The sequence below is a fragment of the Camelus ferus genome, chromosome 7, assembly GCF_009834535.1.
Source record: "Camelus ferus isolate YT-003-E chromosome 7, BCGSAC_Cfer_1.0, whole genome shotgun sequence".
Taxonomy (NCBI): Eukaryota; Metazoa; Chordata; class Mammalia; order Artiodactyla; family Camelidae; genus Camelus; species Camelus ferus.
In genome coordinates, this window is record NC_045702.1 from 19,221,877 (window position 1) to 19,293,965 (window position 72,089).

The following is a 72,089-nucleotide window of genomic DNA, read 5'->3' on the forward strand; positions in this document are numbered from 1 at the left end:
TTCCTCTGACCTTTAATTTGGATTGATACTTTTGCTTTTTATGTGCAGTATAATAGACTCTGAGATAAATGGTGTTATGCCTTGAAATGGACACATCTCTTCAGTTTGACAAGGAGTCTTGTGGAGAGTGTGGGAATCAGCACTGTCATGGGATGAGCTGGGTTTGAGTCTTGCTGTTGCTGTGGTGGTAATTTAATGGTTGGAGAGTCGCTGCTGCTCACTGCGGGGGCGGTGGATGCCTTCACCTAGACCTGTACCTGACGGGAGGCTTTCTCAGGTTTTCCCATAAATGTTCTTGTGAGGATTGTTGTAAATCTGTGTGGAAAATACTGAGAATTGGTGGGAGCTCCCCTTCTGCCATGACCCTCAGCCCTTCTATACTGACGGTACCCAACACGTGAACTTCAGCAGTTTGTTAAAGGAAATATCACTGGCTAGTGATGGGGTCCTATTTTCCCACCATGCTCTGGCCCAGGTAAGTAAGAACTCACTCCTATCTCTTTCTGAATGTATCCACCTTTCCGGAGAGGTCATGCTATTGTGTTGCCCCACAGTCGCAGTTTACAGATAATTTCAAGAACAGATACGATTTTGTAGATTATCTAAACTTTTCTTGTTTTAGGATGGAACTAATGATCTTTCCAGGTTTCTACAACCTAAGTGGAAGCTAGAACAAGCTCGTTTACTTTATTTCATTTAAGAAGACTCTCTTTATTAGAGTAGTTTTATATTCACAGCAAAATTGAGCAAAAAGTACAGAGAATTCCCATATCCGCTGTCTCCATGTCCCTTCCCGCCCCCAACACACCCACATAGCCTTCCTACTGTAACCAACTTGCATCAGAGTGGTATGTTTTCATTTACTTTATTAATTTAAAAAATTTTAGTGATAAAACTATCTTTTTAAAATTATGGTTTAATTGACAGACAACGTATTTGTTTCAGTTGTACAGCATAATGATTCAATATTTGTATATATTGCAAAATGATCACAATAAATCCATTAACATTCGTCACCACACGTAGTTACTGAATTTTTTTCTCCTGATGACAACTTTTAATTCAATTACTTTTAAATGTCTGTTTTAACAGATAAACTATACATGGGGGATGTGGGTGATAATTTACAGCTCAGCAATATATAGCAATGGCAAGTAATAGTTTTTAAGTAAAGGATATTTAGGTTAAACAAACCACTCTCTGAAAGAGCTTACCCAAATTATATGCATAGTGTTTAGAGCAAATAATCTGTTATATTCATGTTCTTCTTCCAAACTAAGCTTACATGTTGAAAAATATATATTAGTGCATCTATCACAAAAGCTTCAGAAGGTATTACTTCAATGTCTAGGTAGACACCTTTGAAATGAACTTCCTGCGCAAAAGAGCGAGCATGTTCTCTTTGGGAACAGCAGGGATTGTAGGATGCGTAAGGGCTCCCATGGAAGAGAAGCAGGGAAACCCTGAGATTGTGGTTGACTTAGAAATTCTTCTTTCTCACGTAGTTGAGGTACAGCATTAAAGACATTGGAAACTTTAGATGAAGCATTTGTGAAGTGGTTACTGGTAGAATAAAGTGTTACAATGAACGATTAATGTAACAGTGGTCTACAGAGTAAATTTTTCAGTAGCTCTCAAATTTTATTCTCTCAGAAGCACCTGAAAAGTGTTTTATTTCATCAGAAAACCTGAGAGGCTCCTTAAAACACAGTCTGCTGGATCTTATCTGCATAGTTTCTGATTCAGGCTGCGTAGAACAAAGCCTACCATACCTTGAAAGGCACTGAGTTACGTCACGTTTAGGAACAAAATGCTAAAGTAACTGAGACCAGCAGCATTAATCACGGAAAGGAAGGGTCCATGTAACAGACACTTAGAAGTGAGAGTTGATATAACTTGCTGAATGATAGAGGTTGGATGAGGAGGAAGATTTCCCCAGGTTTTGAGAGGAGTGACTGAGAGGGCTGTGAGTCCTTGTTAAAAGCTTGGCCTTTGGGAGTTGACCTCTGTTGTCTGCAGACGAGAGGAGAAACCAGTAGTGATGTGAAGTTCTAGATACTGTGACCAGAACCCTGAACCCTCATGGTAATGGAATTTTTCTAACTTTGCTCAGAGCAAATATGCAACCAACCTGTCCATTCTGTGAGAGTTTGGGAATTCAGGTGAGGAGTGAAATTCTATTGCCTGGGACATCCAGAGGCACTGGTGCTGTGACGTCAGAAGCCAAGGGTACATGATGGAATACGCCAGCAGGTGAGCAGAAGGATGGTATGTTGAGTGAGTATAAGAGACCTGGCCAATAATGAATGGACGTTAGGTAAAGAGATGAGTGGGCATGTGGATGAGGAAATGCATAAATGGTTGGATGAGCAGATGAGCAAAGGGATGAGAGCGCATTGAGATGGTTGTAGACGGTCGGGCAAATGGTGGCGCTGAGAATTACTGGGCACTTCACTTGGTAGCTGAATAAACAAATGGATAAATGATTCATTTGAAGGGAGTATGATGCCTAATGAATATTTCAGAGACTGATAAATTAACTGTATTCTGTCAGAATTACACTGAATCTTTGGATAAATATCAAAAATTTAAAGAGGTATACAAAGTTCACACTCTGTATTTAAGGACTTTGCATCCTCTTTTCCTTTTTTTTTTTTATTTGGATACCGTAAAATGTTATTTTTGTACATTTTATTTGGAGTTTTTAATGTCTTATAATATTGCAATATTGCAACAAGTTTTGGAACTTAAACAGTACCATGAGCAGTGTACTCGGGTGTCCATCTAAAATGCAGTGCTCACAACAGCCCACTACACTCCTGGCACATATTTCAGGGGAGTGAAAACAACTCTTTTGTCTCCAGAAGGAGAGGTAAGGGCATCTTGGAGCAGAAGAGGATCCTTGCTCTTCACCTGGTGGATGCAGGCCTAGTCACTGCTCACTACAGTAGGGGCATGAGGGCTAAAATCAGTTTGGGCTATAGGAGAATTTCCTAAAACCTGGCTTCACTGAGTTTTTCGATGGCCTAAGGCTTTGGTGGAGTGTTTCAGTTTGAGGAGGGTGGAGGGAACTGTCTTGCACAGAGAGAGGAAGGGTAGCATCAAGGGCCTGCCCTTGAGAATTAGCAGTGGTGGCAGCAACGAAGACTCTACTGCATACAGCTCCCGAGCGGAATCTGTCAGCCCACATCGCTGACTTCAGCCACTGAGAAACCTCCCTGGGTCTGCGTCTGAGCCAATTGTGGGGCACCCGTGAACTCCCTCCCAGCAGCTTCCCTCCCAGGCTAAAGTAGTCCCAGGTAGCCTTAGTCCGGGAGCCAAGGGGCCTGGACCTCTCTCTGGTCCATCACTTTGTTGGGGGAAGCACTCTTTAGAAACCAACACAGACCTAGACTGGAGGAGACATACCTGTTTTGTCTGGCACTAATCAGTGACTGAAAGCTCTGACAGAGGTATCCACAGAGAGAGTGTGTGTAAACAGAGGTTTCTATAGGGGCAGAAATAGAACTGATCTGATTGTTAGAGATTTTAGATCAGCGATATGAACTATGAGTGCTGAAATCTTCTCACCTTATTTTGGCAAATGTGGTAAAGTAATTCTGTTTCCTGAAGCTGGGGCTTAGGACATTTTGTTCTATGATTTCCCGATTCCAGTCATTAGTACTGGCACACAGAGAGTGGAGTGGAGCAGAGTAAGGAAGTGAATGATTAATATTTAGAAATTAGAGATACCGTGAATGAATTCTTTATATTGATTGAGCGAGGCTCTAAGGGAGAAGGCTAGAAATGTAAAATGATAGTTTCTAATTAATTTTCATGCTTGGTAAGAGGATATACGTTTCCAAAAAAGTTAAATTGTTAATTGCTGTGAAATCTCAACTCAGTTATTTCCCTAAGAGTATATTCACAACATATTTCGATTGCCCCTTTGAGTGTTAGGAAATGGATATTTAAGATGATGAAAAGGATTGCTCACAGTCATATGACATCCAGAACGGGGGTTAGAATTGAGGTCTCCTGGCTCTTGTATCAGTGTTGGTTGTTTTAGAATTAGTTGTAGGGATTGCACTGTGGAGACACGGTTGACCGAAGGAATTATTTTGCCAAAGAAAGCCCTAGTCCTAACTATGGAGCAAGACATACAAAGACGGTGAGCATTTACAAAATGAATCCATGATAACATAGGTTGTCAAAGGTCATTTCAGGTTTGCACTTACTGAACAAACTGGACCTCAGTTTCCAAATCCACGCAACCAAATCCAGATGGCAAGTAGAAAACTAATTGCCTTCTGAGGATGTAAAACCATTTTTGAGATATCATCCATTCAAGTGGTCCTGGGTTCTCTGCTTCAAACGTTAGGAGGATGCAAATCTTCCAGCCCATAATAGTTGCATTCAGTGCACACAACATCCGTATATTCAGTCACCGATCAGATGAACTTTTCTCTAAAGTGCCATTTTCACTGACACTTCAATTGGTTAAAGTTATAGTTCTTGTCTATTCTCACCAGCATGAATTAAAGTGTGTAGGTTGTAGTATTTACCTTTATGTGCTCTACTTCTATATTCAGGACTTCTGTTTGTCTCTGCTAATACTGGAGAGTCGTTAAGTATGCAAATGTAACTAAGCACAAACTTTCAGGGGAGAAAAAGCTTTCAGGTCTTTATACCATGGCTATGGGGCATCATTTCTATAATGAATGGGAGATAATACAGGTAGTGAATGGGCTCACCCCTAAGCCTCACTTTGTTTCAGATTGGATTTTGAAGGCTGGTCTACAGTTTTACTTATTCCACGCACTCTTTGAATTGGTATGAGTAGTGGAAACAATTATTATTATGAAATGTAACAAAATTCTGGCTGGTAACATACTGAAGAACCCTATGGTGTGCATAACTCCTGAGCCTTTTCAAATCAATACTTCTCTGTCCCTAATGTAAGGGGAGAGGGAGAAGATAATTTATTGAAGCAGCCAGCCAATAGAAGTAGAAAATGTTATTAGACTGTTTTAAATGTCTAATATACTCTCCCGGGGTGGGATAATAAAATGTGGCAATAAATGTTCCAGATAGAAATTACCCATGTGTTAAACCCTAAACAGTTCCATTCCTGCAAAGTTTAATCCAGCTTTTTGGAGTGTTGGTCTGTACAGTAGCAATGGTGACTAAATGCAATTAAAAACTGATTTAAAAATGTGAACAGTAGGATGTGAAGACATCTCCAGAGAAACACAAGTGCGATCCCATCTGTGTGGCACCGACGTGGTCGTAATTCTGTCAATTTGTTTGATTTTTGTCTGTGTGTCAGATTTTTCATCTTTCTTGAAAAATAATTGTTTATAGTTTCTTAAAGGCTTTATCAATATTATTAGGGCAGTAATATGGGGAGGATGTGGTAAAAGGCTTTTATGTTAAGAAAACATATTGTTACTTGGGGCTGTACCCTCTCCTGTGAGGCACACTGCAGAGCTAGAGGGAGGTCAACGTGGAAGGGGCTCCCTTCTGGGAGATAAACTGGTCAGAGTTTGAATGTATCGTAACAGACTATTTGGAAGATTCCTCATTTCCATAATTCCAAAATAACTGACGTTTACAAATTTTACCAAAACATTGCCTGAGAGTCTGCCGTTAGAAATATATTTAACTTGACTTAAAGAAATAACAAATGTTGGCAAAAATGTGGAGAAAAGGGAACCCATATGCACTGTTGATGGGAGTGTAAATTGGTGCAGCCACTTTGGAAAGCAGTATGGAGACTCCTCAAAAAATAAAAAAGTGGAAATACTATACAGTCCAGCAGTTCCACCTCTGGGTATTTCTTCAAAGGAATGAAAACACTAACTGGACAAAATATATGTGCCCCCATGTCCACTGTAGCATGATTTGCAATAGCCAAGATGTGGAAACAACCTAAGGGGCCATTAATGGATGAATGGATAAAGAAGGTGTGACACAGACACACACACACACACAGACACACACACACACACACACACACACACACACACAATGGATATTCAGTATTCAGATACAAGAAAAAGTGAAGTCTTGCCATTTGTGACAACATGGGTGGTCCTTGATGGCATAATGCTAAGTGAAGTAAGTCAGACAGAGGAAGCCAAATCTGTATGTCCTTACTAACATGTGAAATCTAAAAACAAACCCAAAACAACAACAACAAAAACACAAAATGAAACTCATAGATATTGAGAACAGATTAGTGATGGGGGGCTGTGGGTGGGTAAAATGGATGAATGTAGTCAAAATGTACAAGCTCCCAGCTGTAAATAAATAAGTCATGGGGATGTAATGTACAGCACAGTGACTATAGTTATTAATACCATATTGTATGTTTGATAGTTGCTAAGAGAGCAATGTTTTTTCAGTTTGTGTTTTTTTCTTCCAGTTTTATTGAGATATGGTTGACATACAGCACTGTGTAAGTTTAAGGTGTACAGCAGAATAATTTGAGTTACATATATCATTAAATTATTACCACAGTAAGGATAGTGAACATCCATCATCTTATATAAATATGAAATGAAAGAAATATAAAAAATTAATTTTCTTTGTGATGAGAACTCTTGGGATTTTTCTCTCTTTAACAGCTTTCATATACAGCATACAACAGTGCTAGTCATGTTGTACATGATATCCCTAGTACTTATTTCTCTTATAAATGGCAATTTGTACCTTTTTATTACCTTCATTCAAATTGCCCTCCCCTTACTCCCCGACTCTGGTATCACAAATCTGATTTCTTTTTCTAAGGGTTTGTTTGTTTTTGAAGTATAGTTTATCTACAACACTATGTTAGTTCTTATCATACAACATAGTGATTTGATATTTCTGTAAATTTCACAATGGTTACCACAATAAGTCTAGTTATGATATGTCAGCATACAGAAATATTACATAATTATTGACTACACTGTGCATTTTATACCCATGACTCATTTATTTTAAAACTGGAAGTTTGTATCTCATAATCTCCCTCACCTATTCTTTTCTCTAACTCCCTGCCCTCTGCCAAATACCTGTTTGTTTTCTGTGTCTATAACTCTGTTTACATTTTTTTAGGTTTGTTCATTTGTTTTTTAGATTCTACATACAAGTGAAATCATATAGTATTTGTCTTTCTCTGTCTGGCTTACTTAACTTAGTATAATACCCTCTAGGTCCATCCATGTTGTCACAAATAGCAAGATCTTGTTCTTTTTTTATGGCTGAGTAATATTCCATTGTACAAATAAACTACAGCTTTTTTATCCATTCATCTGTTGATGGGTAGGTAGGTTGCTGCATATCTTGGCTATTGTAAATAATGCTGCAATGAACATAGGGGTGCATATATCTTTTTGAATTAGTGTTTTTGTTTTCTTTGGAAAAACACAGAAGTGGAATTCCTGGATTGCATAATTATTTTTTTCTAATTTTTTGGGGGAATCTACATACTGCTTTCCACAGTGGCTACCCTAATTTATATTCCCACTGAAAGGGCACAAGAGTTTCCTTTCTCATCATCCTTGCCAACACATGTTATTTGTTATCTTCTTAATAATAGACATATTGAAGATGTCAGGTCATACCTCACTGTGGTTTGGATTCACATTGCCGATTATTAGTGATGTTGAGCATCTTTTCATATGTCTCTTGGTCATCTATACGTCTTTGGAAAAATGTCTACTCAGATCCTCTGACATTTTATAATTGGATTGTTTAGTTTTTTTTTTTTAACACTGTGTTGTATGAATTCTTTGTATATTTTGGATATTAATCCCTTATCGGATTTATCCTTGCAAATTTTCTTCCATTCAGCAAGTGACCTTTTTGTTTTGTTGATTGTTTCCTTCACTGTGCAAAAGATTTTTAGTTTGATGTAGTCCTGTTTATTTTTGCTTTTGTTTCGCTTACTTAAGGAGACAGATCCAAAAAATATGCTAATACCAATGTCAAAAAGCATATTGCCTATGTTTTTTTCTAGAACTATTATGATTTAAGGTCTTATATTTAATTCTCTAATCCATTTTGAATTTATTTCTGTATATTGTGTAAAAAAGTGGTTCAGTTTAATTCTTTTGTGTGTAGCTTTCCAGTTTTCCCCACACCATATATTGAAAAGGCTGTCTTCTCCACATTGTTTTTCTTGCCTCCTTTGTCATAGAATAATTTACCATACATACATGGGTTTATTTCTGAGGTCTCTATTCTGTTCCATTGATCTTTGTGTCTGATTTTATGCCAGTACCATACTGTTCTGACTAGTGTAGCTTTGTACAATAGTTTGGCACAGGGACCATGATACCTCCAGCTTAGTTCTGCTTTCTTAAGAGTGTTTTGACTATTCTGGGTCTTTTGTGTTTTCATACAAATTTTAGAATTATTTGTGCTAGTTATTTGAGAAATGCTATTTGTATTTTGATAGGATTTGTGCTGAATCTGTAGTATTATCTTGGGTAGTATGGTCATTTAAACAATATTAATTCTTCCAATCCATGGCAGATATATCTTTTCATTTGTTTGTATCATCTTTAATTTCTTTCATCAGTGTCTTAACTTTTTCCAGTATAGGTCTTTTCTCTCCTTAGTTAGAATTATTCCTAGGTATTTTATTCTTTTTGATGCAGTTGTAAGTGGGGTTGTTTTCTTATTTTGTCTTTCTGATATTTTGTTGTTAGTATATAGAAATGCAACAGATTTATATGTATTGATTTTGTACCCAGCAAATTTATCAGATTCATTGATGAGTTCTAGTAGTTTTTTGGTGGTATCTTTAGGATTTTCTATGTGTAATATTGTGTCACTTGCAAACAGTGTCAGTTTTACTTCTTTCTTTCCACTTTGGAATCCTTTAATCCCTTTTTCTTGTCTGATTGCTATTGCTAGGACTTCCTAGTACTATGTTGAATAAAAGTGTTGAATTGCACATCCTTGTCTTTTTCCTGAATTTAGAGAAAATACTTTCAGCTTTTCACTATTGAGTTAGCTGTGGGCTTGTCATATATGGCCTTTATTATATTGAGGTTTGTTTCCTCTATACCCACTTTGTTGAGAGTTTTTGTCATAAATGGATGTTGAATTTTGTGGAAGGATTTTTCTGCACCTACTGAGATGTCATAGGATTTTTAAACTTTAGTTTTTAATGTGGTATATAATATTGATTGGTTTGTGGCTATCAAAGTATCCTGGCATCCCTGAGATAATCACTTCTAATCATGGTGCATGACCCTTTTAGTATGTTGCTGAATTTGGTTTGCTAATATTTTATTGAGATTTTTTGCATCTATATTCAGTAGTGTTATTGGCTTGTAATTTTTGTGTGTGTGTGAGATATCTTTGCCAGGTTTTGGTATCAGAATGCATCATAGAGTGAGTTCAAAAGCCTTCCTTCCTCTACAATATTTTGCAATACTGTGGAAGGAGAGGTGTCAGTTCTTTAAATGTTCAGTAGAATTGCTATCTGTTCATAGACTTTTGTTTGTTGGGAGTTTTTTGATTACTGATTCAATTTCATTACTGGTAATTAGTGTGTTCTTATTTGACTATACTGTGTTTCTGCCCCTCCTATTCATCTCATTCTGGTTTATTATTTATATCTTTAGTTATGCAAGATCTCTTCTGCTAGTCTTCAGTTTGTTCACATCAACAGTTGCTCTAAAAATAGTAATTTTGGTGTGCCCATGGGAGGTGGTGAGCTCAGGGTCTCCCTAATCTGCCATGTTGGCCACTCCCCTCCTCTAGAGTAAACCTTAAAAGTCCTCATCCCCACCCCAAAATAAAAATTTAGTACCTATGTGTGGGGATGGATGGTAATGTTAACGAGACTTATTGTGGTGATTATTTTTGGAATATATATAAATATTGAATCATTATGTTGTATACCTAAGCTAATATAATTGTATGTCAATTATTTCTCAATTAAAAAATGAAATGTATTTAACTTGACCTAAGGCCTTGACTTTACTGATACTGTTTTTAAAATGGGAAGAGGAAAGGGCAATTTTAGAGCATGGGCCATTTCTACTGAAAGGCAGGCCTTGTGTAGTGAGATACAGAGGTGTCATGAAACTGGCTCATAGATGAAGGGTTAGAAGACAGGCTTAGAAAAAAGGGAGGTGGGAAGATGCTAAAGCTAAATTTTATCTACCTCCCCCAAATCCCCGCACAAGATTAGTTCTGCTTTTAATATCATCTACCATGGTTGTCAGAATTGTTCATGTGTCATCTTATTGTTCGGGTGACACATACTTTCAGCTAAAGATGTCATCTGGTAGTTGGAGATGGAAACAATAGGAAAAATAATTGTGGTTGAATTTATGGAGGTAGAATAGGTTGAAAAGTGACATTTAATTTGTTATAATTACTTTGTTTTATAATCCAAAGACTATAACAGCTTCCATGGAATCAATGAATATATTTACTTTTATAAAAAAAGAATGATTGACTAAAATTTATCTTTTAAATCTGTCGCATTTTGTCATGTAAAAGGAGTTGTATGAAAAAAATCTGTACACCTACTTTTTGTCTTTATATCTTTGTCATCAAGAGAAGAACATTTCAGTCCTGATAGTTATGTAACTGATAATTATTGGAAAATGCGAGAAGGCATGTGGAGGTAGTTATAACTTAGGGTCTGAAAAGGTCATATTTTAACTGATAAAAGTTGGTCTTGCTCTCTATACCTCACCCCTGACTTTACCTGCCAATTCAGTGTCATTCACATATTAGTTTAAAATGAATTAGATACTTTATATTCTAAACTTCTTATTTAATGTTATTTCATATTTAAACATTTCACCAAAGGGACAATGCTCAGCATAATAGTAACAGATTTCCTGCATTAATAACAGTGCTTTAAGGGGATGATTTTTTATTGACTATTTCAATGACACCTTTAATATTAAGTCACATAGTGTGCCTACTCTTTGTGGCCACCGCAATAATTTTCCTGCCTCCAGTGTAATTCATAAAACAAAGACATGAAGGAGTCCTTCCTTCATGGTGCTCATACCTGAGGAGATGAACCACAGGGCTGTCATTTTTTGGTACTATGTTGTGAACAGGCAGCATAGACTGTTTATTTTTGAATAGACAGACAAAGCTCAGAACATATTGAGAGTTGTGGCTTGAGATTTTTTGAGTGTGAGCGTGATAAGACCCAAAATATGCAAAAGAGGATTTTGTTGTTTATTAAAGGAGCATTACGGACCTGACAAAAAAAGGTAAAGTAGTAGAATTAGGACAAATGCTGAGAAGAGAATACAAAACACATTTGTACAGAAGGAAGAGCTAAGCAGATCTGGCTCTTAACTGTGGTCACTGTTCAGCCCTAGTTTTGAACATCAGCTGCATGACCAGCCCGCACTGAGATTTTTGTTGTCTTATTTATATAGACAAATGGAGCAAATATTCCCACATTTCCCCTATAGTTATCTGACTCCAAAAAAACACATAGTAAGGTAGAACTAAATATCTAACAAAGTAGTTTGGGCTGAGAGGCTTCCTGACAGGAGCAGTGGGATTTGAAGCACATTCTCAGGCACTAGGCCAGGATAGAAACTGGGTCTGTTCCAATGGAGCTGATCCTAAAGTAATATGAAGACAGTGTTAACTGCATGCTGTGCTAAGAGAATCTGGTAAGCACATATTTTCTCCTTTATTTTGCTTCTCAAATGATGATACTATTTCTATTTTCTTTATCTACCATGGGGCCTCAAAGTGACTATTTGAGTATGACAAAATGTATATTTGGATATTAATGATTTTGGAAAGGACAGTGATTTTTAGAAATAAATAGTAGCCTTGATAAGTTAGAAAGAATCTTAACATATCAGTGAAAGGTACTTCAGTATTAATGGGTTATTCTAATAAAATACTTTGCTGTAAAACATACCGTCTGATAATAAATGCTACAGAAAATAAAATAAAATTTCGAAGTAAGGCAAGACCAGAATGTAAATTATGTGGAGATTCTTCTGTTCAGGATAAACTTAATTCTGTATACATTTAGACATCATAGATCTGTTTGTGCATGGAAGGAATGTGAATAAATTTGTCTTTTGCATGATTAATGTGTAGGGCATGTGAAGAGGTATAAAATAGGTGGAGGTATAAAATAGGTAGAGGTTACATCAGGGAAGTTTACAGGGAAGCCTTTGCACTCCACAAGGTGGGGTTGATGTGGGCAGTAAAGGGAAGATGGGAAATATGTAATTTAAAAAACTGTTTATTTACTCATTTGAGGATTCAATAAGTGAGGATTTATTCTGTGGAGTGGTGAGGAGGAGGAAAAAAGTCAAACAGGATGTATTGGAGAGTGGAGAATTTTAGTTCCATTGGCAGACATTGGAAGAAGTCGGGAAGGAATACATTGTGTGGGGAGATGAGTGGAGATTTTGGTGAGATACTTAGAAATATGCATTAAGCTGCTGGGGAAAGCATCTGGACCTTTAGAGGGAAGTCTAGAAGGAAAATATAGAATTGAGGGCTGAGCTATATATAGTCCATAATTATTATTACAAATCACAAACCCTTCAGAAACCAAAATCTATATAGAGTACAAATTCTCAGCATGGAAAGTTACAAAATTCTGACAGTAGTGGAGTAGGAGGATGTAGAAAACTTACTGAAGAATGCAGGTGAGGAAAATTATATTGGCGTAAATTCAGGACAGAAGTGTATGATAGAACTGAGAGTTTGAAGGTGGTCATAGTTAACATTGTTATAAATTAAGTGAAGAATGAAAATGAAAGTCTGGACTTAATGACAGTAGGTGATCGTAAGTTATTAGTAACTTTCATTTCAAAATTCTATAAGTAATGAGGGTGGAAATTTTCATGATCTTTGGATGAATGTTAGAAGGAGATGAATCCAGAAAGTGGACACTAAACATTTCATATATGAAAAGAAGCAAGATTTAGAATCGTAAGTTCATAGGAAATATTCCTGTCTCCATTTTGAGAGGTCTGTATGTATTTTTTTAAAATAATGTTATTTACAATAGCCAAGATTTGGAAGCAACCAAGGTGTCCATCAATAGATGAGTGGATAAAGAAGATGTGGGACTTAGGTGTTTATATACACACACAACTCAGCTATTAGAAAGAATTAAATCTTGCCTTTGTGACAACATTAATGGGCGTAGAGGATATTGTGCTAAGTGAAATAAGTCATAGAAAGACAAATACCATATGATTTCACTTATATGTAGAATCAACAAAACAAATGAATAAACATAACGAAACAGAAAGAATTTCACAGACACAGAAAACAAATAGATGGTTGTCAAGGGGAAGTAGGTAGCGGGTAGAGTGAAAAAGATGAGGGCCATTAAAGGGTACAAACTTTCAGCTGCCAAACAAATGAGTCATGGGGATGAAATGTGCAGCATCAGGAGTGTAGTTAATAATATCGTAATACCTTTGCGTGGTGACAGTAATTATACGTATCATGGTGATCAGTTTGTAACATATAGAAATGTCAAACCACTGTATTGTTCATCTGGAACTAACTTGGTGTTGTAGGTCAATTACAATCAAATTTTAGAAAATCATGAGGAAAGAAAAAAAAAGTTGGCCCCCCAAATTATTTATGTCTGATTTTTTGGAGGGTATGCGTGTGATAAATCATGTTTGCTACTTTCCCCTGGGCAGAGGTCATGTTACCACCAATATCCATCCTATTATAGTACCACTGCCAGTTAACAGTTTAAGTACATTCCCCATGAGTTTCTTCTTTTGAGCTTAAATGTTTTTGTAAGTTGTATAGTATTATTTGTTTCATATATAAGAATTTATCACTAAACCAAAATCACATAGCTGGTAAATAAAATCAGGATTCAGACCTAGGTTCTCTGATTCCAGATGTTTTCAGAAGCCCCTGCCTCTTCTCAATATTTTCTTTTGTAACAGATTTACCCATGATATATTTATATCATGATAAATACAGTTGACATATTTAAGTTAGTTTTTACACTTTGCAATCATGTTTTTCTTCGTTGTTTATCATTTTCCCCACCATTGTCGCCAAGCATGCTCTTCTCACCCTACATCCGAGGTGAGCTGATGAAGACGTAGAGCCCCTAAGATTGTAACTGCATTATCTTTAGGCTTTAGCTGGGTCTCCTGGAGACCACGTCATACCCCTGTATGATATGTAAGGTATGTTCTCTTATGCAGCATAGATATAATGCACATTAGGATCAAGCCAGTCATTCTGGATCAAGAATAATCAGAAACATCTAAGACCAGCCAGTTGTATACAGTATATAGTCACAAAAAGTTATTTTTATTTTTTTTTTGACTCAATTGGTTGGCTCTGATTTCCTCCACAGATTAAAAATCTTCACATTTAACAGGAACAGATAACCAGACTTGGGTGAGAGAGTTTATTCTGTTTTCTCTTGTCCAGTGACTGGGACACTCAGGTCTCTCTGTTTGTCCTGTCCTTGGTCACGTACCTGGTGACAGTGCTGGGGAACTTCCTCATTGTTCTTCTGATCAGATTGGACAGCCGGCTCCACACCCCCATGTATTTCTTCCTCACCAACCTCTCCATTGTTGATGTCCTATGCCGCAAGCATCATCCCTCAGATGCTGGTGTATTTTCTTGCAGAACGTAAAGGAATCCCACCTGTGAGCTGTGCAGCCCAGCTATTTTTCTCCCTGGGCCTGGGTGGGATTGAGTTTGTTCTCCTGGCAGTGATGGCCTACGACCGCTACGTGGCTGTGTGTGACCCCCTGAGATACTCGGTCGTCATGCACGGAGGGCTCTGTGCTAGGTTGGCCGTCACATCCTGGGTCAGTGGCTCTGTCAACTCTCTCCTGCAGACCACCATCACCTTTCAGTGATGTGCCCATGTGCACAAACAAGTATATTGATCACATATCCTGCGAAGTCCTAGCTGTGGTCAGGCTGGCCTGTGTGGACACGTCCTCCAATGAGGTTGCAATCGTGGTTTCTAGCATTGTGTTGCTGATGACCCCTTTCTGCCTGGTTCTCTTGTCCTACATCAAGATCATCTCCACCATCCTCAAGATCTGGTCCACGGAGGGGAGAGAGAAGGCCTTCCACACCTGCGCCTGTCACCTGACAGTGGTTGTCCTGTGCTATGGCATGGCCATTTTCACTTATGTCCAGCCCAGTTCCAGCCCCTCTGTCCTTCAGGAGAAGTTGGTCTCTGTCTTCTATGCCATTTTGATACCTGTGCTGAACCCCCTGATTTATAGTCTCAGGAATAAGGAAGTGAGGGGTGCCTGGCAGAAACTACTAGGGCAGTTATCTGGATTAACGTCAAAACTGGCAACTTGATGAATCATGAGCATCACTTAGAGAAAAGAGCTTTGCCTTTGTGTTCTCCCACCCAGCTGAGATCTGAAGCATTAACTGCATCACCCTGGCAACCAGGAAGGAGATGACAAAACGTGTGCTGGTGATGTCGGGTGGGAGGCTGAGTGGCTGGGAAATGGGATGTGGAGGTATTTTTATGTCACAGCAGCATGTTCAGAGAAATTAAGCTCGACTGTAATAGAACTTCCCACACCTACTCAATCACCATTCATTTAACCCAAGATTAATGATAAAAATATATCATTTCCTGTTGTGATGTATCACAGTGTTTGTAGTCATGGATCTATACATGGATCTTACTTTGGACCACTGTTTCTTAAACATGCAAATTTTTAATGAGATTATTGTGTTTCCATTGGGAACAAAAACACTTTCACGTTTTAGATTTACTTAAAATAATATATGGTTTATGTATCCACATCTAGTAATTGTGTGAGTCACTCTTGTGGTGAATGTTGCTCTCCAGGCTGAATTAAATGTTTTGTGCAGGACCTCTGACATGTGGACATAAAGACTTTGTCTCAATGCTGGAGGTAACTCAGTGGAAGAATCATCTAAATATCTCATGTTTACATTGATAGTATATAACTAAAGGTGTTTGTACACATGGCTCTTATTGGCCAAGGAAGAGTGAAGTCTCAAGCTTCCCTTGATGTTATACAAAGTGAGAGGAATTTTCATGCATTTATAAGCAGTACTATTCAAATGTTAAAACTGTCCAATCTGTGATAAATCTAATTCTTTTCCTATGTTAGATACAGAATTAGCACATAAAATTTGAAATAATGAATAAAATATATCAATTATGTAGTTAACCTATGAAAAGGCAGATTCCTCAGTGAAAACTGAGGGAAGATAAGACAACTTTGATATGGATTCGGGGACTCAGGATAGTTCCATCAGCTGGGCAGATGTCACCCTCCAGGCTCCACATTAAACACCTTCTCCCATCCCTCCTCACACACAGTGGGGTCCTCACTGATCTTTGTAAATCTAGTGAGTTGGATTATTCTGGAGTAGACCTCACCTCAGAAAAAGCCTAAATAAGGAAAAACAAGGGGAAGAAATAATTGTACGAGAGACAAGGAAGGAGAAAGATGAAAGAATATGATAGCAGCTCATCTTCATCCTCCCTTGAAATCTCAGAGTCCTTCCCCTGCTGTCTCTTCTCTAGACCAGGTGATGTGCACTTCTTCCGTTTGTGAACATGTGTCACACAGTCTCAGTGTTCAAGCAGAGCTGAAATCCCACTTGATAATCAATTTTACCTTAAAATAATTTAGTTCTATAATTTGTGTTGTAGGTAAGCATCCACAAACATGTCAGTGCTGGTGGGCTGAATGTCTCTTGGCGTTAATTCAGTAAATGGTCATGAAGAGTCTACTATGTGTATGACAATGAATTGTTTTTGAGACACAGCAATCCATATGATACAGTTCTGGCAATAATATGATCCTGCGAGGGGATGACAGACAATGAAACAAAAAACACTGTGATAAAAGTCACAGAGACTAAGGCTTCAGGGCTGATTTCAGAAGTCTTCTGTATGAAAGGACCAGAAAAAGTTCAGGTGGAGACCCAGAAAAACGAGAAAGTTATCTAGATGACAACAACCCAGTGGAACAACCTGCGAAAAGTGTAGAGCTAAAATATGAGCGTTCAAAAATGTGCTGATGCCTCGCGTGCAAGGCGGGGAAGACTGAGGCAGTTGTGATAGTGAGGCAGGCGGGTAAAGAAGGGTCCGAGCATGGAGGGCACTGATGTCAAATAATCTTTTAACTTTATCTGATAGCCTTGTGGATCCAGTAAAGATTTTTAAGCAGAATCATGGCTTGATAAAATTGACATTTCTGAATTATCACTTAAAAATTTTTTTTAATTGAAGTGTAGTTGATTTACAATGTGAGTTTCAGGTGTACAGCAAAGCAATTCAGTTATACACATACATACATATATACACAAATATTTTCTCCCATTTCTTTTCCATTGTATGTTAATACAAGAAATTGAATATAGTTCCCTGTGCTCTACAGTAGGTCCTTGTTGTTTATCTATTTTATATATAGTAGTGTGTATATGTTAATCCCAAACTCCTAATTTATCCCTACGCCCCTCCTTCCTCTTTGGTAACCATAGTTTGTTTTCTATGTCCATCAATTATCACTCTTGCAAAGGAGTCAAAGGAAGAAGAGATGAGAGACAAGGAGACCATGTAGGGGGCTGCTCAGTGATTGAGACATAAATGGACTCTGAACTAAGATAGTGGCAATGGGCAAAGAGAAAAGTCAAGTAAAGCCACATGATAAAAGGTTTCAGAGGAACATTTCATGTTTTCCCAGATTGGAATTCCTATATGGACCTACCACCTCCTCTAAGTGTTATAAACCTCCCTGTATTTTCTGTAAATTATGAAGTAAACAGCAAAACATACCGCCAGGAGCACACAGTGTATAAAATGGTAGGAAAAGGAGATGAAAGAAGCAGAAAATCAGTCAAAGATACAAGCGTACACATGTCAAACATACACATGACACTTGAAGAAAAAAATGTGTGAACATGCTGATTCTCATTTCTGCACCTGGTCGAAACGTTTGCGACTCTTCACTCTTCCTCCCGTGAGCCCGTTGCCTTCACCCAGCCTCCACTTCTTTGCTTATGGCCCCTTCTCCCACCTTCAAGGTCAGCAGCACAGGAAACCTCTCTCTGAATCTGATCCTCTGCCTCCGTTTTCACGTCTTTCTTCTGACACTGCTCTCATCTCTCTTTAAGAATTCTTCTTATTGCACGGGACCATTAAGGTTATCCAGGATAGATCCTTAATTTAATACATGTGCCAGTTTCTTTAACATAAAAGGCAGCATATTCACGGATCCTAGGAACGAGGACAGACACCTGCAGGGGGTCATCACTCAGCCCACCACAGAACCTACTCAGCTTGGACACGTAGTCCTTCCACATGACCCTAGTAATCTTCAGTAGCTTCCTTACTGACGTGATACAGTATACGACCCCATCTCTTACATTTCTTGCCTTATAATGGAAATTATTTCTCTGAAGAGTTCATCAACGTCTCTTGTGAAATGCTGCTGGAAAATATTCAGTTTGTTCGCCTTAAAATACCTTTATTTCTCCTTCATTCAAAAGATGCCTTCTCTACATAAACAATTCTTTGTTGACAATCTTCTCACATCCCTGATCTCTAAAAACGTCCCTCATGTGTCTTCTGGTTTGCATAGTTTCTGAGATGAATTCTGCTTTAGTTTAGATCTTCGTTCTTCTGTACGTGGTGTATCTGTTCATCTCGGGCTGCCTTCAGTATTTTCACTTTACTTTTGGCTTGTATACAGTTAGAACATCGTGTCTCTAGGTTTTTATTCTTTGTTTATTTTTCAATTCTATTTGGCTGAGTTTCTTGGATTTGTGCTTTGATTTCTTTTACTGTTTTCTTTTTCAGACATTATCTCTTTGCTACTTCCTGTAATTCTGTCGCCGTTTTCTTTGTGGAGTTTTCCAATTTCAGGCAGGTTAGATTGTTTGTTATTGTCCCACAGGCCCAGGAGGCTCTTTTCTCTTTTTATGATTACAGTTTTTCCTCTTTATGCTCCAGTTTTGCTGACTTCTACTGACTTATCTTTATCCTCACTGGCTGTTTCTTGGCTCTATTGAGTCTACTCATAAGCAATCTTTGTTTCTGTGGCTGTGCCTTTCATGTCTAGCATTTCCGTTTAATTCTTCCATATAGTTTTCAATTCTCTGTTGAATTTCCCTAAGGACTTAGGACACTGTCCGTATTTTCTGCTAGATATTTTAACTCATTTATGAGTTACTTGAAACCCCCGTGCGGTAGTTCTTATAATCCAAGTATATCTGATTCTGCTTTTTAAAATTTCTTTGTTCAGCACAGTGTACATTTTCTTGCCTTTTCTTCTGACCTTTAATTCTGACTGGAACGCAGACATTTTGTGTGTACAATAATAGATGCGGAGATAAATAGCATTCTACCTTGAAATGGACACATCTCTTCTGTTTCATGTAGTCTTGTGAAGAAACTGGAATCAGTGCAGTCCTGGGTGGAGCTTGGTTTGGGTTTTGTGTTGCTATGGTTATCCTCAGTGCAACATCAATTCCATTTTTTCTGTGTTTCTGAAGAGTTATTTGTATTTAGGGTGGGATATTCAGTCATTGGAGGATTTTTCCAGCATTTCTGTTCCTCCCTCAGTTTAAGCTCTCCCTGTGAGACTGCATGTCACAGAGTGTGTCTGTCCACATGGTCTCTCTAATCCATGGTAAACTGCTGTCACATGTCCCTCCGTTCTTGCTAGCCTGGTGACGGAGGGTGAGGGCTTATCCTCTGTGGTCCTGAGTCTGTCTCAGGCTTGGGCACATCCTTTTCCCCTGTGCCTCAGGGTTGGGGCTTTCTTAGCGGTCTTGCAGTTTCTGCATAGTGAGGAGGTAGACGGCTCCTGGTCTATGTGCAGAGTGATTCCCTGCCCCAAAGACCCCACATGAGAATTTATGTATTTCTGTTATTTTTCTGTTTTCCATCTTTAATGAATCTTCAACTTTCTCTGAGGAAAACAGGGATTGCTGCCCTTCCCCCAGTGGCTTCAGGCTTTTGTTCCATAATGAAGGTGCTTTGGCGGTTGGAGCGTTCCCTCTGCTCCCTGCAGCGACTGTGGCTGCCTTCACCTAGGCAGACACTGTGCAGGCTTTCTCTGATTTTCCACTTTTCCCCTAAGTGTTCTTGTGAGGGCTGTTCTAAGCCTGTGGAGAAAATATTGAGTATTGGTGGGAACTTCTTTTTTTGCTGTGGCCCTCAGCCATTCTATACTGACAGTAGCCCACACTCAAATGTTAGCAGTTTGTGAAAGCAGTTCTCACCAGTTAGTTGGGGAGCCCTATTTCCCTTCCATGCTCTGGTCCAGGTAAGTAAGAGCTCACATCCTATCTCTTTCTGGAGGTACCTATCTTTTCTGAGATTTCATTCTGTTTGTTTGCCATGCAGCCTTAGTTTACTAATGATTTCAAGAATTATGATTTTGTAGATTATCAAAACTTTCCTTGCTTTAGGATGGAATCATTATTCCTTCCAGCTTTCTACAACCTAAGTGGAAGCTAGAGCAAGCTCAGTTTCTTTCTTTTAAGAAGACTTTCTTTAATAGAGCAGTTTTAAAATCACAGCCAAGTTTGAGCAGAAAGGACAGTGAGTTCCCATATATTATATCTGCCCCCAACCCCCTGCAACAGACACATAACCTTTCCACTGTAAATATCCTGCATCACAGTTGACATTTTCAATTTTTTTAAGGTCAGTTTTAAAGATAGAGTATACATGGGGGATGTGGGTGATAATTTACAGCTCAGTAATATATAACAGTGCAAATAATGTTTTTTAAGCTAAGGAATTTTAAGTCAGAGAATCCACTTTTTGGAAGCAGCTTACCCAAATTATATGTATAATTTTGGAGCAAATAATGTGTTATATTCATGCTCTTCTTACAAACCCAAGGATACGTATTGATAACATATGTAAGTGTGTCTGACACAAATGCTTCTTGAAGAACTATTTCAATTTCTAGGTAGACATATATGAGATAAACTTCCCGGGTAGAAGATAGCATTTCCTGTTTGGGGGAACAGCAAGAATTTTAGAATTGTAGGGGCTCACATGAGGGAGAAGCAGGGAAATTCTCAAATTGTGGAGACTCTCGTTGACTTTACAATTCTCTCTTAGGTAGTTGAGATATGGCATTAAAGTCATTGGAAACTTTAGATCAAATATTTGTGGAGTGGTTAATGGTAGAAAAAAAGTGTTGTGGTGAAAATTAATGTGACAGTGGTCTACAGAGTAAATTGTTCAGTAGTTCTCAAATTTTATTCTCTCAGAAACACCTGAAAAGTGTTTTATTCCATCAGAAAACCTGAGAGGCTCCTTAAAACACAGTCTGCTGGATCTTACCTGCATGGTTTCTGATTCAGCAAGTCTGCGTAGAATGAAGCCTACCACACTTTGAAAGGCACTAAATTATGTCACAATTAGGAACAAAATGCTAAAATAACTGAGACCAGCAGCACTAATCACAGAAAGGAAGGGTCCATGTAACAGACACTTTGAAGTGAGAGCTGATGTAACTTGCTGAATGATAGAGGTTGGATGAGGAGGAAGATTTCCCCAGGTTTTGAGAGGAGTGGCCGAGAGGGCTATGAGTCCTTGGTAAAAGCTTGGCCTTTAGGAGTTGACCTCTGTTGTCTGAAACCAGTAGTGATGTGAAGTCCTAGATACTGTGACCAGAACCCTGAACCCTCATGGTAATGGAATTTTTCTAACTTTGCTCAGAGCAAATATGCAACCAACCTGTCCATTCTGTGAGAGTTTGGGAATTCAGGTGAGGAGTGAAATTCTATTGCCTGGGACATCCAGAGGCACTGGTGCTGTGACGTCAGAAGCCAAGGGTACATGATGGAATACGCCAGCAGGTGAGCAGAAGGATGGTATGTTGAGTGAGTATAAGAGACCTGGCCAATAATGAATGGACGTTAGGTAAAGAGATGAGTGGGCATGTGGATGAGGAAATGCATAAATGGTTGGATGAGCAGATGAGCAAAGGGACGAGAGCGCATTGAGATGGTTGTAGACGGTCGGGCAAATGGTGGCGCTGAGAATTACTGGGCACTTCACTTGGTAGCTGAATAAACAAATGGATAAATGATTCATTTGAAGGGAGTATGATGCCTAATGAATATTTCAGAGACTGATAAATTAACTGTATTCTGTCAGAATTACACTGAATCTTTGGATAAATATCAAAAATTTAAAGAGGTATACAAAGTTCACACTCTGTATTTAAGGACTTTGCATCCTCTTTTCCTTTTTTTTTTTTATTTGGATACCGTAAAATGTTATTTTTGTACATTTTATTTGGAGTTTTTAATGTCTTATAATATTGCAATATTGCAACAAGTTTTGGAACTTAAACAGTACCATGAAGCAGTGTACTCGGGTGTCCATCTAAAATGCAGTGCTCACAACAGCCCACTACACTCCTGGCACATATTTCAGGGGAGTGAAAACAACTCTTTTGTCTCCAGAAGGAGAGGTAAGGGCATCTTGGAGCAGAAGAGGATCCTTGCTCTTCACCTGGTGGATGCAGGCCTAGTCACTGCTCACTACAGTAGGGGCATGAGGGCTAAAATCAGTTTGGGCTATAGGAGAATTTCCTAAAACCTGGCTTCACTGAGTTTTTCGATGGCCTAAGGCTTTGGTGGAGTGTTTCAGTTTGAGGAGGGTGGAGGGAACTGTCTTGCACAGAGAGAGGAAGGGTAGCATCAAGGGCCTGCCCTTGAGAATTAGCAGTGGTGGCAGCAACTGAAGACTCTACTGCATACAGCTCCCGAGCGGAATCTGTCAGCCCACATCGCTGACTTCAGCCACTGAGAAACCTCCCTGGGTCTGCGTCTGAGCCAATTGTGGGGCACCCGTGAACTCCCTCCCAGCAGCTTCCCTCCCAGGCTAAAGTAGTCCCAGGTAGTCCTTAGTCCGGGAGCCAAGGGGCCTGGACCTCTCTCTGGTCCATCACTTTGTTGGGGGAAGCACTCTTTAGAAACCAACACAGACCTAGACTGGAGGAGACATACCTGTTTTGTCTGGCACTAATCAGTGACTGAAAGCTCTGACAGAGGTATCCACAGAGAGTGTGTGTAAATAGAGGTATGGAGGCAGAAATGGAACTTATCCTGATTTGTTAGAGATTTTAGATCAGTGATGTGAACCATGAATGCTTGAAATCTTTTCACCCTCATAAGTATGGCGAAGGTAATGAAGTAATTCTGCTTTATAGAACTTGGGGGCTTAGGTATATTTCTGTTCTCAAGGTTCTCAATTCCAAACATTAGTACTGGCAGAAAGAGTAATAGTGGAACAGAGGCAAGGAGGAAGAGAATGATTAATATTTAGAAACTGGAGATACTATGGCTGAATTCTAGCGTAATTGAGTGAGATGCTAAGGAACAAACCAAGATCTGTAAAATGATAGTAAGGTGCTTACATTCATGAAGATGTAGTAGAAGTGTATTACTTTTCCAAAAAAGATAAATTGTTGAGTGCTATGAAGTCTGTTATCTCAGTTATTTCCCTGGGAGCATACATACAGAGTATCTTGATTTTCCTTTGAGTTTTAGGAAATAGAAATGTAAGATGATGGAATGGATTACTCAAAGTCATACAGTACTCAGAGTGTGAAGTGGGACTAGAGTTGAGGTCTCCTGACTGTCATCTCAAGGCTGGTGACTCTAGAATGGGCTGTAGGGATGGATCATGCTGTGGAGACATGGTTAACTGGGGGCATTACACTGCAGAGGAATGCCCTGGTCTTACCTATAGAACAAGACATATGAAGAAGGTGAGCATTTACAAAATGATGTGATGATAACACAAATCATCAAAGGATTCCTGGTTTGCATTTACTGGAGAAGCTTGGTTTCTATAATTGTTGATTATGTGAAAACCCAGGCAGCCAAATCCAGACAGTAGAAGAAACCTAACTGCCTTCTGAAGATATAAAACCATTTTTTGAGAAATCACCCATCCCACTGGTCTTGGGCTCTCTGTTCTAAACATTAGGATGATGCAAATATTCCTGCCCATGATAAATGCATTCAGTGTATACAAGAACCATACATTCAGCCACAGATCAGGTGACGATTTGTCTAAATTAAAGTGCACTTTCATTGACAACTGTGTAAAGGTATGGTTTGCTTTATTTTGATCAGCATGGACGAGAACATATCTTTACGTGTGGGACTCGCCTTCATGTGCTCTGCTTTTGTATTCAGGATGTCTCTTTGTATCAACCAAGACTGTCGAGGACTCTAATAAGAAGTCCAATATGATCAACTCAAAAGAGTGTTACAAAACGTGTGCACTGATGAAACTTTCAGGAGAGAAAAAGACTTCGGCTTTTTATCCCTTAGTTACAGGGCACCTTTTTTATAACGAGATAGAACATAGGATGGGTAATAGGCTCACCCCGAAGCCTCACTATGTTTCAGATGGGATTTTTGAGGCTGATTGAAGGTTTTGTCCAATTATGTGGTCTTTGAATTGGCATGGATATTGGGAAGACTATTATTCTGAAATATAATACAATTCTGGAAGGTAAGGTATTCAGGAGCACTTCTATCGTGTGCATAATTCCTGAACCTTTTCAAATCAATACTTCTCGTTTCCAAGCGTCGGAGGAGAGGGAGGAGATGACTTATTGAAGCAGACAGCTAATGGAGTTAGAAAATGCTGTTAGAGAGTTTTAAATGTCTGATACACCAGGGTAGGATAGTAAAATGTGGTCATGAAGTGTTGCCGGTAGAAAAGTTAGCCATGTATTAAGCCCTGAATACTTCCATCTTTGCAAAATTTAGTCGACTATTTTGGAATGTTTGTTCACAGAGTAGCAATGGAAACTTAATGCAATTAAAAAATGATTTAAAAATGGGAACATTAGCCTCTGAAGACAGCTCCAGAGAACTGCAAGTAATGATCCTGTCTATGTGACATCCACATAATGAAAGTTCTGTCATTATTCAGTTTGATTTTGTCTGTGGGTGAGTTTTCTAATCTTTCCTGATGAGCAATTGCTGTTTCAGTCGAGGCCATAGTCATACTACTAGAGCAGGGAAGGTGGGGGAGGAAATGGTAAAAAGTTAAAGAGTTCTTCATGTTGAGAAGCCACATGGTCACTCGGGGCTACACCTGAAGGGCGCACTGTAGAGCTATAAGGGAGTTTGACCTCGAGGGCCTTTCATCTGGGAGATCTCCTGCTCAGAGTTTAAGTAAATTATAACAGACTAGTTGGAGATGCCTGATTTCCATGACTATAAGTTACCAGGTGTTTACAAATTTTACCAAAAATTACTGCCGGAGAATTTACCAGTAGAAATATATTTAACTTAAGATCTTAACTTTCCTGACACTCTTTTTAAGAAGAGGAAAGGGCAACCTTTGAGCATGGGCCATTTCTATTGGAAGGAGGCCTTGGTGTGGTGAGTTACCGAGATGAAACTCTTTGACCCATAGATGAAGAGTTGGAGGACAGACCCAGAGAAAGGGGGACAGGAGCACGCTAAAGCCAAATTTTATCTTCCTCCTCCAGCCCCTCACATGAAGACTGGTCCTGGTTTAATACCAGCTAGCATGGTTGTCAGAATTTTACACTCTTCATCTTGTTCAGGTGATGTGTATTTTCAGCTAAAGATGTTATTAAGAAGTAGAAGATTGAAATAATAGGAAAAATAATTGTGGCTGAATTTATGGAGGTAGAATAGGTTGAAAAATAACATTTAACTTGTTACAATTTCCATCAAGTTTTATAATCCAGAGACTATAACAGTTCCCATGGAATCAATGAATAAATTCACTTTTATACAACAAAGACAATGACTGACTAAAATTTAACTTTTAAATTAGAGGTATTTTGTCATGTAAATGGTGTTGTGTGAGAAATACATTCACCTACTTTTTATTCCTTTGTCATCAGGAAAAGAATATTTCGGCCTGATATTTATGTAACTAATAATTACTGGATAATGGGAGAAGGAACATGGAGGTAGTTTTAACCAGGGTCTGTGCAGGTAATATTTTAACTGATAAAATTTGGTCTTGCTGTTCATACCTCACCTCTGACTTTTCCTGCAATTTCCATGTCATTCACATACGGGTTTACAATAAGATTAGGTGCTTTGTGTTTTAAATTCCCTATTTAATGTTATTTCACATTTAAACATTTCGTCAAAAGGACAATGCTCAACAAAAAAGTAGCGGATTTCAGGCATTAGTAACAGTACTTTAGAGAGAGAATTTTTCATGGACTATTTCAATGGCATCTGTAATATTAAGTTACACAGTGGGCTCTACTAATTATGGCCACAGCACTTTTCCCACATCCACCATAATTCATAAAACACAGGCATGAAGACATCCTTCCTTCATGGTGCTCATATCTAAGGAGATAAACCACAGGGTTACATCATTCATTCAGTACTATGTTCTGAACTGGCAGCATGGATTGTTTATTTTTGAGTAGATAAAAGAAAGCTCAGGACAAATGGAGAGGTGTGGTTTGAGATTTGTTGAGTGTGAGCATGATACAACCCAAAAGATGTAAAATGGAATTTTGTTTCTTTATTAATGGAGCACTATGAACCTGGAAAAAAGATGAATTAGCCAGAGTTAAAATGGATACTGAGAAGAGAATACAAAACACACTTGTACTGAAGCAAGACCTAAACAATCTGGCTCTTAACGATGGTCATTGTTCAGTCCTGGTTTTGAACATCAGCTGCATGACCAGCATGTACTAAGGTTTTTGTTGTCTTGTTTGTGCAGACAAGTGGTGCGAGTATTCTCACATTTCCCCCTTAGTTATTTGACTTCACACACACACACACACACACACACACACACACACACACACACACAATTTAGGTAGAGTTAAATATCCTGCAAATGAGTTTGGGCTGAGCAGACCAAGCTCTGGCTTCCTGATGGGAGCAGTGAGATATGAAGCACATTGTTAGGTACTAGTCCACTCTCCACCCCAAGCCAGGATGGAAACCCAGCTCTGTTCAAACGTGGCTGATCCCAAAGAAATATGGAGACAGTATTAACTGTGCGTTGTGTTAAAAGCATCTGATGAACATGTGCTTCCTCCTTCATTTGGATTTCTGAATGCTGCTGCTATTTCTATTTTATTTATTATCTACTCTGAGTCCCAGAAGGGACTATGTGAGTGTGGTTAAAAGCTGTATTTGGATATAAATAATTTTGAAATAAAGCATGGTGTTTGAAGCCTTGGGTTAAAAATAATCAGGTAACTTATCAATGAAGGATATTTCCGCTATTTTAATAAAATGCTTTGCTGTAAAACACAGCACGATAACACTACAGATGATAACATTTAGAAGTAGGGCAGCTGGAGATTGTGGAGTGTGTGGGGATTCTGTTCAGAATAAACTTAGTTCTGCATACACTTGGACATCATGGATCTGTTTGTGTATGACAGTGATATGAGTACATTAGTCTTTTGCATGACTAATGAGGAGGGCGTGTGTAGGAGGTATGGAGTGGGTAGAGGTTACATCAGGGAAGTTTGCAAGGAAGCCCTTGCACTCCGCAAGGTGGGACTGATAAGGGCAAATGTAAGTGTGAGTGAACCCTCAGTGAAAGATGGAAGATATGTAATTAAAAACCAAAGATTTATTTACTTATTTGAAGATTAAGTAAAAGAGAATTTATTCAGTGGAGTGATGAGAAGGAGGAAAAAAATCCAGACAAGGTATATCGGGAGAGTGGGAGAACTTTTAGTTCCATTGACAGACATGATGTCGGGAAGGAATACAGTGTGTGGGGAGCTGAGTGGAGACGCTGGTGAGATGTTTATGAAACATTCGTTACGTTGCTGGTGAAAGCATCTGCACCTTTGGAGGCAAGTCTAGGAGGTAAGTGCAGAATTGAGGGTGAGCTGCATATAGTTGATAATAATTGTAGTTAGAAATCACAAACTCTTCAAGAAAAAATAAGTATAGAATGAGGAGTACAAACTGAGCACACAAACTTAACAAAATTCTCTAATGGAGGAGGAGAGTTTAGAAAAACTACTCGAGAATGCAGATGAGGAATAATTGGAGGAAAGTCAGATCAGAAGTCAATGACAGAGTTGAGAGAGTAGGAAGGAGTAATTAGTTAACATTGTTAAAAGATGACAATGAAAATCAAATGACAGTCTCCCGGTTTGATGCCTAGAAAGCCAAGAGTGACCTTAAAGAGTTTCTATGGATTAGTGAAGGTGAAAACTACATTTCCATGGCCTTAAAGATAAACATTCGGAGGAGATAAGCCTGGCAAGTGGACACCAATCATTTGAGAACTCTGGATGTGAATGGAGGAAATAATTAGAATGATAAATAGCAAAGATTCCTCTCTCCATGTTGAGAAGTCTTTATAAGTTTTGTAATGAGGGAAAAGGAGTCGATTGGGAGTAGGAGAAACCCCAGGATGGCAAAGAGAGACACTAAATGAAGGAATAAGATCCTGAAAGGGGGGGGGGGGAGCATGAAATCAAGGCTTTGATCAATTATCATCACCAAGGGGTGGGTACCTGCCTTAATTCAGTCACTAGAATAGGAATGTTGGATCCTCAACCCCCTTAATTTCACCAGTGATCTTTTCAACTGGCCGATACTATCCACATTTTACAGATGAAGAATTAGGAGACTCATGGAGACCAAATGGCTTGTTTCAGAAAGTGGAAGAGAATGAATTCAAAGCAGAAATTATTAGATTCTGAAGCTCATACTTGCAATAAGATGTGATACTGTCACTTGCAATGAGGCAAAAGCTATGTTAGAGAGATGTGCAGGGTGAGTCCGAGGAGCAGAGGGAGGCATGGTCTGGCGTGTTCTCCAGGCACCTTGCACATTCACCAGGGGAACAGATGATGTGATGATGCTCTGTTTTGTGGATGGATCAGGCCTTTGAATACAGATAAGCATAATAGTCACCTTGAAACACCAGCATCTGGCAAAGATGGCACTTGATGGATATTTGCCGTATTAATAGAAAAAGAAATACCTGATTTTTGCTATGGATCTGCTATTTATTCAGCAACAGTTAACCTATTTTTAAAATTAAAGTTTCCTGTAGTTTTAGAATTAAATTTCAATGCCCTCTTTGAGGCATGCAGATGTTTTCTGAGTCTGACCTTGATTGAAGAAAAGCAAAGTGAGGGTGGTGTTAGTAGTATCTTGATAGAGCTGCAGAGGAGGAACATAAAAGGAGAGGTCAGGTTTGAGAACATTAGGAAACAGGTTTATAAAAATATCTGCATCTGAACCATGAAACAGAAGGGCATTTCTAGACCTACTTGCTTTGTTTTGTCCTTCACCAGGTTTTGACCTTAAAAATAAAACCGCTATTTTACCAGCAAAATGGGTTTATTTGGGAATAGCAAGAGGAGTTGTAATTTGAGACAAAAGCCATAGGCAAGTCCCACAAACAAAGGAGAGGAACCTCATTTTATAGAGAAAAAGGAGGATGCTGGAAAGGGTGGTTTTGAACAAAAGTCCTTTGGAGAACAGTGAGAATTTAGATTGATGACAGTTTCTCATCGGCTGAGTTGCTGGGGTAGCTGCTTTCTTACAGGAGATGCAGTGTGTGTCTTTTCCTGTTGGGGCTTGTAACAGGCGATTCATTCTGTTGATGATTCTTCTTCAAGATCTGTAATCGACATTCTTTCAGCAATTTATATTGATGGTCTGCTCAGACGCCCCGTCTTGTCTCCTTTCTCCATTTTAATGAGGGTTTCCCTTGATTAATTTTGACAGAGGGGAGAGAGCTGAAGCCTAGACAGTACTCAGTTTTCTGCTCAGAGACCCCATCCTAACTCCTCCGGGTCTGGGGACAACACAAGAACCTCCGTTTCTGCCCTCAAACCCTCTTACCACCTTGTCTCCTACTTTCCCTTATTTTGTACACCGCAAGAAAAGGAAAGTTGGTGAATTAGGCAGACATGGAGAAATAATATGAATGAATCAGTCCTATAAAAATATTTAAGACATATAAATGGTTTCTGATTAAATTTCAAAATTGAGATGATAACATACAGTTCCACTGGAAAAGTGCTTTGTGGGTGAAAAAAACGAAGTGTCGACTCCATTCCACTGTACACCTACCTGAATTCATACCTCCTTCTCTGCAAAGAATAAGGGTGCTCGGATCCTTGCTTTCCTTCCTCTCTTGTCATTATAAAGCCGAGTATCCACACTCTTATGTCTTTAATTTTGAGCCAATATAAAAAGGTAGATTCTTAAACAGCAAGTTGAAAAGAGAAAAATGAAAAAAAAACAAGATACAGTCACAACCATCTACCCCATCGTATCAGACCGAGGCTGAAGAGACCCCGACTATCAGAAAGACAAGTGGTCCCCCAGGTCCTCAGAGTGACCCAACTATTCCAAGCCCTGAGTTCTGTTAAAACTTGCCTCCAGTATCATTTATGTCTGAATCTGTGGGAGGTGGGGCGCATGTGAAAATCATGTTTGCTGCTTTGCTCACCCTGAGACAGAAGTCATGTTACTACTAACACCCGTACTCCTGTGGTACTACTCCCAGGAACAGTGCACAAAGTACTTTCTCCGTAAGTTACCTACATTTGAGCTTGAATGTGCTCAGGAGTTGTATAAAATTGTCTTGTTTCATATATAAAAGTTTGTCACTAAGGCAAAATCACATAGCTGGTAAATAAAATCAGTTTTCAGACCTATGTTCTCTGATACCAGATCTTTTCACAAGCCCCTGCCTTCTCCCAGTATCTCCTTTTATGATTGACTTTTCCATTTCATCATGATGGGTCCAGTTGACATAATTAGGTAGTTTTTGTAACTTCCCAACCAAGTTTTTCTTCACTGTTTGTCATTTTACCATTATTACCTGCCATCCTTTTCTTGCCCTAGAATCTGAGGTAAGTTGGTAAAGATGTGGAGCTCCTGAAATTGTACTGCGTTATCATCAGGCTTTACCTGAGTCCCCCAGGGACCACATCATGTCCTTATCAAGACACTGGCCTGTTCTCGTGATGCAGAATGGATACAGTGTATTCAGAATAGAGCCTGTCATCCTGGCCCACAAGTGATCTTAAACATTAGACCAAGGATGGTCAGTTGTATGCAGTATGTATTGATAAAATTTCTTTTATCTTTGTGGTTCTGTGATTCAACGGCTTCCGTTATTTCTGACTCTCTCTGCAGATTAATAATCCTTACATTTTTTAATGGGAATAGATAACCAGACTTGGGTGAGAGAGTTTATTCTCCTTGGCCTGTCCAGTGACCAGAACACTCAGGTGTCTCTCTTTGTCCTGTTCTCGCTCATGTACCTGGTGACAGTGCTGGGAAACTTCCTCATTGTTCTTCTGATCAGATTGGACAGCCGGCTCCACACCCCCATGTATTTCTTCCTCACCAACCTCTCCATTGTTGATGTCTCTTATGCCACAAGCATCATCCCTCAGATGCTGGTGCATTTTCTTGCAGAACATAAAGGAATCCCACCTGTGAGCTGTGCAGCCCAGCTATTTTTCTCCCTGGGCCTGGGTGGGATTGAGTTTGTTCTCCTGGCAGTGATGGCCTACGACTGCTACGTGGCTGTGTGTGACCCCCTGAGATAATCGGTCGTCATGCACGGAGGGCTCTGTGCTAGGTTGGCCGTCACATCCTGGGTCAGTGGCTCTGTCAACTCTCTCCTGCAGACCACCATCACCTTTCAGTTGCCCATGTGCACAAACAAGTATATTGATCACATATCCTGTGAAGTCCTAGCTGTGGTCAGGCTGGCCTGTGTGGACACGTCCTCCAATGAGGTTGCAATCGTGGTTTCTAGCAGTGTGTTGCTGATGACCCCTTTCTGCCTGGTTCTCTTGTCCTACATCAAGATCATCTCCACCATCCTCAAGATCCGGTCCACGGAGGGGAGAGAGAAGGCCTTCCACACCTGCGCCTCCACCTGACGGTGGTTGTCCTGTGCTATGGCATGGCCATTTTCACTTATGTCCAGCCCAGTTCCAGCCCCTCTGTCCTTCAGGAGAAGTTGGTCTTTCTCTTCTATGCCATTTTGACACCCATGCTGAACCCCCTGATTTACAGTGTCAGGAATAAGGAAGTGAAGGGGGCCTGGCAGAAACTACTAGGGCAATTATCTGAATTAACGTCAAAACTGGCAACTTAATGAATCATGAGCATCACTTAGAGAAAAGAGCTTTGCCTTTGTGTTCTCCCACCCAACTCAGATATGACAAACATCAGCTTCATTGCCATGGCAACCAGGGAGGAGGTGATGAAGCATGTACTGGTGTACTTGGGTAGGAGGCTGAGGAGTTAGGTAGAGGTGTTAAGGCAGGGACCTTTTATATCACAGCACCATGTTCAGAGAAATTAAGAACTGCTATAATAGAACTTCTTGTGCTTGCTTGTTTCTGCTCATATAGCCTGAGAATAATTGAAAAAAAAATTATTTGCCATCTTTATTTGTCATATTGTTTGTAATCATGAATCTATTCATGAATCTTATTTTGGATCACTGGTTCTTACACGGTACAAGGTTATAGTGTTTCCATTGGGAACAAAAATATTTTCACATTTTAGACTTATATAAAATAATGTATGTGCTATGTATCTACATCCAATACTTGTGTGAGTCACTGTTCCTAGGAGAGTATTGCTCTCAAGGCTGATTAAAATGTTTCTGTGCTGGACCTATGACATGTGGACATAACAGCCTCTGAGTGCTGGAGGTAAGCCAGTGGAAGAATCCATTAAAGGTCTTGTTTTACACTCATATAACTGAAGGTATTTGTACATCAAGCGCTTACTGGTCAAGGAAAAGTTGCATTTCAAACTCTTCTTGATACTGTATAGACAGTTTGAGAGAAATTTTACTGCATGTGTAATGGGTACCATTTAAATCTTAAAACTGTACATTCTCTGAAAAATCTAAAATCTCTTTTTCTGAGATCTTAGAAATAAATAAGCACACAAAACAGGAAATTATATACACAACATTAAAAGTGTAGTTAATCTAAGGAAGGACAGATTCCTCAGCCAAAGGAAGTGAAAGATAAGACAACTTTAATATTGTCTTAAATTGGGGACTCAGGATAGTTCAGTCAGCTGGGCAGATGTCACCCTCCAGTCTCCCCTCCTGCCTCCCACACACAGCAGGGCCCTCACTGATCTTTGTAAATCTACTCAGCTGGAGTAGTCTGAGAGTAGACCTCACCTCTGAGAGAGAGCTTAAATAAGGTAAAAGGGGTCTGGGAAGAAATAACAGTACAAAGGATAAGGATGGGCAAAGAGGAGAAAGAATGTGATGGTAGCTCATCTCACTCCCTTAAAGATGTCTCAAAGTCCTTTCTTCCATTGTCTTTTCTTTAGGTCAGGTGATGTGCAGTCTTTCCGTCTATGAACACATTATCACACAATCTCACTGAAGTTGCATATAATCCAAAGTCCATTCAACATTGTAAACTTACTTAAAAGTATCAGTACTAAATTTTGCAATATAGGCAGGCACCCCAAAGTTTTCAGTGCTCGGGGGCTTGTTGTTCATTCAGAAATATCAGCGGAGGTGTCAGTGGCATGTATGGCTCTTGAGAGATGATAGTTAACATACAATCCTGATGGGGATATGACCTTATAGCAGGGATACAGTAGAAGCTTCCCAGAAATGAGAATCCTTCAGGGGTGACTACAGAAATCTTCCTGTATGAAAGGACCAGAAAAAGGTCTGCATGGGGACCAGACAAGCGAAAACAATTTATCTAGATGACAAGCAACCTCAGCAAAGGAGCAACTTGTGAGGCGCTGAGCTGGAAGAGAGATGAGAGTTCAGAAACGTGCTGGAGGCTCACTTGCGGGCAGAGAAGACTCAGGAAGTAGTGAGGATGAAGCAGGTGGCAGGGAGGAGTCAGGGCTTGGAAGCCATCGAATGCTAAATTACTTTGAACTTTATCCTCACAGCAATCAGTAAAGATTTTTAAGTAGGAGCATTGCTGTTTGAAATTTATATTTTTAAATGATCCCTCTGGCAAGTGAGTCAAAGGAAGAAAAGATTGGAGAAAAGGAGACCAGCTTGAGGGCTGCTCCAGTGATACTGCTGAGACATTAGGGAGATCTGCAGTAAGAAACTGGCAGTGGGCAAAGAGAAAAGTCACGTCACAGGATTTAGAAGAGATTTCAGAGGAACATTTCATCTTTTCCTGGATTGGAGTTCCCTTATCAATCCCATTCCTCCTCAAAAATGTCATAATTCTGTCTGAAACTTCCCTAAATTGTGGAGTAAACATCAACTTTTATCACCATGACCAGACCCTCAATAAAAATGGTGGGAGGAAGAGATGGAAGAAGAAGGAAATTAGTCCATAATACAAATGCAGAATGCATATGCACTTCAACGAGGAAGTCACGTGAGAATCCTGTCTCTTCATTTTTGCAGCTGCCATGTGGTCACAATTGCACTTTTCCCCACCACCTTTCCATGACCCCTTTGCCCTTACCTCCTCGGCCTGTTTGGGTTCCTCTGAAGAAATACACCCATCTTCATTTCGCAGGAAGCAGAAGTGTTAGAATGGGCTTTAGGTTTGTAGAAACAGACAAGTGCAATCCGATATTCCGTATGTTGTTTCTACTTTTATCTCTTTTATTATAGAGGCCTTTTTTCAACACAGTCTTTTCTCAGTAAGTTAAATTCTCAATAAATTAAATTACTTTGATCACTTTGATATGACAGACATTTCTAATTATTAGTTGCTTGTGAAAGACATTCCCAGTATAGGGGAGGAGAGAACTGTTGGAACAGGAGCAAAATAAGATGATGATGTTGTTGTAAACAACAAAGTCATCAAATATAACTTTTGAAAGCTGGACACTGAAAAATATTTAAGAATAAAATATTGTTCCTTATTTAATAACCATAAAAAAATATGAGATTTCCTGGAAAAAAAATGCCTAGTACTTATAAAAACTATGGCTTGTTCAAATAAGAATCCAAATAAATCCATGCATTGTAATTGTCTACTATATCTCTGAAGAACCATTCAATCTACAGGGTCACCCTCAATTTTCTTTCTTCCCCCTTGGAATTATTTGTTGACTAAAATAGGGCTGTTTGTCCCAGTTGGGTTTCCACGCATCTGGATTTTTTGATGATAGCCTGTTGGTGTAATTTTTCATGTTCTGTTGACCCACCCTGTGTCTCCTTGATCAGATTTGTGGTTTTGTTTTTTTTTTTCTTGGCAAGAATATTTTCTAGATGGTAGCATATACATCTATAAAAGGGTGTATAGTGTTTGATTTCTCTTTCCTAGGTTTCATGCAGTTACTTAATTGCCAAGTTCAGGGTTTCTCAGTAGCAGCAAACATCCATTGACATTTTGGGCTGGATAAATGTTTCTTGTAGGGGCTATTTTGTGCTCTGTGGGATATTTTGTAACATTCCTGACCATTTCCCACTAGATGGCAGCTGCATCCCCTCCCCACCATCTTCCAGTTTTGACAATGAGAGAAGTCTCCAGACATTACCAAATGTCCCCTGGGAGGGCAAAATCACTCCTGGTGGAAGACTACTGACCTAGCTCCATTTATTTATTAGAGGTTTCAAGGAGGTGATATATTTCTCACCCCTTTTTATCTTATTATCTGGAATATATTTATAAATAGAAACTTCCTCCTCACCATCATTTCATCTTCCTGAGTTATAGTTGGTATAGAAAGGCAGGATATGTTTTTCATTTTTCCCTTTCTTTAACACTTTTTTAATATAACAAACAAGTTTTTTTAATCCCTATGAACTCATCCATGTAAACTTATTTGCAGTGTTCTAATTCATTGCAGTTATATTCTTACTTGATGATCAAATCTGCCCATGTTTACTGAACGGGAGCCTGTTTTTATTTCCTTCTGCCACTGTAACAAATCGCCACAAACTCTGTGGCTTAAAACAACAAAAGATTTTTATCTTACAGTTCTGAAGGTCAGAAGTCTGAAATGCATTTCACTGGGCAAAATCTAGGTGTCCACAAGGCTTCATTCCTTTTTGAAGGGTTAGGGAAGAATCAGATTTCTTGCTTTACCCAAGGAAGCCTTCATTCATTTGTTCATGGCTCCTTCTAGCTTGAAGGCCAGCAGCACAGCATCTTCAGACTCTCTCAACTCTGATTCCATCATCACGTCTCTTTCTTCTGACTCTGATCCTCTCACCTTGCTCTTATAAGGACCCTTGTAATTGAAATGAGATCACACAGATAATCCAGAATAATTTCCCTACTTTAAGATCCTTAATATGAATAAATGCACGTGCAAGTTCCTTTAAATGTGAAAAATATTCACAGGTTATGGATATTAGGACATAGACGTCTTTAAGGATTCATTACTTTGTTTATAAAAGAGCCTATTAAAATTGGCTTCTCATTTTTTAACCACATGATCCTAATAATCTTTAAAAGCTTCCTTATGTTCTGGTGTGATACAGGATTACAGTCCCATCTTTTACACTTCTTGCCTTCTAATGGGAATTATATCTCCAAGAAGCTTTGGTTCCTTTTGGTGGAAAATGTTATTTAGAGAACACAGTCTGAGTACTGTGGCTTACTGGAGGTTTAGGGTTGGTTCTGCTGTTGGCCAGATGGACAGTTAGTAATGACAGCAAATGAATTAGTCTTGGCTAACTGGAGTCCAAGTTACTAAACTCATAGGTAGTCATTGTCTTTGCTGCCGTAGCTACTGGTGTGCTTGGGAAATGAGGCTGATTGACTCCTAAGTTGTGCCATATTCTTGTCCATATGAAAACAGAGAACCTTCTTTGCCATGAACAGTCACATGGCACACTCATGAATCTACTTCTGTTTCTTTCCTATAGCTCTGTGTCTACAATCCTGGGAATTTTATCTTTTATATTCAAGCGAAAGATTAGGCAAGGCCTTTAAATCCATGTGTATCCTGGCTTCAGATCATTTTCCTTCCAGGCAAAGTCATGGTGAAATGTACTGTTTTAAACTCTTCCCATTAGGAGAGATACTTTCTCCATGGTCTTTCAGGGCCAAGCTTATTAGGAAGTAGTCCCTACTGATTCCACGGGAGGACATAATTGTGGGTTGAAGTCTTGGATGGGGCGGCAGAAACAGACGTGGTGGGAGTATGAACCAAGTGTTTATGAGGTTGCTCGAGTCTTATGCTCAGGTCTAGTCCTATATATACTTTAAGATTTGTTCCTCAAAGCAGACTTTAATGTACAGCCTTAGGTGCGTGGTGACTTGGTTTCTGATGGCCTGGCATTCGGTTACCAGTATGGCCCAATAGCAATCAAGAGCTGTCTCTCAAAAGAACAGCCACCTCCCTGAAGAGGCAGGGTTTTTCTCCAGAACCCTGTGGACCACCACTTTGAGCTTCTGTTTGTTATCTCAATTTGATGTAGAAACTTCAAGTACCAATGGAAATTTCAGGCCATCAGGACCAAGTAATAGAACTGTTTGTACTACAGGTGGACCATCTGGAGAGTCTTCTCTTGCTTTGGGCTCCACTGGAGGCTAGCATGCATGTACCCTAGACTGACTGGCCTTCTCACAGTAAACCCCCAAATGGACCAACATGGAAAATACTGAGTCTTGAAACACAGGTGCAGGTAAAAGGGAGATTGCATTGGTGTTACCACAATAAAAATTTCAAGGCTGGGTCTCCAGACATAAGGCCTTGAAAACATAATTTATTGATTAGAGAAGTTATTGCCTTGTATGATATAATGTCTCTCTGCCTGGGCTGCAAGGATCACTGCCTTACAGTGAGTTTCCAGGAAATACAACCTGTTCCCCCGCCTACAATTTAAAGTATTCTTCATACTGCTTATTTCTTAGATCAGGAGTAAACCAATTTAGAAGGAGACTAAATCTCCAGTCTGGGTCAGTTTCTTTGGTCTGGGCTGTTGAGGGTGAAGATCACTGCTGTTGGGTTTTTCTCCTGAGACAACACTGAGAGGGAGTAGGAAATGATATAGCTAAACGCTGCTCAGCATTTGCTCATCAGCGTGATTTCACTTCTTACTGTCAAGAACTTTCTTCTATGGGGTTTGAATATTCTAAATAGCTCTCTTAAATTGTAGATTTCTGAAATAAACACATGACCTCAAATGTAGCCTGATCAAGTCAGAGTCCAGTGCTTGTGGCAGAGACTGGCTACTTGCTCATCAAGTTTATTTCCTCTTCTTCCTGGTGCGCAGTTAGGCTAAATGTGAGCTTCTCCTCCACGGTGAACTGCTGTTACTTGTTGCTCCATTCTTGCTGGCTTGGTGATGGAGGGTGAGGACTTACTCTGTTGTCCTGGTTCTGTCTCGGTCTGAGGCACATTCTTTGTCCCAATGTCTCAGGGTTGGGACTTTCTTAGTGGTCTTGCCCCCTCCCCAGCCAGAGGAGATAGCTCCTGGTCTAGACCTAGAATGGTCTCCTGCCCCATGGGAACCCCAGAGCTGGAAGGTTTTTTGTTTTTTGTTTTTTTCCTGTTCCCTCTCCTCAGCAATGAGTCCTCACCTGTCTCAGAAGAAACAGCGTTTGCTGCCCTTCCCACAGTGGCTTCAGGCTTTTGTTCAGTAAGGGAGACAGACGTGGTGGCAGGAGCGGGTTTTCTCCTTACTGCAGCCACTGTGGCTGCCTTCACCTAGACCTGCACCACAAAGAATGCATTTTCCGCTTTTCCGACCTCCTCCAGACGCTCTTGTGAGGACTGTTACAAGTATGTGGGGGCAATTTTGAGAATTGATGTGAACTCTTTTTTCTGTGGCCCCTAGCCATCGCGTGCTCGTATTACGCTCACTTCCAGCCTTGAACAATCTGATAAAGCACTTCTCACAGGCAAGCATGGTGGCCCCACATTCTTCCCATGCCCTCTAGCCCAGGTAAGGCAGAGTGTACGCCCTGTCTCCTTAGAGGTACTTTTTTCCTGGGACATCTTTCTAGTTGATTTTCCTGCAACCTCAACTTTATGATGATTTCAATATAGTTATGATTTTGTAGATTATCTGGTCTTTTCTTATTTAAAATGGAGGCATTGTTCTTTCAAACTTCCAACAACCTAAATAGGATCTAGAAGAAGCTAAATTACTTTTTAAGGTCAATTGATTGATTGATTTACTTACTTCAGGGTAACTTTTTTTTTTCTTTTTCATTAAAAGTTATTACAAGATATTGAATATAGGTCCCTGTGCTATACAGAAGAAATTTGTTTTATCTGTTTTTATATATAGTAGTTAATATTTGTAGATTTCGAACTTCCAAATTTATCCCTTCCCTCCCACTTTCCCCCAGTAACCATAAGATTGTTTACTGTGTGAGTCTGTTTCTGTTTTGTAGATGAATTTAAGGTCTGTTTTAACAGACAGAGGAAAACAGGGAAATGGGTGCTATTTTTAAAATTTATTTTAAAATTATTTTTTATTGTTTTTATTTTTTAATTGAGGTATAGTTGATTTACAATATTGTGTTTATTTCAGGTGTACAGCATAGTGATTCAGGGTTTTTGTGGATTATAGTCCATTATAGGTTATTACAAGATAATAGGTTATGATTTCCTGTGCTATACAGTATATCCTTGTTACTCATCTATTTTATATACTTTGTGTCTGTTAATCTCATACTCCCAATTTGCTGCCCCCATCCCACTTCTTCCATCTCCCCTGTCCCCTTTGATAACCACAAGTTTATTTTCTTATCTGTGAGTCTATTTCTATTTTGCATATACATTTACTTATATTATTTTTTAATGATATAAGTGATATCATACATATTTGTCTTTCCCTATTTGACTTATTTCACTCAGCATAATATTCTCTAGGCCATCCATGTTGCTGTAAATGACAGTATTTTATTCTTTTTTATGGCTGAGTAATATTCCACATTGTTTGTATACTGCATCTTTTTAATCCAGTTGTCTGTTGATGGGCACTTCAGGTGCTTCCATGTCTTGGCTACTGCAAGTAGTGCTGCTATGAATATAGGAATTCATACAACCTTTTTGAATTACTGTTTCATTTTTTTCCAGGTATATAGCCAACAGTGGAATTTCTGGGTCATATGGTAGTTCTATTTGTTTTTTAAGGAACTGCCATCCTGTCTCCCATAGTAGAATCACTAATTTACATTCTCACCAAAGTATACTAAGGTTTCCTTTTTCCACATCCTCTCCAACATTTGTTACTTGTCAGCTTTTTGATAATAGCCATTCTTATAGGTGTGAGGTGATACCTCATTTGTGGTTTTGATTTACATTTCTCTAATAATTAGTGATGCTGATCATCTTTTCATGTGCCTGTTGGCCATTTGTATGTCTTCTTTGGAAAAATGGCTATTCAAGTCTTCTGCCCATTTTTTGATTCGATTATTTTTTTTTTTGATATTGGGTTGTATGAGCTGTTTATATATTTTGGATATTAACCCCTTATCAGTCATATCATTTGCAAATATTTTCTCCCATTTGGTAGGTTGTTTTTTCATTTTGTCTATGGTTTCCTTGGCTGCGCAGAAGCTTTAAAGTTTAATTAGGTCCCATTTGTTTATTTTTGCTTTTATTTCTTTTGCCTTTGGAGATTGATCCAAGAAAATACTGCTACAATTTATGCTTAGTGTTCTGCGAATGTTCTCTTCTAGGAGTTTTATGGTTTCAGGTCTTACATTTGGTCTTTAAACCATTTTGAGTTTATTTTTGTGTATGGTGTGAGGGAATGTTCTAATCTCATTGTTTACATGTGTCTGCCCAGTTTTCCCAGCACCACTGGAAGAGCTTATCTTTTCTCCGCTGTATATTTTTGCCTCCTTTTTTGTATATTAATTGACCATAGCTGTGTGGGCCTGTTATTTCTGGGCTCTCTATTCTATTCTGCCCATCTATATGTCTCTTTTTTGGCCAATACCATAATGTTTTGATTACTGTGGCTTTTTAGTGTAGTCTTAAGTCTGAGAGGGTTATACTTCCAGCTTTGTTCTTTCCTCTCAGGATAGCTTTGGCATTTCTGGGTCTTCTGTGGTTCCACATAAACTTTAGGATTACTTGTTCTAGTTATGTGAAAAATGTCCTGGGCATTTTGATAAGGATTGTATTAAATCTGTAGATTGCTTTGGATAGTATGGCCATTTTGATATTAATTCTTCTAATCCAGAAAGTGGGATATCTTTCCGTATTTTGAATCATCTTCAATTTCCTTCATCAGTGTTTTATAGTTTTCACCTCCATGGATATTTTATTTTTTGATGCAATTTTAAATTGGATTTAAAAATTTTCTCTTTCTGATTTTTCATTATTAGTGTACAGGAATGCAGCAGATTTCTGTATTTTAATCTTGTATCCTGTAACCTTGCTGAATTCATTTATTAGTCTAATAGTTTTTAGGTGGTGGGTGCTATTTTCAACTAAGTAATATAACAATGGCAATACTCTTTAGGGTGAGGAATATTAGGTCAAAGAAACCACTTACCTGGAATCAGATTATCCAAATTATATACATAGTGTTTGAAAGAAATAATGTGGTATATTTATGCTCTTCTTGCAAACCTAGGCCTACAGATCGAAAGTAAATGTTAGTGTGTCTGTCACAAATGCTTCTTGAAGGAATTATTTCAATTTTAAGTAGACACCTAGAAGATAAACTTCCTGGTCAGAAGAGAGAGCATTTCCTTTTGGGGAACAGCAGGAATTGTAGGATGGGTGAGGGCTCACATGGGAGAGAAGCAGGGGAACCTTGAGATTGTGGATGTCTTTGGAATTCTTCACTCTCAGTTGAAATATAGGATTAAAGTCATTGGAAATTTTATATTAAATATTGTGAAGTGGGGTAAAGTGTTACAATGAAAGATCAATGTGACAGTGGTCTACCAAGTAGATTGCTACAGTAGTTCTCAAATTTCATTCTCTCAGAAACACCTGAAAAGTGTTTTATTCCATCAGAAAACCTGAGAGGCTCCTTAAAACACAATCTGTGGATCCTATCTGCATAGTTTCTAATTCAGCAAGTCTGCATAGAATGAAGCCTACCATACCTTGAAAGGCACTGAATTATGTCACAGTTAGAAACAAAATGCTAAAGTAACTGAGACCAGCAGCATTAATCACGGAAAGTAAGGGTCCATGTAGCAGACATTTTGAAGTAAGAGTTGATGTAATTTGCTGAATGATAGAGGTTGGATGAGGAGGCAGATTTCCCCAGGTTTTGAGCAGGAGTGAGTGAGAAGTTGTGAGTCCTTGTTAAAAGCTTGGCCTTTGGGAGTTGACCTCTGTTGTCTGCAGATGAGAGGAGAAAGCCAGTAGTGATGTGAAGTTCTAGATACTGACCAGAACCCTCACGGTAATGGAATTTTTCTAACTTTGCTCAGAGAAAATATGCAACCAGTCTGTCAATTCTGTGAGATTTGGAAATTCAGGTGAAGCATCAGAAGCCTCTCCACTTTCCCTTTCTATTGCCTGGGACATCACAGAAGCCTTGACAGAGTCACTGGGCACTGTAATGTCAGAAGCCATGGGATCGTGATGGAATGTGTTCATGGATTAGTAGATGGATAATTCATTGGATGAGGACTAGAACGTTTTGAGTTTATAATTAATGGATAATAAGGATATAGGCAGGTTATGATGTAGATGATTTACAGAATGCATAAATGGTTGGATGAGCAGATGAGCAAAGGGATGAGAGAGTAATGAGATGATTGTAGATGGCTGGGTAAATGAGTGGATATGTATAGTGATGTTGAGAGTTGTTAGTATTTGCCTGGGAGATAAATGACTCACTTAAAGTGAGCATGATGCATAAAGAATGTATTAGAGAATGTTAATGTGACTGCATTTTGTCAAAATTACATTGAATCTTTTTATAAAAATTAAAGATTTGAAGAGGTAGAGAAAGTTAATTTCAGATGCCTTTTTCCTTTCCTCCTTTTCTCCTTTTAAATCATAAAATTTCCTTCATCTTCTTTTTTGGGATCTTATTTGGAGTCTCAAATCTATCTATGCGATGTTACTGTTTTTAAAAGTTGAATACCAGTGTAGGAGATGTACTTGGGTGTTCGTCCAGTCCTTTCATTGCTCACCGCAGTCCATTAGACTCTGTGCACATATCTCATGAAATGAGATGAAGCACACTTTATTTTCAGAAGGAGAGATGAAGGTATCCTGGAGCCGAAGGGTATAACTGGGTTTTTTAATTAATTTGGATGCAGGTCTACTTACTGCTCACCAGAAAAGGGGTATTGAAGGCTAAATATCACATTTGGGCTGTACAAGAATATCCCATCCTTAGGAAGACGGCATCTCTAACTTTTTAGAATTTTGACTTAGCCCTCCGTGGATTGTTGTGGTTTGAAGAGGCTGGAAAACCACCTTCCACAGGGAGGAGAAGGGAGACATCAAGGCCCTGCCCTTGATAATTAGGAGTGGTAGCAACAATTAACCCTCTGACACTTAAAGCCCCTGAGGGGAACCTGTCAGCCCACATCGCTGATTCAGCCACTGAGAAACCTTATTAGTTCGCGTTTGAGCCAATTGTGGGGCACCTGTGCACTTGCTCCCAGCAGTTTCCCTTCCACTCTAAGCTAGTCCCGGGTGAATTCTTAGCCTGGAAACCAAGGAGTCTGGGACTCAACTTTGATGGTCCATCACTTTTTGGGGGGACAGCACCCTTTAGAAAGCAGCATAAACCACGACTAGAGAAGACATGCTCATTTTGTCTGGCACTAATTAACGTCTGAAAGCTCATGACAGAGGTAGTAACAGAGGGTGGGTGTAAGCAGAGGTTTTTATAGAGGCAGCAACAGATCTGATCTGATCTGTTAGGGACTTTGGATCGGAGATATGAACCATGAGTGTGGAATCTTCTCACTCTGAAGAGTATAGCAAATGTAGCAGGATAATGCAGCTTCCCAGAAGCTGGAGGCTTCTGTGGTATTGGATTGTAAAGGTTTCTCAATTCCAAACTTAAATACTGGGAGGAGAAAGATTGAAACAGAGGGGAATGGGGGAGCGATGGTGAACAGTTAAAGACTGGAGTTTCTATGGATGAATTCTGCATCTTTTTTTTCAGGAAGACACATCTATAAAATAATTATTAGATACTGATATTCTTGAACCTATGGAAGTATATTACATTTCCAGATAAGATAAATTATCAATAGCTTTAAAGTGTCTTTTCTCAAAGTATTTGGATTTTCCTTTCAATGATAGAAATTTGAAATGTAAAATTATCAAATGGATTGCTTAAACTCATAAATACTGAGAATGTGACCTGGGACTAGAAATGAGGTCTCCTGACTCTCATTTCAGGGTCAGTGCCTCTAGAATGAGCTGTAGAGAGTGTGCTATGTAGATTTACCAGACAGGGAATTAATTACACTGCAAAAAATACCCGAGTCTTATCTATAGGGGACAAGTGATATAAAGAAGGTGAGTATTTACAAATGAAATCATGGTAACATGTCATCAGTGGTAAATTTCAGACTTGTACATATTGGAGAAACTGTCTCAATAATTGGACTCAGTTTATATGAAAAGTCAGACAATAAAATTTAGATATGATGTAGATAATAAGACCACAAAGAAGAAAAGCTGACTGTCCTCTCAGATTATAAAACCATATTTGAAACTTCACCTAGCTAAGTGGTCCTGGGATCTTTTGTTTCAGGCATTAGGATGATGCAAATATTTCTGCTTATGCTGGAGGCATTTAGTGTATATACAACCACCAAGTATTCAGCCACAGGCCATATGACTCTTTAAGTGAAAGTGCATTTCTGTTGACTACTCAAACGTGAAAAGGTATGGTTCTGCTTTGACTAGCATGAAAGAAAGCATATCCTTGGGTTGTGGGACCTACCTTCATGTGCTCTGCTTCTGTATTCAGGAAATCTATTTGTCTCTGCTGAGATTGTAGAGGACTGCAATAAGAAGGCCAATGTGATTAAGCCTTAAAAGAGTGTTACATAAGATGATGCACAGACTCTCTGGAGAGACAAAAGCTTTTGGCTTTTTATCCCTTAGCTAAAGCTGTCATCTCTACAATGAATGGGATATAATATGGGTAATGGGCTCACCTGCAAGCCTGACACTTTGAGATTGTATTTTTGAGGTTTAGCCAAGGTTTATCCATCCACACTCTCTTTGAATTGGTATGAATGGTGGAAGGGGTATAATTCTGGAAGATGAGACACTGAGGAATTCTAGAGTGTACATGCCTGCTAAGTTTTTTCAGTGCTTTCTTCTTCATAATGTGGGGGAAAGGGACGAGGTAATTTATGAAGCTGTCAGCCAGTAGAAGTGGAAGGTATTGTTAGATGGTTTTAAGTTTGTAATACAGTTACCAGGGTAGGATAATCAAGTGTGGCCATCAGTGAATGTGTCTCAGCTTCTTCTACCAGTTTTGAAGTGGGTATTTTTTCAGTCATTTAATGTGTAGGAGTCTCACGACTAGTTTCTGGATTTCTCTCAAAGGGAACTGATCTGTGTGTAGGTGTTTATTTGATGCATCCATGGGAACCTCCTATTTTGCCATCTAGAGAACACAAACAAACTTATACAGGCGAGAGGGCTAAATAGGGCTGACTCTTAACTCAGTCCTTGTTCAGCTCTGGTTTCCAGGCAAGTAGACATTTTTTTTTTTTTCAGATTGATCATGCTTGAGAGAAGCAAAGTGATGAGACTAGCATGATACAGCAGGAAAGAAGGAACTATTGAAAGGGGAGGTCAAGTTCTGAGGAGGACATTAGGGAGGAGGTTTATGAAAATGTATGTGTCTGAATCATGAATGAGAAGGGCATTTGTAGAATCTAATTGTTTTGTTTTGTCTTCCCCTTTCTGCTCAGAGCCCCTGGCCCAACCCCTTTATGGGTTCTGAGATGAGACAAGCTGCTCCGTTTGTGCTCTTAGTCTCCTTTGCTGCCTTTCTGTCCTGGTTTCATTGCTTTGTCCACTGCAAGGAAAGGACGTCAGTGCACAGGCAGGCTTGGAGGAATAGTAAGAATGAGTCCGTGCTTCAGATATGTCTAAAAATTTAAAATATTTCTATTTTATGTTCAAAACTGATATTAAAACATATTAGGTCTACTGAAAAACACTTCCTGGGCAAAAGAAAACAAAAGGGAAATTCTATTCCAACGTATATCTGCGAGAATTCATACCTTCTTCTCTGCCTTGAGCAATGAGAAAGGGCCCTTAACCATATGCTTTCCTTTCCCTCTTATATTGAGAAAGTCTAAACGTTCATACCCTTCTTTGCTTTCTTTTGAACCAATATACAAAGGGTAGATTATTAATAGCAGTAAGTTGAAGAGGGAAAATAAAACAGGACACAATTAAAATTCTCTTTCCCACCTCATCCCTTTCAGGCTGAAGAAACGAGAGTCTGTCAGAAATACCAAAAGAAAGGAAAGTTCTCAAAGTGTCCCATTAACCTAAGCCCTAAGATTCATTAAATGTTGCCTACAACTTTATTTTTTTTAAATATATTTTATATGTGTCTGAATTTATAGAGGAGATCGAGGAAGGTCACATTTGCTGCCTTTTCCCCCAGGGCAGAGGCCATGTTACTGCCAGTACTCCCAGTCCCATAGCACTGCGACTAGGGAACAGTTCACAAGGTACTTTCTCCGTAAGTTACCTACATGTGAGCTTACATGTGCTTGAAAGTTGTCTAATATTACCTTTCTTGTATATTAAAGTTTGTCACCAAGCCATAATCATATGGCTGCTAAATAAAATATGCTTTCAAACCCAGATTCTCTGATTCCAGATGTTTCTACAAGTTCCTCCCTCTTCCCAGCATTTCCTTTTATAATAGATTTATCCATTTCATCATAATGGGTCTAGTTGACATATTTAAGGTAGCTTTTTGTTTGTTTGTTTTTCATCTTTCATGCCAGGTTATTCTTCATTGTTTGTGATTTTACCTATTACTGTCACCTACCATCCTTTCCATGTCCTAGAATCGGAGGTAAATTAGTAAAGATATAGCTTTGTACCAACATTGTACTGCATTATCTTCAAGATTTAACTGGGTCTCGCAAAGACTATATTGTGTTCTTATGAAAGCACTGACCTATCTCTGATACAGATATAATGTGTATTGTATAAAGCCTGCATCTTGGCCCATAAATGATCTGAAATATCTGACTAAGGCTGGCCAGATTCATACAGTATGTGGTGATAAAAGAACCATTTTTATGATTCTTTGATTCAATAGCTTCTGTCATTTCTGACTCTCTCTGCCAATTAATAATCTTCAGATTTTTTACACATTTTTATTGAGTTATAGTCATTTTACAATGTTGTGTCAAATTCTAGTGTAGAGCACAATTTTTCAGTTATACATGAACATACATATATTCATGGTCACATTTTTTTTTTTGCTGTGAACTACCACAAGATCTTGTATATATTTCCTTGTGCTGTACAGTATGATCTTGTTTATCTATTCTGCATATGCCTGTCAGTATCTCCAAATTTTGAAATCCCAGTCTGTCCCTTCCCACCCCTCTCCTCCTTGGCAACCACAAGTTTGTATTCTATGTCTATGAGTCTGTTTCTGTTTTGTACTTATGTTCTTTTCTTTCTTTTTCTTTTTCTTTTTTTAGATTCCACATGAGTGATCTCATATGGTACTTTTCTTTCTCTTTCTGGCTTACTTCACTTAGAATGACATTCTCCAGGAATCTTCATATTTTTTAATGGGAACAGATAACCAGACTTGGGTGAGAGAGTTTATTCTCCTTGGCCTGTCCAGTGACTGGAACACACAGATCTCTCTCTTTGTCCTGTTCTCAGTCATGTACCTGGTCACTGTGCTGGGAAACTTCCTCATTGTTCTTCTGATCAGATTGGACAGCTGGCTCCACACCCCCATGTATTTCTTTCTCACCAACCTCTCCATTGTTGATGTCTCTTATGCCATGAGCATCATCCCTCAGATGCTTGTGCATTTTCTTGCAGAACATAAAGGAATCTCACCTGTGAGCTGTGCAGCCCAGCTATTTTTCTCCCTGGGCCTGGGTGGGATTGAGTTTTTTCTCCTGGCAGTGATGGCCTACGACCGCTACGTGGCTGTGTGTGACCCCCTGAGATACTCGGTCGTCATGCACGGAGGGCTCTGTGCTAGGTTGGCCGTCACATCCTGGGTCAGTGGCTCTGTCAACTCTCTCATGCATACTGCTGTCACCTTTCAGTTGCCCATGTGCACAAACAAGTATATTGATCACATATCCTGTGAAGTCCTTTCTATGTTCAGGCTGGCCTGTGTGGACACGTCCTCCAATGAGGTTGCAATCGTGGTTTCTAGCATTGTGTTGCTGATGACCCCTTTCTGCCTGGTTCTCTTGTCCTACATCAAGATCATCTCCACCATCCTCAAGATCCGGTCCACGGAGGGGAGAGAGAAGGCCTTCCACACCTGCGCCTCCACCTGACGGTGGTTGTCCTGTGCTATGGCATGGCCATTTTCACTTATATCCAGCCCAGTTCCAGCCCCTCTGTCCTTCAGGAGAAATTGGTCTCTGTCTTCTATGCCATTTTGACACCCATGCTGAACCCCCTGATTTACAGTGTCAGGAATAAGGAAGTGAAGGGGGCCTGGCAGAAACTACTAGGGCAATTATCTGGATTAACGTCAAAACTGGCAACTTAATGAATCATGAGCATCACTTAGAGAAAAGAGCTTTGCCTTTGTGTTCTCCCACCCAACTCAGGATATGACAAACATCAGCTTCATTGCCATGGCAACCAGGGAGGAGGTGATGAAGCGTGTACTGGTGTACTTGGGTAGAGGCTGAGAGGTTGGATTAGGCTATAGGATGTAGGAGTATTTTTATGTCAGAGCAGCATGTTCAGTGGAGTTAGGCACTGCTGTAATAGAACTTCCCACCATTACTCAATGTCCATTCGTATGGCCTGAGAGTAATTTGTTGGCCCCCGAATGTGGGAACAAAGGAACGAGCCTTGGGCCAGAATGGTAAACAAGTTATAAAAAGCTGCAGACTCAAGAGGTGAGAAGGCTGGTTAGCCAAGGATGGGTAAGATCCCCAGAGGGGGGCAACCTAAGGCAGGCACAGCCGCCTGAGTCCAAGAAGAATATTGTGTGTGAAGCAGCCGTTTCTCATACATTCCGCCCTGATAAGCTGTAAGGCTCGTTGGTGCCAACACGAACATGATTTACCAAAACATAAACGGTCTTCTGACCTTGAGCCAGACACTGCCTGTTAACCATTTCCCTTGTCATTCTTCTTTGCTATATAAGACTGTGCAACTTAATAAAGCTTCAGAGTAGCCATCAGCTCTCTCCGCATACGGTGTGTATGTGTACATGGTATCTGACACTGACATAATTGAGGAAATATCACTTACTGTTTTGATTTTTCATACTCTTCGTAATTGTGGACCTATTCATGGATCTTGCCTTGGAACACTGGTTTTATTCATCCACATTTTAAAGGTGCTATTGTGTTTCCATTGTGAGCAAAACACATTTTCATATTTGAACACTCACTTAAAACAATGTGTGGTGTATGTAGTCATATCCAGTAATTGTGTGTCACTCATCTAAGGAGGGTGTTGCTATCAAGGCTGATTAAAATGTCTTTGTGTAGGATCTACTTTATGTGGATATACTAGAGTCTGAGTAATGAAAATATTTGAGGGGAGAAACATTAACTAAGTCCTTATTTTACTCTGATAAGAATAGAACTAAGAGTTGTATGTACCGAATGGTATTATTTAAGGAAAATATGAAATTCATTTACTACTAAATAGCATATGAATAATTTGATAAGAAAATTATTGTATATATATTGGGAATCATGCAGAAGGTAAAATTGTCTAATTTTTGAAAATTCATCAAACCTTTCTTTTCTTTGAAACTTTGGGAAAAAATAAGCAAATAAATAAGGAGATATATGAATACAGTATCAAGACATGGTTAATCTAAGAAGAGCAGTTTCCTTAGGTAAGGCAGTGGAGGATAATGCAGCGCTAGTGTGGATTTGGGGCTATCAGGACAGGTCGGTCTGCAGTGCTGATGTTACTCTCACGTCTCCACGTTAAGGGCCTCCTTGTGCTCCGCCTCTCAGACACAAGGCCTTGTGAACTGTCATGGTCTGTGAGTGCACCTGGCCTCCAAGGATCTAAATGAGATAAAAGAGGGAGAAGAAATGATCAAACAAGGGATAAGTAAAGGAAGAAGACGAAGAATGTGATAACAGTTGGTCTTCTCCCTCTGTTGAAACTCTAAGAGGGACTTCCCTTTTTCTCTCTCTCTCTTATTACATCAGTTGGTTGGCTCTTGGTTGGTTTGTACTTGGGAGCTGGTGATTAGAAGTTGAAGGGTTTCCACGGGCATGTATTTTCTCTGTGAAGCAAGATGGTGCCCCCACTGCTGAGGATGCTGTGGAAGAGATCCAGAAGTTTAACCATCCAGATAGGGTAGAGATAAATGTGCCTCCTTTACCCGTGGACACCTCTCTCTGCCTGGAGTGCCTCTGAATTACATCCCAGCATCTTCAATTACAAGGTCTTGTGGTCAAATTTTTCTCTAACATGACCAACTTTATCTTTAGTCTCAGGCTTCTCTGATATAAAGTGACAGATGATCATTTTTTTGAGCATTGATTTTGTTGAAGACTGTTGTAAGAATTTGGGGTATCAAAGTTGTGTTTAGATATGGCCACTACCTCAGGAAGTTTGCATTCCAGGGCAGGGGTTGGGAAACTGTTTCTGTGATAAGCCAGATAGAAAATGTTTTAGGCTTCCTGGGCCATATAGTAGTAAATCACAGCTTCTCAACCTCGCCATCACAGCACTAAAACAGCCATAGATAATACATATAAAAAAACAAGTGTGGCTAGTACCAATACATTTTAATATATAGACACTGAAATTTGAATTTCATATAATTTTCCCATCATAAAATATTATTATTCTTTTGATTTTTTTCAATAATTTAAAAATATGAGACACTGTTCTTTTCTTGTGAGCCATACAAAACAAATGACAGGACAAATTTGGCCTATGGACAATAGTTTACTACTCCATTATAGAATAAAAATGAAAAATTATAACACAAGGTATGCACAGAAAAGGCTCTGGAATTCAAAGGAAGAAGGAATTTTTTTTCCCCTCATGTAGACTGAGGTTATAATGGTGAAGGCTTCTAAGAGAAAATGAAATGGTTCCCATTTCAGTTTGCATTTCAGAAAGCATCTCATTTCTCACAGTCATTTAGGTTCAGTTGCCCAAGATCTAAGGGCTCCGTACTGATGGCTGAGTGGAGAAGGTGATTCATGCATTGATTACCATCTTAGGTATTTGCTGAGTACTAATTGGGTGATTTGTATTACTTCTTAGCCCTAGCAGCGTTTAACTGCAGTGATAGGTCTTTTGGGGATACATTTCCTTAAATACAAACTGAATTTTTCACTTTGTATTGTCCCTTATTCTGATATTGAGGACCATCAGGTTCTCCCCCATTCATCCCACTAAAATCTAGAATTTTGAGACCTACATCTGTGCTCTAAAATATAGGTGCACACTGCCAAGTGGTTGTGTATCTTGTCAGAGTGTTGAGATTTGGTTGTCCTTCCAGTTCCAACTTGGAGTTAGGCTGTTCTCAGTGAAATCTGATTCTCAGCATCATGAGGGTTTTTTTTTCCCATCTTACAGAAAATGTCTTATCCCTGTACGTATGCAGTTTCCTGACTCCTGTGAGCCTTCTGCATCTTCTTCGTCAAAACATAGCAAGATAATAAAACAGTAAGTGCAATCCTGGACATGGTACAAAACCTCCTTAAGACTAAGCTTTCTTTTTCATAGCTTATGAAGAATGATAAGCTCCTCATGAGAATTTTGAGAGGATAAAATGGAATATTATATGTAAAGCACTTAGTCAAGTGGCTGACACACAAAAAGCACTTGGTAACTGTTAGCTATTATCTTTTTTTTCTAGTAGAGTATCTTTCCAATTTCCCCCACCTCCTGTCCTCCATGACACTCTGGCAAATGTTTTAGGCCAACTAGCTGTTCCACCCCAAACAATCTAAGGGATCTAACAGAAGAGTAGATGTCAGAAAAGTGTCTGGAAAATGGACCTCTAGTTTTTGACAACAAAGAACAAATTCTGTCTCATGCATTCTCATTGGGAGAGATATCACCCCCAAAGGGATGAAAATTGATCTTCATAGAGGGGACAAAAATATCTTAGATATTTGAATGGTTTAAGGTCCTTCAAAGGGTCTATATAAATAGATACACAGTATATAAACAGATATACAGTATATCTATGGCATTAAATTTTCATGGGGGTGGGTGATTAAGAGAAAGATGTCTGAAAAATTTCCTTAGGGGGATAATAATGAATGAAAGTTTGAGAAATACTGCTCTATCTGTAGAGAACTCTTCCTTCATTGAACACCAATACTCACAAGTGAATCATAAGCTCAGAGGACAGACGACAAATAGTCTAGGGTTAATTCACTGTGGACTTGATGTCTGTCCCATCTGTTTTTGCATATCTTAGTCTGTATCCCTGGACTTTGTCTACTTTGACTTATTCTATCTAAGCAGGTCCTTCTGCCCAATTTGTTTCTACCCTTTTTTTTGGCCTTTACAGCCCCTTGGGTATGGACAACTGAATGTTGTTGAGTTTATCCTGCTATGGGACCTTAGTCACAGGACACCCTGTTAAACTTTGGCCAAGTCCTTGGTGGCAGTGCTGTGGTACTTCCTCACCAGACCCCTCTGAGCAGTCTAGATATTTGATCCCCTATTTTATATAGTTTTAATTTAGTGACTATGTTTTGTGGGGTGCTATTAGTAGTACTGTTTCACACATGTTTATTCACTTTTTGGGAGCCAAGAGGTCTACAAAGTTGTAAAGGGGGTATTGAATTCCCATCAGTTATATAAATATGATATTTAAGTTAAAGTCATAAAAATTTGAAAGAACAGAGCTATCTTAGCTAAATCTGTGCTCTACTTACAAATTTTAAAGTTTAAAGGCCTCGTAAATCCTATAAATTTGTATTAATACCTCTTCAAAATACAGATACTATTACCCACATTGTACAGAGGAAAAAAATGAGTTTCAAGTATATATAACTCATGCTATTTCAGACAGCTAGAAATCTCCCCTTGAACCTAGATTCAGTTCAACCTTGGCTTGTCTGAATCCAAAGTCATCCTAAATCTCAGCAAGGCCACTCCTTTTGGGATACCACAATGTGTTTTGACACTTCAAGTCTGTTGTGTGTGGGTCAGTACTAGCTGAAGATGTCAAAAACCCACAGAGCCATCATGTAACCACTATAGTTAGGACTATTATAATTCCAAGTGATAAAACCGAAAACAAATTGGCCTAAACAAAATTAACAACTAAGTAAAGTAAATAACTGTGGAATATAGTAGTGAACTGGTATCATGAATCTAGACTGTAAGTATCTAAATGAATCCAGAGCCCGAAAAATATTTTTAAGTTTGTTTATTTTTCTCTTTATTTTTTCCTGCCTCTTGCTTTGCTTCTCTCCATGGGCCTTGTTCTAGTCTATCACTCATAGATTTCCTCCATGAGATGGAAAAAGTGACCCTTAGAGGTCCCAGATGCACAACATGATATGAGAGACAAAATCCTGACTTATCTGCCAGCTCTACCAGGAAAGTCTCAGATGGATCCAAGCTGGCTTAGCCTGGGTTGTGTGGCCCTTCCGCAGCCAAGCCCTCTGTTAGAGCTATGAGGCATTAACATATTAACATATTCTTGACTTGAATCATTTTGATTTATAGAAACTTATTTTATCACCTATCATAAATTCAATCTTTATAAATGCTCCATACATTTAAAAAACCCATGTTTTCTGTTATTGTTGATTGGCATTCTATAAATGTCAACTAGATCAAGGTTGATAGTGCTGTTCAAGTTTTCTATTTCCTTACCATTTCGGTACTGTTCCCTTCCTTCTACTTCTATCAATTATTGAGAAGTATTAAAATCTCTAGTAATTGTGCATTTGCCAGTTTCTTCTTTCATTTCTATCAGTTTTTGCTTCATGTGTTTTGAAGTTCTGCTATTAAGCACCTCAGTATTTATGATTACTCTGTATTCTTGATGAATTGAATTTTTTTCCTATTATGAAATGCCTTTCTTGATCCCTGGTAGTGTTCTTTGCTCTGAAATCTACTTGGACTGGTATTAATACAGAGGCTTCACCTTTCTTTCGATTAGTGTCAACATGGTATTTCTTTCCCATATCTCAAAGATCATTATCCTTCATTGCCTGATATCCACTACCTTGAAAATTGTGACTTAATATCTTTTCCCCTGATCTGTAGTTGCTTCAGGTGGGAGGGTAAATTCAATGCTGATTTCTCTCTAGGCTAGAAACAAGCCCTTTTGTGAGTTTTTAAATCCTACTAAAAATAATTTGTATTTGGCTTCTAGAGAGATTTTTCTTACTGTGACAAATGTAACAAAACATCTCTTAAGCTGGTTATCAAGATCTTTTCACTTTTCTTAGCTGGTGCTTAGGATATCTTGCCTTAGAAACTTTGTTCTGAACCACTGTCCCTCTCTGCTTCTAAAAAGTTTCACTACTTCTAGCAGTGAGAAAATAAAGATTCTCAGAGGAGAACCTCTTACCTCCAGGGCTTCCAGTGGAAAAAGATATTCTATTTTTATTTGAGAAATTTTTGATAAAGCTAGGCCTATGAAATATACTGTCTCCATTGTTAGTAATTATTTACACAAAATAAAAATAGTATTTAAAAAGTATGTTCTATAAAACCCAGTATTCAAAGCATGGTAATTCTGGAGCTAGCTAGATCTAATTTCCTAAATCCCTTTGTGATTTGGGGCAAGGTATTTCATTTCTCTAGACTTTGTTAAAGTAAACCATTTTTAAGAGAAAAATTGCTGCATATAGATATGGGTGCCAACATTACTTTTATTATTGTTAATTTGGGCAACATTAATTTACGTTAGAATTATTTTAGTTTTTAAAGTACTTTAATATCCATCATCTCATTTCTGTTGTTTTACTCATTCACTGTAAGACCACCATAACGAAGCACTACCGACTGGGTGGCTTAAATCGCAAATGTATTTTCTCACAATTCCGGAAGCTAGAAGCCCAAGATCCAGGTGTTGGCAGGATTGTTTTCTTCTGAGACTGCTCTCCTTGTGTCTTCACGTGGTCTTCCTTCTGTGCACGTCTGTGTCTTATCTCCTCTTATAAGGACACCAGTCATGTTGGATTAGGGCCCACCCCAATGACCTCATTTTAATTTAATTACCTCTTTACAGATCCTGTTTCCAAATACAGTCACATTCTGTGTTACTGGTGGTTAAAATTTCAACATATGAATTTGGGGGATGTGCACACAATTCAAACTAAAACATCCACGTTTTCAAAAATTATTGCCGTGATGGCTATCGCCCTGTTCCTTTTTCCTTTATCCAGTAAGGTAAGGAAGTCTGGCATTATTATTCCTATTCAAAATATGAGAACACCAATGTCAGGAGAGAATTTGGAAAGGCCACCAAGAGTTTAATTTGCTTGATATTTTATTTTCTTTAAAATTACTGAGACATTATAAGACAAGACAAGGTCTTTAAAATAAATTTTTGTTGCAGACAGCTTTACAGAGATGCATTTCTGCTAAGAGCGATCACAAGTACCAAGTGCCATCTAGCTATTACTTAAGTACTGTTATAAGTATTATATAAGAACTTGCTATGTGCACTCACTAAATCTTAAGTGCTATTTAAGTACCATTGCTAGGGGTCAAGTGAAAGTAAAACTTGTGATAACCCATGAACATTTAGAGATCCATAAGAAGACAATATAAGAGGAAGGAAACTGTGACTTTGAACAATCCCTGGTAGTTTCTTGATTTTTCTTTTTTTTTTTTTGAAATGAAAAGATATGATCCCATGGTACGTGAATATAGAATTTAGGAAGAAGAGCCAGTTTGTGAAAAGAGAATAATGTTGCTTTAAGATGAATTATCATAAACTTATGTGATGAAGACAGGATAAATGTAGACATCACATGACCCAGCTAAGTAAGACCGGCATGGTCTTTGTTCCAACTAGAAAAAGGCATCCCTTTAGGAAAAAAAATTCCATATGAGGGCACATCCATTGCTAAGTAAAACATGGGACAAGTAAAATATAGTTGTCTTACTACCTTCTCTCTCTACCTTTGTGTAATGCACAACTACATGCTTGTTAAAGAGTATAAGGTTGAGAGATGGAGAAGATGGTGGAGTAGAAGGACGCTCGCAGCTCACCCTCTCCCACAAATACACCAAAACCCACATCTAAAGACCCACTCAGCCAACCAGAGCACCTGCAGAACTCCGACAGAACATCGCCCTCTTCAAAAGATAAAGACGCCAAAAATCTGGTAGGAGAAAAGGAAAAAAGAAAGAACAAAAGGCAAAGCAGCATGGGATGGGTCCCGCGGGGAGGGAGCGGCAAAGGAGGACTGGCGCTCGCTCGCTGGGTCTCCCCTCTCCAACTGAGAGGCCAGCAGGACGGAGGGGGAGCCTCCGAGGCTCGGATCTGTACAGAGCAGCCCTTGACTAACAAAACTAAGTTAAACGGGCACAGAGCGTCCCCCCGACACCCAGCCTGAGACGCGGGCCGGCAGCCGCGGGCAGGGCCAGGCTGCACAAGCCTGGCAGAGGACGGAAGTGGCTGCACGGAGGCAGCCCCGGGGGACCGCAAGGGGCTGCGCCCCGTGGCTGTGGGTGCACAGGGCAGAACAACCTGGGCCCTCCATAAAACAGCAAGGTTGATGTGCTCTCGGGGGAAGGGTGCACACCTCCATCTCTGAAAACCCGCGGAAAGTTTTCGAGGGAAGAGAGGCGGGGCTCAGGCGCAGCTGCCATATCCTCTGCACTGAGCACTCAGGCGGGGGCGGGGGCGAAACCTGCATCCGCACCAAAGGGCTTAGCAGCCTCAAAGGCCAGACTGAGACTGGCCTGCAGCCCGGGGCAGATAGGATCCTTCCATCCTGGTCTCTCAGAGAACTTGCTCCACAAAGACAAACAAGGAGCTGGGTTTTGGCTCGGAGCAGGGACAGGGCTGTCCCTCGGTCTTCCCCGAGCCCACCCGCGGAGTGCCGACCAGGGCGGAGCGCGCAGCCGCACAGAGCAGCGGAGCTACCGGCGGCACAGGTAGAGCGAGAGCGGCCCCCCGCCTTTCGGGCAGGAACACAGCCCCTGACCGCGGTGCTGTGAGGGGGCACGACCCGCCCTCCTACCCGGCCAGTCTGCAACATCTGACTGCGGCATCCGGAGGGGCAGCGACCCGCCCGCCTACAGCAGAGAGCTGCACCTGACCCAGTGTTGGGAGGAGGCGTGATCTGCTTGCCGACAGGTGCTGGGAGCAGCACAGAAGAGGGCGCCAATGGAGGGCCTCTGAAAACAGCAAGCTGAGCTTCCAAAACAGGACGAAGACAGAAAGACTTCACATTAAAAGCACACAGACTCCAGAAGAACACCTACAAACCGCCCCCCTTTTTTTTAATCTGTTTTTACCTGTTCTATTTTCTATTACTCTCTTAATCTTTACTTCTTAATTCATTTCTATTTCTCTTGGGTTTTGATGTCCTGCTATTGATTAGACACAGGTTTCAAATACATCTATTCATCACCCCCCCCTTTTTTTGTAAAGATTTCAAAAGGACGTCTCAACCCGATTAATACTCTGCTTCAACTCACTCTTCTATTATTCATTATACACTGTTTTCAAATCCTCTTTCTCCCTTCTTTTAAAATTGTTTCTCTCTCTCTCTTATTTTTTTTTCTTTTTTTCCTAAGTTCTATTCCTAAATAGGCATCAGATAGATAAAATCCTTAAGGACCAAAATAAACAACTGATACTCCATAAACCACAGTGCCAAAGAGGTAGGAGCAAGATGAAGAAGCAGAAAAACCTTTCCCAATTAAAAGAACAAGAGAAATCCCCTGAAAGAAAGATCAACAAAATAGACATCGATAGCCTACTAGATCAAGATTTCAAAAAAGGAGTGATCCAATTGCTGAAGGAATTAAAAGAGATAGTGTTTAGAGATATAAAATATGTCAAAAATGAAATTGAAGCTATAAAGAAGAGCCAAGTAGAATGGGTAAACTCATTGACAGAGATGAGGAATGATCTAATAGCTGTGCAAAGCTGACTAGATAATGCAGAGGAACGAATTAGTGATCTAGAAGACAGGGCAATAGAAAGCACCCATTCAGAAGAACTACAAGAGAAGCAAATAAAAAATAATGAAAATAGCATAAGGGACCTATGGGATAATATAAAGCGTCCCAATCTTCACATAATAGGGGTCCCAGAAGGAGAAGAAAGATCAAAGGGGATTGAAAAGGTTTCTGAAGAAATCATGACTGAAAACTTCCCAAACTTAAAGAAGGAATCAGATATCCAAGTACAGGAAGCTCAGAGGGTCCCAAACAGGAAGAACCCAAATAGACCCACACCAAGACATATCATAATCAAGATGGCCAGAGTCAAGGATAAAGAAACTATTCTAAAGGCAGCAAGAGAAAAGCAAAGAGTAAGATACAAGGGAACCCCCATAAGGCTCTCAGCTGATTTCTCTACACAAACACTACAGGCCAGAAGGGAGTGGCAAGATATATTCAAAATCCTGAATGAAAAAAAGATGCAGCCTAGGATCCTTTATCCAGCAAGGCTATCCTTGAGGATAGAAGGAGAAATAAAGAGTTTCACAGACAAGAAAAAGCTGCAGGAGTTTAGCAACACTAAACCCATGCTAAAAGAAATATTGAAAGGGCTATTCTAAATAGAAAAGCAGCAGGATGCTACAGAAATGAGAAACACACAACTAGAAAGGTGATAACTCAGGAATTACAAATAAGGTAAACATGAAATTATAAAAGAAGACATACAAGTCACTGAGAGTGGGAGAGGGAGGCAGGGAAATATAGAATATTTTTTCTTTCTTTTTAAAATTTTTTTAACAGTAGGATGGGTTTGAGATCATGTTACTATCAGTTTAATAAAAACAGTTATAGTAATGGGTTGATAGATTTACAAAAAAGGGTAACCACAAGCCAAAAATTTACAAAGGAGTCACAAAAATTAAATAAAATCCGTGATACTACAAAGGAAAATTACCAAACCACAAAAGGAAGAAGAAAGGAACAAAGAGGATATACCAATTCAACTGCAAAGATAAGTTCAAAATGGCAATAAACACACATCTATCATTAATTACTGTAAATGTTAATGGACTAAATGCTCCAGTCAAAAGACACAGAGTGGCAGACTGGATAATAAAGCAAGAACCTTCAATATGCTGCATACAAGAGACCCACTTTAGGGAGAAGGACACATATAGATTGAGAGTGAAAGGATGGAAAATGATATTCCATCCAAATGGAAAAGCCAAAAAAGCAGGTGTTGCAGTACTGATTTCAGACAAAATAGACTTTAAAACAAAGGCCATAAAGAAAGATAAAGAAGGGCATTTTATAATGATTAAAGGAGTGATACAAGATGAGGATATTACACTCGTTAATATATATGCACCCAATATAGGAGCACCTAAGTACATACAAGAATTACTAACAGAGATAAAGGGGGATATTGATGGGAATACAATCATAGTTGGAGATTTTAACACTGCATTAACATCACTAGACAGATCTTCCAGAGAGAAAATAAACAAGGCAACAGAGAAATTAAATACTACAATAGAAAAACTAGATTTGGTGGATATTTTCAGAGCATTACACCCCCCAAAAATAGGATATACATTCTTTTCAAGTGCACATGGAACATTCTCCAGGATCGATCATGTACTTGGGCACAAAAGAAACCTCAACAATTTTAAGAAGATAGAAATTATCTCAAGCATCTTTACTGACCACAATGCCATGAAACTGGAAATCAACAACAGAGAAACAAAGGAGAAAAAAAGGAAAGCATGGAGATTAAACAATATGTTATTGAAAAAACAATGGATCAATGAGGAAATCAAAGCTGAAATTAAAAAATACCTTGAGACAAATGATAATGAAAGCACAACCACTCAAAACCTATGGGACACAGCAAAGGCAGTGCTGAGAGGGAAGTTTATAGTGATACAGGCCTTCCTCAAAAAAGAAGAACAATCTCAAATAAACAATTTAACCCACCACCTGAATGAATTAGAAAAAGAAGAACAAAAAGCCCCAAAAAGCAGCAGAAGGAAGGAAATAATAAAGATCAGAGAGGAATTAAATACAATAGAGATTAACAAGACCATAGAAAAAATCAACCAAACCAAAAGCTGGTTTTTTGAAAAAGTAAATAAAATCGACAAACCTCTGGCCAAACTCACAAAGAAGAAAAAAGAGAGAGCACAAATTAGCAAAATAAGAAAGGAAAATGGAGAAATTACAACAAACAAAATAGAAATACAGAATATCATACGAGAATATTATGAAAAACTATATGGAACCAAACTGGATAACCTAGAGGAGATGGACAAGTTTCTGGAAACATACTGTCCACCAAAACTGAATCAAGAAGAATCTGAACACTTGAACAACCAATCACTAGAAAGGAAATAGAAATAGCAATTAAAAACCTCCCTACAAATAAAAGTCCAGGACTGGACGGCTTCACCGGGGAATTCTACCAAACATACAAAGAAGAACTCATACCAGTCCTTCTCAAACTCTTCCAGACGATTGAAAAGGAGGGAATACTCCCAAACTCATTCTATGAAGCCACCATCACCCTGATACCAAAACCAGGCAAAGACACTACAAAAAAGAGAATTATAGGCCAATATCACTGATGAACATAGATGCCAAAATCCTCACCAAAATTTTAGCAAATAGAATCCAACAACACATAAAAAAGATTATACATCATGACCAAGTGGGGTTCATCCCAGGGACACAAGGCTGGTTCAACATACGCAAATCAATCAGTGTAATACATCACATCAACAAGAGAAAGGACAAAAACCACATGATCATCTCAATCGATGCAGACAAAGCATTTGATTAAATTCAACACCCATTTATGATAAAACTCTCGCCAAAGTGGGTATAGAGGGAACATATCTCAACATAATAAAAGCTATATATGACAAACCTACAGCCAGCATAGTACTCAACGGTGAAAAACTCAAAAGCTTCCCACTAAAATCTGGGACAAGACAAGGATGCCCACTATCACCACTCCTATTCAACATAGTCCTGGAAGTCCTAGCCACAGCAGTCAGGCAAGAGAAAGAAATAAAAGGGATCCAAATTGGAAAAGAGGTAAAAGTGTCATTATATGCTGATGACATGTTACTATATATAGAAAACCCTAAAAGGTCCACACAAAAGCTACTAGAGCTGATTGAAGAATTCAGCAAGGTAGCAGGTTACAAAATTAACGTTCAAAAATCAGTTGCATTTCTTTACACTAACGATAAATCAACAGAAGAAGAAAGTAAAGAAACAATCCCCTTTAAAATGGCACCCAAAATAATAAAATATCTGGGAATAAATCTAACCAAGGAGGTGAAAGAATTATACACAGAAAACTATAAACCATTGATGAAGGAAATTAAAGAAGACTTTAAAAAATGGAAAGATATCCCATGCTCTTGGATTGGAAGAATCAATATTGTTAAAATGGTCACACTGCCCAAGGCAATCTACAGATTTAATGCAATCTCTATCAAATTACCCAGGACTATGTTCACAGAACTAGAACAAATCATAATAAAATTCATATGGAACCATCAAAGACCTAGAATTGCCAAAGCATTACTGAAGAGAAAGAAAGAGGCTGGAGGAATAACTCTCCCAGACTTCAGACAATACTATAGAGCTACAGTCATCAAGACAGCATGGTATTGGTACAAAAACAGACATATAGACCAATGGAACAGAATAGAGAGCCCAGAAATGAACCCACAAACTTTTGGTCAACTCATCTTCGACAAAGGAGGCAAGAATATACAATGGAATAAAGACAGTCTCTTCAGCAAATGGTGTTGGGAAAAGTGGACAGCAGCATGTAAAACAATGATGGTAGAACACTCCCTTACACCATATACAAAAATCAACTCAAAATGGATTAAAGACTTAAACATAAGACAAGATACAATAAACCTCCTAGAGGAAAACATAGGCAAAACATTATCTGACATACATCTCAAAAATTTTCTCCTAGAAGAAATAAAAGCAAGAATAAACAAATGGGACCTAATGAAACTTACAAGCTTCTGCACAGCAAAGGAAACCAGAAGTAAAACAAGAAGAAAACCTACGGAATGGGAGAAAATTTTTGCAAGTGAAACCGACAAAGGCTTGGTCTCCAGAATATATAAGCAGCTCATATGACTCAGTAAGAAAAAAATAAACAACCCAATCCAAAAATGGGCAGAAGACCTAAACAAGCAATTCTCCAAGGAAGACATACAAATGATCAAAAAGCACATGAAAAAATGCTCAATATCACTAATTATCAGAGAAATGCAAATCAAAACTACAATGAGGTATCACCTCACACCAGTCAGAATGGCCGTCATTCAAAAATCCACAAATGACAAATGCTGGAGAGGCTGTGGAGAAAGGGGAACCCTCCTACACTGCTGGTGGGAATGCAGTTTGGTGCAGCCACTGTGGAAAACAGTGTGGAGATTCCTCAAAAGACTAGGAATAGACTTACCATATGACCCAGGAATCCCACTCCTGGGCTTATATCCAGAAGGAACCCTACTTCAGGATGACACCTGCACCCCAATGTTCATAGCAGCACTATTTACAATAGCCAAAACATGGAAACAGCCTAAATGTCCATCAACAGGTGACTGGATAAAGAAGAGGTGGTATATTTATACAATGGAATACTACTCAGCCATAAAAACCGACAACATAATGCCATTTGCAGCAACATGGATGCTCCTGGAGAATGTCATTCTAAGTGAAGTAAGCCAGAAAGAGAAAGAAAACTACCATATGAGATCGCTCATATGTGGAATCTAAAAAACAAAACCAAAAACAAACAAACAAACAAAAACAAAGCGTAAATAAAGGATAGAAATAGACTCACAGACAGAGAATACAGACTTGTGGTTACCAGGGGGGTGGAGAGTGGGAAGGGATAGACTGGGATTTCAAAATTGTAGAATAGACTACACTGTATAGCTCAGGGAAATATACACAAAATGTTGTGATAACTCACAGAGAAAAAAATGTGACAATGAGTGTGTATATGTCCATGAATAACTGAAAAATTGTGCTGAACAGTGGAATTTGACACAACATTGTAAAATGATTATAAATCAATAAAAAATGTTAAAAAAAGAAAAAAGAAAAAAGTGTAAGGTTGCAATGACTCGGTGTTACGAAAGTTTGATGGAACTCACGTCTACAGCTATCTTTGTGAGAATACTAATTTTAATACAGAATTCATTTTTCTGATGCTTCTAGAATATTTCTTCAGGCTATTTTATATTCCATCAACTTCTGGCAAATTGTATTTTACCAAAAATTTGTCCATTTGACTTGTTTTCAAATATGTTGAGATAAATTTATTTATAGTTTTGTATATTGTCCTTCGAATGTATATTGAACTTGTACTTTTTCTTTCACTCTGATTTTGCCCCTTTTCACTCTCTTTTCTTAGGCATATTTATTGGTGCATATTTTCATACATCAAAATTCATCATTTTAAAGTGTATAGTTATATGAATTTTGACAAATATTTATAACCACCATAAAGAAGATATAGAATATTTTCAAAAGTTCCCTTATCCCAATTTGTGGCCAATGCCCTCTTCTCACCCCCAGCCATAGGTAACCACTAATCGAATTTCTGTGTGTATAGTTTTGCCCGTTCCATCTGTCAAAATAAAAGTAACCATATTGAATGTAGCCTTTTGTGTCTGTCTTCTTTCACTTATAATAACACCATCAAGATTCATGCATATTCTTGTGTATATCACTAGTTTATTTCTTTTTATTGCTGAGTAGTGCCTCATTGTGTGGATGTACTGCAATTTGTTTATACATTCACTAGTTGATGGATATTTTGGTTGTCTCTAGATTTTGGCATTTATGAATCAAGCTGATATAAGTATCAGCATACAGGTGTTTTTATGGACAAATACTTTTATTTCTCTTAGGGGAATTTCTGGAGGTTGGGTTGCTAATATATAAGGCAACTATATACTTATTATTAAAAAAAACTATCAAAATCTTTTTAAAGTGGCGTTACAATTTTTCATTTCCACCAGAAGTGCATGAGAGTTTCATATTCTCCCCCTCTCCTCCCCAGTGTCTCTTCCCTCCCCTCCTCTCTTTTTCTTTCTTCTTTTTTTCAGCTCCATTATGGTCAATATTGCTCTCTCCTTCAAATTATTTCAGTATCTTTGTCAAAAATCAGTTGAATAAATTAGTAAATTTGGAATAGTTCTGGACTCTCTTGTGTATTCCACCGACTCATATCTCTACTGCTAAAGCAGTGTTATACTGTATAGATCCCTGTACCTTGATAGTAAGTCTTTAAATCAGAGAGTATGTCTCTCCAAATTGGTTCTACATTTTAAAAATTACTTTGTCTGTGTTCTAGGTTCCTTGTTTTCCACATATATTTTACAGTTAGCTCATCAAAAGTTTAAAAAAAGCCTAATGGAAACTTGATTAGAATTACACTGAATTTATTAGTCAAACTGGGGAGATCTGTCATCTAGGCAATATTGAATCCTACAGTCCATGAACATGGTATGTCTTTCCATTTATTTAGGTTTCTGTAATGTCTCTAATCAGTTTATAGTTTCCATGATATAAATGTTGCATGTATTTAATTAGCTCTTTCTCTAGTATTCCATGATTTTATGCTATTTTACATGATACTTTATTATAATTTTAATATCCACTTGTTCATTGATAGAATATAGAAATAAAATTTAGCATTTCATATTGATATGCATCCTTTATCATTGTTAAAACCTCTTATTAGATTTCCATTTTTTTCCCCTTGATAGATTCTTCTTTTATTTCTTTTGTTTTCCTTATTTCTCAGAATAGAACCTTCAGTACAATGTTGAATAGAAGTGTTGAGAGTGAATATGCTTGAATGTTCTGGACCTCAGAGAAAAAACATTCAGTCGTTCACCATTAAGAATGATGTTAATCATTAGAACTTTGCCCTTTTTTAGAATTGAGGGAATTCTCTTCTATTTCTAGATTCCTTAGTTTTTATCATTAATGGATATTGAATTTTGTCAAATAATTTTTCCTAATCTATTGAGATATCACACACATACATAATCTCTGTAGTCTCTTGATTTGGTAAATTACATTTGTTAATTTTTCAAAAAGTATCAGTTTTCTCACTAATTACTTTTAAAAAATTTAGAACATTATCTGGGATCCCATGTTGAATCTGCTTATTATTTCTCTTTAAGCTCCTTTATTCTGTAACATGTTGAATCTTTCCTTATCTTTCATGTCTTGACACATTTGAAGAATATTGATCAATTGAATTTTGTACTAACTTTGCATTTCTGGGATAAACTCAACTTGGAAATAATATATTATTTTTTATATATTTGGATTCAATTTACCAGTATTTTAAATGTATTTTTGTCTCTATGATGATGAGTGATTTTGATCTGTAGTTTTCTTTCTTTCTTTCTTTCTTTCTTTTTAATTTGCGATGTTTTTGTTTAGTTTAGATATCAGGGTAATCTTTAAAGAATTAGTGGTAGAAAGTTACAAACTAGAAACAACCTAAATGTCTATCAGTGGAATGGATATCAGATTTGAGTTGCTTGAAGTAGGTAGTAAATCTCTGTAGTATTTTCAGAATACAAAGAAAGACATCTAGATGCAAAAATAAATAATGTGACAATGCTCAGTTAAAAGGAACCTCCAATCGTGAGACAAAATGGGGGAAAGTTCCGTGAAATAGCTGCATTAGTTGTGAAGATAATATATGATCTTAACTCATGTACAACTTCAGAACCTTGTTACAGGAGATACTGCTCAAAGATCCCACTGATGGTCCATGAATAATTGGGTACTTTGGGTCAAATAATCTCAATCATGAATACACGGACAGAAAGTCTTGGGCAAGCTACAACTTCCTCAAGTTACAACTTCAGCAAAGACAGGAGAATGTCTCCAGGGGAACTGGGGATTTAGATTCTCTTCTTATGTTTCTGGATCAGGAAAAACAGAATTCTCATTTTAAAATTCTTTTAAAAGCAGATGAGAGTTTGTGAGAGAATCACCATATAGAGAAGGAGAAAAAGTAACAGAAGCCTAACGAGCACAGTGTAATTGGCCTGTAGAGATTTTATCTCTGAGGGAAAAGAGTTACTTCTTCCAAATCCTACATCTTGCCCAGCCCTGCTCTTCCTGGGACAATGCTGTCCTCTTGTGCTAGAGGTAAAGCAGTCACTCTCAGAGGCTCTCCAATGGTTTCTTAGGATTATCAGTCAAGAAACAAGGAATTCCTTAACACACAGCCTCCTTCTAGGCTCATGTGACAATTAGGTTGAATTTGGTTACTAGAGAGATAAACATCCCATTTTGGCAGTTGGTTTTAAGAAAATATATTTGGGTAGCCAAATAGAGGAGAAATTTCTTTTGAATACCTCTGAGAAATGAGGTACTTAGCACAGCGCTTTTACTGCATTCATAGGAACCATTGAGTCTAGTTAATACAGGTCGTGTTCCCTGTGTCACATTGCACCCTCCCAGCACATGTCCACTCTTGGAAATCGGGACCGGAGAACAGATTTGTGCTAACCAGAAGGTCACTTCACCTGGATAACTGGCTTTAAACCTTCTGTTGCTCCAGGCAGTGCAGGTATGCATTAGGAAGTGGGAATCAGGTGGGGAGAACAATTTAGCCAATTAACATTTTTGGGAAATCTCACGCTTTCCAGGTGGCTTCTTTTTTGAGAAGAACACTTCTGATGTGTAACTTTAGGAAGCTTGAGTCACAGTTCTGGGAAGGAAAGCTGGTTCAGGAATGCTCTTTATTTTATTATTATTGTCAGTTAAAACACCAACTTTCTTTCGAAAATCTGTTTTTAACTTTTATTTACGTAGCAAATTTTCAAAAATGTTTTAAACCTTTTGTTGTTGTTTTACTTTTTAACCTTTTATTTTTGGTTAAAAAATAATTCTTTTTTACTATTGGTATTATATCCTTATTCCATCATCCTCCTTACCTCTCTTGCTCCAGTGAATTGGGATAGACTTGAATGTATGCTCTCTTTAGACAGATAAAAAAGGTGCAGTTGGTCCACCAAATCCACGAGTTCCATGTCCATGAATTCAACCAATGGTTGATCCAAATTTAAAAAAAAAAATTCCAGAAAGTTCCAAAAATTTGAATTTGCTGCATGCTGTCAACTATTTACAGAGCATTAGTTTGTATTAGATATTATAAGCAATCTAGAGATGATTTAAAGTATACAGGAGAATGTGTGCATGTTATATGCAAATACTAAGCCATTTTATATAAGGTACTTGAGCATCCATGGATTTTGGTGTACACTGGGGTCCTAAACCCAGTGGATACTGAGGGATGACTACAGATCATGACAGTTGAACTGGGAAGTGCAAGTTCATTGGCAAAGCAGTTTGTTTACTCCCACAGAGAGGGAATTTAAAAAACACGAAGATGGTACAGAAACATGACATGTAACTCCGAGTGTTTCTATTTGTAACCAATACCTTGCTGAGCCTTTAAAGGAAACTACTGACCCAAGATCAGGGATTCCTACATTTTCTTTGTCAAGCCCTTAACTATTAATTACTGATTAGGGAGTGAAAGACTCAAAGCCACAAGAGATTATCATCAGATTTTTCAACTAAGTCTTCTTATTTGGTATCTGAGAATACATTAAATAATCAACAACTTCTTGCACTGTATTTTTTTCCTTTTATCCCTCACCTGGTGAACTCGTGTTGCATGAATTGTTTCAAATGTTATAGCAGAATTAGAGACTACCTAATTCATCTTCTAGAAATAGCTCATAAAATATTATTTGTATGTGGTCAAGTTCCACTGCCAGGTCTTAGGCACTGATTTTGCCTTTTGAGGTCACTTGTCTCTCTTTGATACCTGAGGTCTTTGCCAGTGATAATTTTGTATTCCAACTTTCTCCTTTTCATTAGCATGAAAAGATAGGTTTCCTCTTTCTTTGATAGAAATATTACAAAGTGACTTGCTAATCTGAAGCTCTAGAGTAAATTCTAAAGAATTAGAGAACATTTTGTACTTTTATTGCTTCCCCTTGTAACTTACATAAATTATCTCTTAGAGTTGAGATGGTTTATTAAGCTTAGTTTATTCATAGATAAAAGAAAAATTATCATATGCAAATGCCCATAGACCCTTCTGTGCTGGCTAATCTAAGCACCTCTGCAGTTAGCTGTTCTTACTGTCATGAATACCCCCAAACAAAGTATGATTCTCATTATATATTCAATGGCACTATCTGATCACAGAGAGCAAGCAGATAATGTCTCCTTGGGGCAGCTGTGCACTTTCTGTGCCCAAAGGGCAGAGTGATTAGAGGGACAGAGTATGTGGGAAATCTAGAGTAGACTTTGTTCAGTCCATGAGGTTTTGGGAAGTCACTTGTGATTTAAATAAGGCACAAACAAGGTTACCAAGAGTTCCAGATAGAGCATCAGAGCCCTTGAGCTCTCTGAAATACTAATATATCTACAGGATTAGAAAGTTTGGTCATGGTATCGAGCAGACTAGAGTATTACTCTGGTCATGTGACTCATAGTAGAGGGAGAATAGCACAAGGATGAGAGAAGATGAAGTTTCCTAAGGTGGGGGGAATGGGTATATATTTCAGATGGAGACAAAAGTAAGGAGGGCTAAAGGACAGAGATAGTCAATGGTCATTTCACTGCATCAATTCCAATTAATTATTTTCCCATCACATTATCGTCTCCAAACTATAACAATCACTATCCAGAATATATATGAATAGAATCAGAGGAAATATATAGGCAGTTTCCCATGATTCCTTAGTTAATAGGCTCGCATGTGTGCAATTATTTGAGCTCCCATTATTTACTAAGGAAGACAGTTAATGCAACTTTGATTTGTTTCTTGACAGTCGCACCTTGCTGTCGATCCCATGCTCTGCTGTTCTTCTGAAGGAGGAGAAATACAATACTGCAGAGTCTTTCCTCTTAGTCTCTCAGGCAGGTAAAAACAAGTAGGTGAAGACTTTTCAGAACTGAGCCTGATCACCCAGGTCTTCATTTTTCATCTCACTGATTCTGAAACGTAGTTTTTACAGTCAAATGTTCTACCCGTGAGCTATACCTCCTGAAATGTAATTTTTGACAATGTTTAGTTACTAAGAAATCTATTTTATACTTGTTACCTTTTAACTTACAACCCCAAATTTATGATTTTAAAAGGGTGAAAATTTAGTATTCCATTTTCATAGAGAATCCAGAAGTGAAAAAGTAAATAGAAAGCAAAAACTGTTTGTACCTGTTAGGTTCCATTCAATATGTGTTTTGGGATAATGAGGGAAAAACTAGTATCCAGCAAAGATACTTGGGAACAAAATAGTTGAGAACTGGCTTTAAAGAAAAAAAATACATTTTATATTTAATCTTTTTGACTTAAATGTCTAAGCATTTTAATGAAACCTTTCCTCCCTAAGGAAGAAGGAGAGTTTTCTTTTCTCCTTGGACCTGAGCCACATCAGTGGGTTCTATTGTGACCCCAAACCCAGAGGAGACATCTAATTGGGAAAACCACACTATTTAATATGAGATGGCCATTTGACCTAAGTAACTTTGTAAGATCTTCTGGCACCTTAAATATTGTTTTGATTTATAATTTGGGTTTGGTCTTCAGAGGCTCATGCGCAAGGAAAACCAGACATGGATGAGTGAGTTCATTCTGCTGGGGCTGTCCAGCTGCTGGGAGACTCAGGTCTCGCTCTTCGTCCTTTTCCTCGTCATGTATCTGGTGACCCTGCTGGGGAATTTCATCATCCTCCTCCTTATCAGACTGGACAGCAGGCTGAACACACCCATGTACTTTTTCCTCAGTGTCCTGTCATTTGTGGACATCTGTTACACCAACAGCACTGTCCCCCAGATGCTTGTTCACTTCCTGTCAGCCTGGAAATCCATCCCGTTCTACAGCTGTGTGCTCCAGCTGTCTATCTCTCTGGCTTTGGGTGGGTCTGAGTTCTTCCTTCTGGGAGCCATGGCCTATGACCGCTATGTGGCCGTGTGCCACCCGCTGCGCTACACAGTCATCATGCACGGAGGGCTGTGCCTGGGGCTGGCTGCCGGCTGCTTGGGGGCTGGTTTTGTGAATTCGCTGATGGAAACAATCATTACCTTCCGGCTCCCTCTGTGCCATAATGTTATTAATCACTTTGCCTGTGAGGTGTTGGCTGTGCTGAGGCTGAGCTGTGTGGACATCTCCTTCAACATGGTCATGGTGGCCATCTCAGGATTTCTGGTGATCATGCTTCCCTGCGTCCTTGTCCTCTTCTCCTATGGTCACATAGTTGCTGCCATTCTGCGTATACGCTCCACCCAAGGACGCCACAAAGCCTTTGGGGCATGTGCTTCCCACCTCACTGTGGTTTCCATGTGCTTTGGAACAGTCATCTTCACATACGTGAGACCCGCGGCTGGCTCCTCAGCAGAACAGGAGAAGATGGTGTCCCTGTTCTATGCTGTGGTGACCCCAATGCTGAATCCTTTCATCTATAGCTTGAGGAACAAGGAGGTGATGAGCGCCTCAAGAAGAGTGCTGGGGAAATTTAATGAAAAAAAGTAAAGATTCAAAGAACTTCTTCCTTCCAACAGCCCATAGAATGACATTCTAAACAAAGAGAAACTGATGGACATGCCCTTTCTCCTCAGATTTGTTGAGACAGTAGATTATGGTGAGCAAGTTCTTCTAGACTGACTTGCACGTCCGTCCACATTTTGACACTATGCGTTCCTATTATACATATGGTTAAAAAAAAGCCTTCAGTTATTAAACTGGGGTCTGCTGGGTGATCTGTCCTCCTAGACTTCATATTCCCCCTTTTCCTTTCCTATTCTTCCTGCGTATTTCTTCAGGAAATGCAATATGAACAGTAAAGAGTCTCAGGGTGAGAACAGCCACATTTTGTATCATGACCCCACTCCTCACCAGCAGTGTGGCTTTGAAGAATGTACTTAACATCTCTGACCTCTAGTTTCCTCAACTAGAAAAAGAAGTAATCATATCCAGTATGTATGATTATTTTGAAGATTGTGAATAATCTATGTAAATACCTGGTCGAACAGTGGCACAGAATAGATAATCAACCATTTAAGAAAATGGCTTGTAGGGCACAATTACAGGGCTACACATTACACAACCTTCTCTCTCTATACAATTATTCAAAATGAACTTTTTTCCTTTTGCGGTGGCTCTAGTAGACCACTGTTCTATGTCTGCTGCAAGTAATCACCTTACCCAGAACCATGGCATCCATCCATCCATCCTTCCATCCATCTATCGTCTCTCTCTCTCTCTCTCTCTCTTATATATCTATCCACTGATCCATCCATCTATCTAACTTATCTATCTGTATATATCACACATATTTTTTTAGTTCCAAGCCAGATAAGACCTTTCTCATGATCTCCAAATATGTGCATCAGTGCTTGCTTAGTGCCTTCACTCACTTTATATAAACCTCAGTCTTAACGTAGTTAAAATAGGGCTATTGTGCTTGCTTCCTCTATTGTAAACTACTCTCCTCTTGCCCCAGTACACCTCCACTGCGTTAGTAAAAGGAACCATCATGCATCAGACTAATGTCTTGTTTTCTTTTTTTTTTAATACCCTATCCAGCAATAGATTTCACTAGCTTTGTCAACAAAATATGTGATCTATCTGGTCTCTCTGTTCCACCTCTGCTTTCCACATTCTATTCTGCACATAACAGCTTTAATTTTTAAAATTATTTGTTTTTGACTTTATGTTGTAAATTAAAACACAAGCAGAACACCACACTAAGCAAGTGTGTAGCTTAGTGAATTATTGTAAGACAAACCCCCTTGTAACCACCTCTCAAGTAAAAAAAGCAGATCTGCCAGCTACGGCAGTAGCCCCTCCACGT

General features: G+C 38.8%; 1 protein-coding gene and 3 pseudogenes across 1 annotated transcript; all 4 read left to right on the forward strand.

The window, feature by feature from the left end:
* The first annotated feature begins 14,030 nt into the window (after positions 1 to 14,030).
* On the forward strand, positions 14,031 to 15,309 carry LOC102520767 (annotated as a pseudogene).
* Positions 15,310 to 31,166: 15,857 nt separating this feature from the next.
* On the forward strand, positions 31,167 to 32,156 carry LOC102510934 (annotated as a pseudogene).
* A 15,378-nt stretch (positions 32,157 to 47,534) lies between these two features.
* Positions 47,535 to 48,596, forward strand: LOC116665099 (annotated as a pseudogene).
* A 21,236-nt stretch (positions 48,597 to 69,832) lies between these two features.
* On the forward strand, positions 69,833 to 70,768 carry LOC102509548 (olfactory receptor-like protein OLF3). The gene has a single exon (XM_006191441.1). It carries the CDS (start codon positions 69,833 to 69,835, stop codon positions 70,766 to 70,768), a length of 936 nt encoding a protein of 311 aa, XP_006191503.1.
* The last annotated feature ends 1,321 nt before the right edge of the window (positions 70,769 to 72,089 follow it).

Coding starts and splice junctions, on each gene's coding strand:
- LOC102509548 (XM_006191441.1), top strand. CDS start 69,833: ATGCGCAAGGAAAACCAGACATGGATGAGTGAGTTCATTCTGCTGGGG.